A 72089-nucleotide genomic window follows, 5' to 3' on the forward strand; every position below is an offset into this window, starting at 1 on the left:
ACTGTTAACTGATGGGGAATCCGTTATCCGGTGGGTATGGTTATGGATAATATCCGATGGTTAATTTACGATTATGAATATGAATAATTTTCGTGATTATGGAAATGAATATAGTATGTCCGTCCCCAAATTGAGCTGTTGCCATCCCTAGGATGCAGGCATCACCGAAGAGGAGAAATCAACGAACATGTTGGCTTGATGCTGAAATTTAGTCATCTTACGCCCCTGTCAATGTCATGGAGTACACGCCAGCCCCTCGATCCAGTGAAGTGTTTGTTTAACCTAATTTCCAAAGACCAATCAAAACTTGTCGGGTCCTTTCTGGAGAGTGAAGAGGCAAATTCACAAGTAGAATAGAGTGAGCAAGTTTCAAGTTCCTTTACCAATGAAGTCCAACGTGTTAATGTCAAAGAAAAATCCAAATTTTGTACATCAAAGTTTAAACTAAGAAGATCACCCTAGTTTCTTTCAACTAAGAAAAATTCATAAGGAACAAAAACGTAGGCTCATACTTGATTTCATTGTATTACTGTATAGGCTCAGGTCTTACATATTCATTATTTGTATACCATTCAAATTGTTGGGTTATCTTGAAATGTTAGAGAGATTAAATTTTCTTTTATCACATTCGTGTACCACGTAACGTGTCAAGTGATGTAAATGTCATTATAATTAATGAGTTTATCTCATTGACTGCTGATTATACAATGTGTCAATTACCACATCACGTGATAGATAATTATGATAAAAAAATATGATTTCCCTAACATTAATTACTCGATTATCTTAAATTATATCATTTCACCTACAAATTTAAGATATAAACTAATATGCCCTTAAATTTTAACTGAAAGCAATGGGCCGGGTGACATACACACACACACACACACACATATATATGTATGTATCATATATATATATAATCAATTGAAGAAATAGTTACTAATTTGTCATATCTATCTCTTAATTGATTGGATTAATGCATTATAATAATTCTTGGTTTGAAGGACTTAACTAGGGTGCAAGGTTGAACAACATTTTCCATTCCGCCGTTAAAATTTCCTATCCGAACCAGAAAATTTTCAAATCCGAATATTTTTAAAAAAATAAAGTGAAAATTGTAATCAATTTTATGCATAATGTTTACAAAAAAAATTTGAATTTCCGATCATTTTTTCAAGTGTTCCAAACATATTCCAATAAAAAAATCCAGTTTATTTTTTATTTTTTATAATTATGTATTAAAATTATATATTTTATAATCAACTTTTATATTTTAGTTTTGGATACACATACTAGTAAAAATGATAAATATACTAGTATACTAAATTAATTGGAATTCTAGACAAGTATAAAACAAATATTATGACAGATAAATTGCATATACAAAAAAAAAAGTTCTAGAATATACAAAACTTGTGAAATATATAAATTTTCGAATTATATTTCCGGTATGACAGCCCGCCCTGAATGTGTATATTATTTTATCCTCGAGAGTATGAAAATTTCTAATTTACCCTTGGACATTAGATGGTGTTGTGTGACATGCATTTTGGTTGTGGTCCAATTCATGTTTTCCTTAGTTTTTGGAACCAATTGCAACTTAGGTTTTATTTTTCTTTTGTTTTGCTTGGTGGCCCATTTGGACCACATACACACCCCACTCCCGTTCACTTTCTCTCTCTCTCTCTCTCTCTCTCTCCTCCCTCTTGGTTTTTCTTCATTTTCCGTACAATTGTACGGTCAACTGATGAATCAACCATTTCATGCATGGATCGAGGCTATGAAGGTGATATTCGTGTTCTTTATGAGCCCATGAACTCATTTATACTTTTGGTTTGACGTGAAGACTTCGAAAGCTCAGGAACCAGGAAACCCTGATGTGGTGCACAGTGATTCTGTCGTGATCGTGGAGGTTTCGTTGAATTTTAAGGTTCTAGTGAGCCTTAGGACTGCTTCTTGAAGCTCAGGGAGGAAGGAGGAATTTTTAAAGGTTTTGGATGTCGGGAAGCTCAGTTTTGGCGAGTTGCAGAGGTGGCCGGATTATCAAGATTTTTTTGGCGAGATTCCATAAGTTTTAGGGCATAAAAGTGGTAAGGATGTGTTCCTTTCATCCTAAGCTTCATTTTGGTTAAATTTCATGGATTTTGGTGTTAAAATGAGTGAGATATGACAATTAGAAGTTTTTCCAGAAACCGGCAGTTGTAGAGGTCACCGGCGAACCAAGGAAGGAAAAGGGGAATACTCCGTCAACTTTGACGGTATATTACTAACAGCGTCAGGTATATTTAACGGTATATTTCATTATTTAATGGAATATTCCCTAATGCCGTTAGGGTTTTCGTCCAGCATGCTAGGCATGTGCCTGCGCGTGAAGGCACATGGGACATCGAAATTTTTTTCTAACAATATGGGGTTGTGTAGGCCACAATGGTATATTCAAATACCTAAATTGAGCAACGTATGAGAAGTTATTACCTAGTTTTGTATATGTGCTTAAAAATAATGTTTAAATAGTTATTTAGCGTATAGGTAAGACTTTTCTAGAGGACAAGTGTTGTCAAGCGAGACTCGGGGGCTACGACCTTTCCACATATTAGTGAGTGGGATTTTGGTTTTCAATATATATATATATATATATATATATATATATATATATATGCGCTTGGTATTTTCCCCAAAAAGACTTGTGTTTTAAAATGCCATGCCAAATGTTTTATAATTAGAATATGCATTTAGTAGTTGCACATAATTATGTTCGACGCTGCGGACGCTCAGGTAAGTTCCAGGTGAGTTTATAGATTGTGGATGTGAGTTGCATAATTATGTTGAGATGTACCCATTCGTGGTCAGGGCACAGTCTTTCACGTGATGTTCACCTCCCGCACCATACGCTCATATTGGATCCAAGTTAGGTGCACAGTCCTGTTGTACAGACCACTACAGGTGGTTCTGACTCGTAGGTGACCCACGATCATTCACACGGTCTTCACGTGATCGTAGCTCTTGAGCGTATTTATTTACACCTAGTACTGTCGTATAGACCACTTTAGGTGGTTCTGAGTCGTGTGCAAGCATACTTGTTGAGCTATTGGTTGAGCCGTACAGGTCATATTAAGTGACTCCGGCTAGATGGATGAGCTATAGATTCAGCTGTACAGGTCATATTAAGTGACTCCGGCTAACACATCATTTGCATTGATTTATATCACCTGGCTTACATATTTTTATGCTAAGATATTTTGACATGGTATATATGTGGATTTTGCTATTCTGAGCATGGTTGTGATATACATATGTATTCTAATTTCTGGGAAATTATACAAGTTTTGCGGCGAGGGTTTACTACCTTTGATAATTGAAATGGTTTTGAAAAGCTTTGTTTTTACCCACTCACACTTTCTGTTTTGCGCCCTTCCAAGTTTTAGGTAGAAGTGCTTGTTGATGACTTACGAGGAATCGCGGTGGTTTTGATAGATTATCACTAGTGTAGCACCACCTCTAGTATTGTATAATTAGTACTTATCCTGTTGGACTGCACTTAGGCTACCTATACTCTGATTATGGTGTATCACACTTAAATATTGGGATTTGCACTTATATTTGCTTAGTGTAAATTAGCTAGCTTGGTTCTTAATTATTCACATTTCTTCATATCATTATCATTTCCGCACTATGCACATGGCTATGTCACCCTCACGTGACGGCTATCATGCCTTGATTTCGGTCGGGGTGTGTCAATTTGGTATTAAAGCCTAGGTTTGGTAGTCCTGCATATCTTGTGAATATTCTAATTATTTTGGTGTCTTCTATCAGAATTATGTTGCCTCGTAGAGAGCCATGCTTCTCGGCTGAGTCTGGTTTCCTTGATATTGCTCAGTTAGGGGAAGCTATAGCCAATGTTATTCAGTCTTTGCTCCGCCCTTCCCAGAGGACTCCCCTGGATACTATGTATAATCTGAAGTTGGATAAGTTTATGTGTAATGAAGGACATGAGGGAGCTGAGCGGTGGCTCAATCATCTTGAGAAGACTTTCTGTTTGATGCATAGGCAGGGGAGTCTCCCTGAGGATAAGTGGGTTGAGACGACTACCTAGTTTTTAGGTTTGGCGCCTGCATCTTGGTGGAGACAAGAGTCTTATCAGTTATCACTAGAGGAATCTGCTGATTGGGAAATTTTTAAGCGGTTATTTTAGAAAAGATTCATTCCTCCAGAGTATATAGATCACAAGAAGCAAGAATTTATGCCCCTGAAACAGGGGAAGATGATAGCTAACGAGTACTAGGTTTACTGATTCGTCTCGTTATCACCTGGAGGTTGCTACAAATCCAGTAAAGATGCTCCGTCGTTTTAGGTTGGGTATTCGAAAGAAGTGTCGTTCTATGGCGACCACGACTCCCTGTGCTACTTACCAAGAGTTTTATGAGATTTTTCTTCGAATTGAAGATTAAGAAAAAATGCCCAGTTATAGTGAGGAGGAAGAAAAAGATGGTAACCAGAAGAAAAATGGTAAAGATAAGGGTCAATTGTCTCAGGGACCTTGTCAGACTCAAAGCTTTAAGAGAAGTGGTGTTAGTTCCAGTTCTTCTAGCGGGGGTTTGAGTTCCCCTAGGCAAAGGAGAAGTGGTAGATTTTCTGGATGTCCTCGTTTCCAGAGGTAGAGGAATTCTGGTAGTGTAAGTGCTCATTTATGCCGCAAATGTAATAATAAGCATTTTGGGGAGTGTAGGCGAGGCAGTAGCAGATGCTATACTTGTGGTCAGATGGGGCATAGGACTATGCATTGTCCACAGAATCAGCAGAAGCCTCAGCCACCTTCTTTACCACCACCAGTTTCAATCCAGCAAGTTTCAGGACCTAGTAGTTATGCCTAGACTGGTTGTGGGGGCGCTTATCATTATTAGGGCGATGTAGCTCCTTATTTTGTAGGGCCGTATCATTATTTGCAGGATCCATATTATTAGAGTGGTTACCCTCAGTATCTTAGAGGTTATATGTCGTATCCTCCCTATTTAGCTGGTGGGTCTCAATGGTATCCTGGAGGACAGTCCCAGCACGTGAAGGTTGCTTCTAGTAGTGCAGGACCATCGAGGCAGCCTAGTTAACTAGGTCAGGGGTGTAGTGTGCATGGATATAGTAATCAGGCTAGTAGAGGTCGAGGAGGACGATAGCAGGCTCAGGGGCGCATCCATCACATTACATTGCAAAATGCTCAGAATAATCTTGATTTGATCACGGGTACGTTGAATATTCTTGATCATTTTGCTAGAGTATTAATTGATTATGGTGCTACGCATTCTATTATTTCTCATACGTTTGCTTAGATGACACAACCTCATCTTACATCTTTTGGGTATGATTTAGAGTTTTCAATGCTTAGAGAGAAGACATGTTATGTTAGCTGTGTGTATACAGGATGTCCCGTGTTGGTGGAGGATGTTGTTATGCCAGCTGACCTTATTCTGTTAGATATTATTGATTTTGATGTTATTTTGGGTATAGATTGGTTACATTACAATCGTGTCAATATAGACTACTACAAGAAGACAGTCATTTTTCATCGTCCTGGATTACCTGAGGTTACATTTGTGGGTGAGTGTAGTGGAGTGAGACATGGTGTTATTTTTGCCATGAGGGCTAAAATGTTGTTAAGAAAAGGTTATCAGGGATATTTGGCTCATGTGGTGCTGAACGATAATGTTCCTAACAGTGTGGAGAATGTACGAGTAGTCAGGCATTTTTCCGATGTATTCCCTTTACCTGGATTGCCGCTAGACCGAAATGTAGAGTTCACTATTGATTTACTTCCAGATAAAAACCTTATATCTTTAACTCCTTATCGAATGGCTCCTACTGAATTGAGGGAATTGAAAATCCAGTTGCAGGAATTAGTTGATAAGGGTTTTATTCAGCCTAGTACTTCACCTTAGGGAGCCCCAGTTTTATTTGTTCGAGAGAAAGACGGGACTTTGAGGCTATGTATTGACTATCGGCAGTTGAATCGGGTAACGATTAAAAACTCTTATCCGTTATTGCGTATAGATGATTTATTTGATCAGCTTCGAGGTGCCTGCATGTTTTCTAAGATTGATTTGATGTCTGGTTACTATCAAGTACAAATTAAAAGTAAGGATGTTCCTAAGACGACTTTTAGGACTTGATATGGTCATTATGAGTTTCTTGTGATGCCATTCAGATTAACTAAAGCACCTGCAGCTTTTATGGATTTGATGAATCGAGTATTCCAGCCATATTTAGACAGGTTTGTCATTGTCTTTATTAATGATATTCTAGTGTACTCTACGTCTAAAGCAGAGCATGTTCAACATCTCATTTTGGTGTTGAAGAAGTTGAGGGAACATCAATTGTATACTAAGTTTAGCAAATGCCAATTTTGGTTAGATCAAGTGGCATTTTTGGGACATGTTATATCTGCCCAAGGTATTCAGGTGGACCCTCAAAAGGTAGCAGCCGTTGAGAATTAGGAGCAGCCATGAACTGTTACGGAGGTACGGAGTTTCCTTGGTCTAGGAAGTTATTATCGATGATTTGTTAAAGATTTTTCAGTTATTGCATTACCACTAACGAGGTTGACAAGAAAAGATGTTAAATTTGAGTGGGAAGATAATTGTGAGCAAAGCTTCCAGCAGTTGAAGTATTGTTTCACTCGTGCACCTGTTTTGGCGCTCCCAGATGATAATGGTAATTTCAAGATCTACACTGACGTTTCCTTGAATGGTCTGGGTTGTGTGTTGATGCAGCATGGTAGGGTGATTGCTTATGCTTTGCGACAATTGAAGCTTCATGAGATGAATTATCCTACTCATGATCTTGAATTAACAGCCATTATCTTTGCCTTAAAGATTTGGAGACATTATCTTTATGGTGAAAAATGTAAGATTTTTACGGATCATAAAAGTCTTCAGTGTATTTTCACTTGGAGGTATTTTAATATTCGACAACGAAGATGCATTGAATTGCTCAGTGATTATGATTGCACGATTGAGCATCACCCTAGTCGTGCAAATGTGGTGGCAAACGCACTTAGTAGGAAGTCTCAAGGCCGAATTAATGCTTTAGACACTAGTCGTATCCCTCTTCTTGCAGATTTGAGATCCACTGGAGTGAAGTTAGGAGTGGAAAATCAGGAGGAAGCTTTGCTTGCTAGTTTTCAGGTCAGACCAATTTTAATTGATCGTGTGCTTGAGGCTCAGATGAATGATGAAGAAACCCAAGAGTTAATTCAAGCAAGAAACCAAGGGAAAAAGAAAGATCTAAAGATTCGAGAGTTTGATGGTATGCTTATGCAAGACAGACGAATGTACGTGCCGAATAATGTTGAATTAAAGAAAGAAATTCTTGATGAAGCGCATATTTCAGCATATGCAATGCATTTCGGGGGTACTAAAATGTATCATACTGTTCCACCATTTTATTATTTGCCGGGTATGAAAAGAGAAATTGCTGAATATGTGAGTAGGTGTGCCATTTGTCAACAGGTCCAAGCTGAAAGGAAAAAGCCATTTAGATTGATACAGCCACTTCCCGTTCCACAGTGGAATCATCATGGATTTTGTGTATAAACTTCCTCGTACATGGTTATAATGGTTTTTGGGCGATTATGGATTGGCTTACTAAATCAGCGCAATTTATTCCAGTAAGGGAGAAATATTCTTTAAGCCAATTAGCTGAATTATTCATATCAAAGATTGTTAAATACCATGGGGTTCCGGTTAGTATCATTTCGGATCGGGATCCTAGGTTCTCTTCTAAGTTTTGGGTGACATTTTAGGAGGCTCTGGGTTCGAGGTTACTTTACAGTATAACATATCATCCTCAGACAGACGGGCAATCTGAGAGGACTATTCAGACGTTGGAGGATATGCTAAGATCTTCAGTATTGCAGTTTGGCGATGCCTGGCATCAGCGGTTAGATTTGATGGAGTTTGCCTACAATAACAGTTACCATTCGAGCATTGGTATGTCACCTTTTGAGGCACTTTATGGTAAGTCTTGTCGTACGCCATTGTACTGGTCGGAGGATGGTGAAAGAGTATTGGTAGGCTCTGAAATTGTGGATGAGACTACTCAGAATATTCAAGTAATTAAATCTAACCTGAAAGCGGCCCAGGATCGACAAAAGATTTTAGCAGACAAGCATGCCACTGATTGGGTGTATAAAGTTGGCGAGTGGGTATTTTTAAAGTTGTCATTATGGAAAGAAGTAGTAAGGTTCGGGAAAAAGGGTAAGCTGAGTCCTAGGTACATCGGACCGTGTCAGATCACTAAGCGAGTCAGTGAAGTTGCTTGCAGGCTTAGGTTGCCTCCAGAGTTATCAAAAGTGCATGATGTTTTTCATGTTTCCATGCTTCGTCATTATGTCTTAGATCCATCATATGTGATACCTGCTCAACCATTGGAAATTAATCTAGATTTCACTTATGACGAGGAGCCATTGACGATTTTGGATTGGAAAGATAAGGTTCTGAGGAATAAGACTGTGCGTTTAGTGAAAGTTTTGTGGAGAAATCACTCGGTGGTTGAAGCTACCTCGGAGATGGAGGATCTTAAGAGAGATATGTATCCACGCTTGTTTTTTTTATTATGAGAGGTTTGTAATTATTGTGTGAATTTTGGGGATGAAATTTTCTTAAGGTGGTAGGTTGTGACAGCACATCCCGAATGTGTATATTATTTTATCCTCGAGAGTATGGAAATTTCTAATTTACCCTTGGACATTAAATGGTGTTGTGTGACATGCATTTTGGTTGTGGTCCAATTCATGTTTTCCTTAGTTTTTGGAACCAATTACAACTTAGGTTTTATTTTTCTTTTATTTTGCTTGGTGACCCATCTAGACCACACACACACACACACCACTCCCGTTAACTCTCTCTCATCTTTCTCGATTTTTCTTCATTTTCCGTACAATTGTACGGTCAACTGGTGAACCAACCATTTCGTGCACAGATCGAGGCTGTGAAGGTGATATTCGTGTTCTTTACGAGCCTAGGAACTCATTTATACCTTTGGTTGGACCTGAAGACTTCGAAAGTTCGGAAACCAGGAAACTTCGATATGGTGCATAGTGACTCCGTCGTGATCGCGGAGGTTTCGTTGAATTTTAAGGTTCTAGTGAGCCTTAGGACTACTTCTTGAAGCTCAGGGAGGAATTTTTAAAGTTTTTGGACGTTGAAAAGCTCAGTTTCAGCGAGTTACAGAGGTGGTCGGATTATCAAGATTTTTCCGGCAAGATTCTATGAGTTTTAGGGCATAAAAGTGGTAAGGATGTGTTCCTTTAATTATGAGCTTCATTTTGGTTTAAATTTCATGGATTTTGATGCTAAAATGAGTGAGATATGACGATTAGAAGTTTTTCCAGAAACCGATAGTCGCAGAGGTCACCGGCGTCGGACTCCGGCGAACCAAGGAAGAAGAAGGGGAATATTCTGTCAACTTTAACGAATATTACTAATGGTGTCAGGTACATTTAATGGTATATTCCCTAACGCCATTAGGGTTTCCGTCTAGTATGCCAGGCACATGCCTGGGCGTGAAGGCGCGTGGGACATCGAAAAATTTTTCTAAAAATATGGGGTTGTTCGCGGGGTTGTATAGCTCATAACCTGCACCCCGGTGTTAGTGCTCCCGCCCGTGATCAGGGCACAGTCCTTCACATAATGTTCACCTCCCGCACCATACGCTCACCTTGGATCCAAGTTAGGTGTACAGTTCTATCGTACATACCACTATAGGTGGTTCTGACTCGTAAGTGATCCACGATCATTCGCACAGTCTTCACATGATCGTAGCACTTGAGCGTATTTATTTTACACCTAGTCCTGTCATACAGACTACTTTAGGTGGTTCCAACTCATGTGCAGGCATACTTGTTGAGCTATTGGTTGAGCCGTACAGGTCATATTAGGTGACTTCGGCTAGATGGATGAGCTATAGATTTAGCCGTACAGGTTATATTAAGTGAATCTAGTTGACACATCATTTGGATTGATTTATATCACCTAGCTTACGTATTTTTATGCTGAGATATTTGACATGGTATATATGTGGATTTTTCTATTCTGAGCGTGGTTGTGATATAGATATGTATTCTAATTTCTGAAAATTATACAAGTTTTACGGCAAGGGGTTACTACCTTTGATAATTAAAACGTTTTTGAAAAGCTTTGTTTTTGCCCACTCACACTTTCTGTTTTGCGCCCCTCCAGGTTTTAGGTAGGAGTGCTTGTTGGTGGCTTAAGAGGAATCGTGGCGGTTCTAACAGATTATCACTAATGTAGGACCACCTCTGGTATTGTATAATTAGTACTTGTCCTATTGGACAGCACTTAGGCGACCTATGCTCTGATTATGGTGTATCACACTTAAATATTGGGATTTGCACTTATATTTTCTTAGTGTAAATTAGCTAGCTTGGTTCTTAGTTATTCACATTTTTTCATATCATTATCATTTCCACATTGTGCATATGGCTACGTCACCGTCACATGACGGCCAACACGCCTTGATTTCGGTCGAGGTGTGTCATTCGATATTGGAGTTAAGTTTTGTGTTGCCCACCTTATAGTATTTCATATACTTAAATTAGTTTTTCTCGTACCGTCCAGATTCTTAAAACATAAAAAGCAAAAAAAATATTACAAAACCTAGGGACCAAAATCTTCTTGAAGTTCCGATATCAATTACTAGAACAAACAGATTAGCGTAGTACGGATAGGGACAAAACATTTTTCTGCATGCGTACATAATAGTTATATATATAGTCACTGTGGATCGACTGTTATGCCTCAGAAAATGTAGCCATCAGAATCCATGAATACGATCGAATTGGGGATCCTTCCAGTAATAATAGATTTATTTGGCCTTGGAGAAAAGGGGTGCTTATACAGTGAAATCGGGTTATCATTGGTTACATGGTAAGGAGTGTTCTAATCGAAACCGGAATTCCTCCTCGATGGAATCAATCAGTAGCCAAGTTTGGAAAGGTATTTGGAAGTTAGAAACCTCTCCTAAAATTCGAACTTTTATGTGGAGAGTCCTTCATAGAGCTCTTGCCACAAGGTTGGATCTCTTTAAGAGACGTGTTGCTGCCTCACCAATATGCCCTATTTGTAAGGAGCAAGATGAGTTAGTGGAGCATATGTTTTTTCTATGCCCATGGGTTGAACCTGTCTGGTTTGGAGGCCAACTTAACTACAAGGTGAATAAAAATGAAATTGATACTTTTAGTAATTGGTTACATTCTCTAATTGTGAATAATATGGGCATTAAGCAAGATAAAACTTGGCTCTTGTCACAAGTTGCGTTGACTTGTTGGAATATTTGGAAAGAGAGATGCAATGCTATTTTCAATCAAAAGAGTGTATCTCCTTTCTAGGTTATTCACAAGACTAAATCTGCCTATGCAACTTTTATGGAGGCTACTAGGAGAACTCAAAGGGCTGCAAGTGGGATGCGGACAAGCTCTAACAACCTTGAAAATCGACATGGTACTTTTCAACCCGTTCATGCTTGGTCTCCACCTGATCGATCATTGTTTAAAGTTAATGTGGATGCTAGTTGGAATGCTTCAACGAAGAAAGGAAATGTTGCAATGGTAATTAGAGATTCAAATGGTAAGTTTGTTGCCGCAAGAAAATCATGTATCTCAGCATCAAGTGTTCAAGTGGCGGAGGCAAAGGCAATTTTGGAGGGGTGTATGCTTGCCAAGAACTTGGAGCTAGACAAAATCATCATGGAATCAGATTCTAAGGAAGTAATTTTTAACTTAAGTAATTCCATATTCAATGGCAGGTGGGACATGGTTCCAGTCTTAAGGAAAATTCTGCGTGTGAAGGAATTTTTCCAGATGTGTTGTTGGTCCTGGGTGCCTAGATCGACAAATATGGTTGCTGATCGACTTGCTTCTTCCAAGAACTCGGAGATGAGTGATTATACTTGGGTCGACAGACCTCCATCTTCGATAGTTTATATATTGAACAAGGATGATTTACCATGTCTGCCTTAAGTCTTGTTTAGGATCGAGTGATTTAGGGTGACACAATGGTGTAATTGTGTCGGGTCTTTGTTCCCTATATCACTCTGAAGTAGTTTATTTGTATTATGTTTTGTTGATTATCCCTTGGTGTGGAACTCCTTGTAGTTTTTTTGCTTTGCCCTGGTTATAAATCCAGTTTACCAAAAAAAAAAAAAAAAAAAGCCAAACAAGTTCACCGGTTCATCATTGAAACAGATAACAAGGATTTTGCTGCCAAAAACGAAGCCCCAGAGAGGTAGAAACGCATGAGAAAATGGCAAAAAAGGGATCAGAAGTGAGTTGCAGGCAAAAATGGGAGAAAATGACAAGTCCCTACAAATCAGCTTGTTGTTTCCCTCCCATCAAATGCGGGAAACATGTTAGTTTGTATCAAATGCGGGAAACATGTTATTTTGTAAGAGTGAGCCCTTCGCACATTCTTTTTTATTTATCACACTTTTTATTAATTTATATCTTTTGATTTTTTCTTAATTCATCTGATTTGATGATCGAAAATTAAAAAGATGTGTAAAAAATAAAAAAAGATATGTGGATATTACACCCTCATTTTATACGAGTGCATACTGCATTATATACGTTTTGTTTTAGTCTTCTTTTCAATTATTTTGCTAATTGCTATCTAAATTTTGTTTACTTACCCTTTTAGTCAAGGAAATAAGAAGGGAATAATGATAATACTCTACAAGAAAGTGTTTTAAGTCGAGTACAACGATATTAAAGAAACTATTCATGTGCGTCGTCAAGTTAATGATTTAACTCATTGTCTTTTTCGCTATTTTTTTTACTAATAACTATAGTACCTGATTTGATGAATCTTCAGCCATCATATCAAATTTACTCAGTGGTTTGCGTCTACCCTGACACACCCTGATCGGAATGTCCACTAGGACTCCGAGTCGAGCTGTGCTAGCCGACACCTGGAAGGTGACTAAGCCATAAAGTATAGTGATGTGGAAAATGTGAATAAATTTGAACCTAAAAGTGCCTAAAGACCAAAGTGCACTGTGAGCGGGAATGAACCCATTTCACACGCGACGTTAGAGCATAAATAAAGTACAGTAGTGTGGGTAAGGATCATACCCTCAGAGGTAGCCACCCATACTGAGATTCACCAAGAATCCTCGCTGATACGAAATTTCAGTAGCTAAAACCTGGAGGGGTGAAAAACAGAAAATGTGAGTGGGCAAAAACAAAGCTTTTGTAGAACCATTTCTCTTTCCAAAAATAATAACCCCTCACCATAAAATGCGTACAATTTCCTAGAAAATAATAATACATACGTATATAAAAATCAGGCTTGAGAGCAATGAAAACCAAAGTGAGTGCCATGTCAAGTATCTCAGTAATAAATATGTAAACCAGGTGATGCAAATCAATATAAAAAGATATATCAGCCGGAGTCACCTAACGTGACCTGTATGGCTGAATCTATAGCTCATAAACAATTCCGGCACATGAGTCGGAACCACATAGTGTGATCTATACGACAGGCTATATGTAAATAAATACGCTCAAGTGCTACGATCACGTGAAGGCTGTGCGAAGTATCGCAAGTTACCTACGAGTCGGAACCACTTAATGTGGTCTGTACAACAGGTTGGCACCTGCCTTAGATCCAAAGTGAACGTGTGGTGCGGGAGGTGAACGATCACGTGAAGGCTAAGCCCTGACCTCGGGCGAAGCACTAAAACCGGGGTGCAGGATAATGAGTACCAAATGCATTCAGGCGTAACCATATACATCACAACCACTAACATCATAATGTACTTACCTATAGCTTACCTGGGCTCTGCAGCATCAAGCAACATTATGCATGACTACACTAATGCATATACTAAAATATAACGTAAGTATGACATGGCATTTCAATCACATTTCATTTAAAACAATTTCTGGGAAAAATGTAAAGTATACATACGTATATATAGAAAACCAAAAGCCCACTCACTTGGAGTCCGCTCTATAACTCCTTAGCATGAATATCGAGATGTCTCGAACGACAGTCACCTAAAGCAAATATCAAATCACATCTCATAATCGTTACTGATAAAACATGTAATTTACATAAAAACACATCCCCAAGGACGATCTAGAATGATTTGAGACCCATTGACCAAACGTTAACCGTCGATCAAAGATTGACGGTAGGGTCCACAACCTTATATAACTCAATCCAGAAGATCTGCTCCTCGGATTCCGATCAGTAACTTCCAAAGATCCACATTATGTTTCTAAAACATTATCCTAAAATTTCATTATGATCTAACGGTTAGATGTTCGCCAATTGCAAATTCAAGTGGCGGTTAACGTTTTATTTTACGAACTTACAAATCCAATTCGGGAAGATCCGCGCATTGGATTCTCAATCCATAAGTTCTTATCCTCAAATATTACGTACTATAACATATTAAATTTTGGTGACAATCTAACGGTCGAATCGTTGATTCATATTTTTTCCAAGTAACGTACCTTAATCAAACTAGATTCACAATAATCAAATCACATCATATGGATATCAAATCTAAGATCAATGTATCGATTTAACATAAAATAGCATCGACGATCCACTGGCTACGTGCCGCCGCATGCGCTGCTGCCGGTGGCAGTCGGCCACCTTGATTCGTTGGAAAATTCAACTATTTCTAAAAGTTCTCAAATTTTACAGGAATGAAGATCTCAATGAGTGGAGCAAGTTTCACACCCCAATTTGACCGGGAAAAGCCCCAATTTAGCTCGAACCCTAAACTTGGGTGTGTTTGATTCAACCTCCAAATTCACTCCAATGCCACAAAACATTGCTTGAGCTTTGTTCCTAGGGTTGAGGGGAGCCTAGTGGTGGTGGTAATTTGCTGGGTTAACTTCACGATCGTCGGATTTCGCCATGGCACCCACGGAACACACAGGTTTCATTCTACTCGAATTCAAGCTCAAACCCAATAACATTTAGTTGGAAATGGAAGAGGGGAAGATAAGGAGTAGTTTTACATGGTGGTGAGGGTTAGATCGTCGGAAAATCGACGGAAAAATGTCGGGAAGGCGGCAGTGTGGGTGGTGCCCGACGGGTTACACGGGCCAACCTGTGTCTCCCCCCCCCCTCTTTTTTTCTTCTCTCCTTTCCCCTCCTTGCTCCTGAAAAATGTCGGGAAGGCGGCAGTGTGGGTGGTGCCCGACGGGTTATACGGGCCAACCTATGTCTCCCCCCGCCGCCCCCCTCCCCCCCCCCACCATTTTTTTTCTTCTCTCATTTCCCCTCCTTGCTCCTGTTTCTAATTGGTCACCTTCCTTCCTCCTTTCCTCTTTTCTCTTCTCTCCTTCTTATCCTAGCCATTGATTTCTTTCTTTCCTTCCATCCCAACCACAAACGTGGCCTCACAGATCTTTGCTGCAAAAATCTGGAGCATTCCAAGTTAAATAAAATTACCCAAATATCCCTAACTTTAAACGTTAATAACTCTTCCTTTATAACTCCAAATCACTTCCTGTTTGAACCCACGCGTCCGTAGTGATGAGTACTACAAGAATAAGCCAAGAAAACGAACATTACGTAACATGACACGGCAGTCAACAAAAGTCAACACTTGACCTTAAAGGGTATTTTCGTAACTTCACTTATTAAAATTATAAAAATCATAATTTTTAGGAATGGGATGTTACATTCCCGCCCATCCCCAATTAGAAAAAACTCTCCCTTCACTTGTGATTCAGCTCCCCTCAATTTTGAAGGTTGATTCGGTGCCTGTGGTTAATAATAAAATATTTGTCTTCTGCAATAAGACACATTTATATCATTTCTATATATGATTGCGATTTATGACTAAATTTTTTTTCTTCAAAAGATAAAATGTTGACAATTAACTCAAGTAAAAGACATGTATTTTGAATTCGTCTCCAAGCAAATAAGAAGACGAGAGCTGGACCAGTTAATGCCGGTGGAGGCGAGTCCCATTTACAATATGTGGGTTGGAACTTTTTATTTTTTTTATTTTTAAGACTTTGGCATGATTAATTAATTAATTAATCATCCATATATGTTATATTTGACATCCAGGTCTAATCTGAGTCTTTTGACTATTACAATGCTGTAGTTGCAGAGACCATATCCAAATGATTCCGTTTGTTTATTATTTGATCTATCGAGTGTATTGCCCAGCAAATACAACGAACATATTAGATTGGTTGTAGGCTTGTTTTCTTAATATAGATTGGTTGTACTGAATATCTATTTGTCATATTTGTGTACCAAAAAAAAAAGTATCTATTGGGGGTGCGTTTGTTGAGCTTGAATGTGATGCCCTGCGAGTAGTCAATTAAGTGGGCAGTTTGCATGGTGATAACTCATCCTTGGGTCTTCTTGCTGAGGATATTAGGTCTGGCTTACAATTTTAGTTGATTCTCGAGCTTGTCATGTCCATAGATCTGTCAATTATGTGATGCATAGATTTTGATTAAGTTGACTTTATTTTTTGATTTTGATGATTATTTATTTGAAGAGCCTCCAGACCTTATCCAGGATGTCATTCTTGAAGATTGCAATCATCTTTGATATCTATTAAAATCTCTAACGTTTCACTTCAAAAAATAAAATGCGGACTCGGGTAATTTCTTTATTTAAAAAAGTTATTCCCCCCACACTCCCCATCCTCCATTAATAAAAAAATAAAGGTTTTCTCGATTTATCTCATGAACTTGTAAGCAATTGCCAATTTCTTTATTTAAAAAAGTTATTCCCCCCACACTCCCCATCCTCCATTAATAAAAAAAAGGAGATGGTTTTCCTGGTTTATGTCATGAACTTGTAAGCAATTACCAATTTCTTTAAAATAGTTATTCCCCTTCACCACCACCACCACCACCACCACCACTCACCACCCCCACCCCCCTCCTTCTCTTTTTCCTTGCAACATTTAGGTCACCCCAAAACTAACTCAATAAATTATTATAAACAGTCCGAGTCCTAGAGACTCTGATCAACTTCAATAAATAGCTCATTATCTCTTTTGCTTTCAAATTTTCAAAATTTGAATTCATTATTTTGTTCTTTTCATGTGGACAAAACGCGAGCCCCTTAAGATGATAACAAAATCATTTTATGGATCAGACTCGCTCGAGGGCGAATTGGGTAATTGTGGCAATGGACTTTGGTGAAACCAAAAGTTGTTTTTACCCATGAATGAGGAAGGCAAGCACTTTGGGATGTTTTCTGTGGGCCGTGCCATGAAAACTGGCCCAAAATGAAAGTAAGCTGCCATGTTACTCATAAAAATGACTCTTTGGTCGACAAAGAAAGAAGGTAATTGTGCTCAATTGATCATGGTTGTGGAGAGTTCTTAGTGACAGCCTTTGATTGGTATGTTCTGCCTATACACGTTGACAAGTTAACGAAGTTCAAAACACGCCAGATTATCAAAAGAACCACTTTAGAGATTGTCCAAGTTCGTATGGATTTGGTCTAGTCGTGTTCAATGTCCGTTTCATCAGAGAGAGAATTAAACTCAAATTTCATGTACGATAATTGCTAACTAATGAAACAAAACAACAACAAACACAAAGAAGCATGAAAAGGCTACTTAAGCCAACAGCTCATGGCACATTGCTCTGTTATTGTTTTCTTGCCTTTTTTTCTCGATCAGGTTTTCTTGACCTTTTAAGTACAACCAAGATGCACAAAGCATGAGATTTTTTGGTATTAAAATAGGTAGAGATATATATCTTCCTGGTTCAGAAACTCAATTAACCAAGACAGTGTTTTCGCCTTTTTGAACTCAATCTTAAATCCCTATTTTTGAGATTTAGAGTAAAATTATATATTCAGGGTCCAGAAACTTAGATGATCCCATTGGGCCTCCTTAAGTCGGGTCCCTCTTTGATCCATGATAGTTATTGGGCATTTGGATCATTGGTATGGTAATGGGCCACCTTCAAAATTTATTTGAGACAACGCCTACAAGTTAAACTCACAAACCTACTTGAAAAGAAAATTGATCCTCTACTAAATTTTAAGATCTATTGCTATTTCTTCTTACTTGTAAATAGAAAGTCTTATGCTGGAATTTCAACAACAATGACGAGCTCGATATATTATGACCCAACCATTAGGTACGTCGAGTTTGTTATATTATACTTTCCACTTACGGTGTAAGAAGGCGAAAACAGTGTATTATTTTGTGTATATGTATAGCTTGCTTTTATGTCTAGATAATTAACTTAACACATCTATTGCACCCGAACACAAGATAATAATAATAAAATAAAATCTGAGGTCAATCAACCATTTCATATATGGAATCCACTTTAGAATTCCCACATCTTAACCATTCATTGTGTATCGTGCGGTCAGAAATCATTTGATTTTTTATTATTTAAAATTAAACACAAATAGTATCTGACGAAAACTGACTGCACGATATACGATGAACGGTTAGGATGTGAGGATTCATATGATCCCCTTCCTTCATGTATTACTCCATACATGGTAGGTGAGGAAATCAACTTGTATGAAACAAGTCTATTACCATCAAAGCGTTTTTGTTTATTGATATAATGATATTAGAAGAAAAAAATTGCATATACATTCTATTATTAGACTGAAACACAAGCATTTAAATCAACCTGTTTTAAATATTGCGAGGAAGAATATATGAGAGTTTTCGTGAAGAATTAGAGCTGTAACCAAGTTGGTATTATATAATACAAAACAAGTTGTCAAGTTGGCATTATTTAGTTCGAAGAAGTTCTTGCTAGATTCAGTTGATGTAATCCAATGCCGGCATGAATAAAAAATCCAACTATATCTTAAAAATTATTATTTAAATCAACATACAGACCCCCCTGGTGAAAACACTCTTCAACACGACAAATGCAACGTCATCTAAATGTTTGAGGCAATATAAAATTCGGACAAACTCGATCGGAGTATAAAATTCGGACCAATCATTCTTAAAATTGAGCTATTCATACTATATTTTTTTATCACATTTTCATATCATTTTATGTAGTATTTAATAAGGACAGCCACATCATTTAAATTAATCAGATTTTTAAATTTAGTTCATTATTTAATAAACTAATAATTAAGAAAAACTAGTTAATTAAATGATGATTGTGGTGTACTCGTTATTCTCCTTCATTTCCTTGGGTTTTGCAAATTTTTCAAATGATATGGCTGTCCACATCAAATGCCACCTAAGTGGTATAAAAATATGATATGAATATCATTACTCTTTTTTGTTTGACCAACTTGTTACCCACCAAGATGCAAGACTAAACTGACTTTTAAAAACAACAATGAAGATGAAATCATAGCCGACTTCAACAGTAAACTCCACATCTCTTAAAGAAACAATATGCATGACTTTCAATAGGTCTAAATTCAATAATAAACCACCTATTCTATGAGGGCAGTGATCATTATTTATATTAAAATAAGGGAACGAAAAATCACATTTTTAAACTAAAAAGTCAATTATAGTACTTTAACAAAAAGTTCCCGGTACTATTCACTTTAACGAAAAATCACATTTTTAAACTAAAAAGTCAATTATAGTACTATTTACTTTACCTTTTATTTTGTCTTTATTATTAAACTCAAAGTTTTCAAATCATTTTCATTAGTTTTCCTTTAAAACAATCCATATGATTTCCCTATTAAAATGAGTGTACGAAATTGATAAACAATTCCAATCTAACTAATTAGGAAAACTTTAATAACACATTTTTGTACCAATTTGAAAAAGTATTGTGGGACCATGATTTTTAAGGGTCGGAGTAAAGCTGATTAGAATAATGTTACCTCAGAAGTCCAATCATGGACTTAATGGCTTTGAGCGGAGTTGTATCAGACAAAATAACGGTGCTACCTTTACCTTGTTCCGAGGCAATAGGCGAAGTCCGAAGCGATTCCACTAGGTGACCACATGCTTGTTCCGCAAAACACGAGATCTGATCCGAATAAGGACACAATTAGATTCATCATAGGTTTTGGAGTTCCTACAATCTAGAAATTGGCGTGCACCGGAAGTAATCACACTTCTAAGAGGATGCAATATCTAGTCCTAGATATCCTCTAGGATTCTGCCAATTTAGTACAAGGATTCAATCCTAAGAAAGTCTCTCTCCCATTCAATATAAATACACCTATCTAGGGTTCATCTCTATTAACGCATTCTTAGGATACTTATTGTCTTATCCAATGCTTGAGTCTAAAATTGTTTACTAACTTGACTGTTGGACAGCCTTTAATCAGCACACCCCATTTCGGTCTTGAGTTACTCACGATTGTTTTTGTTTTGCAGGTTACTTGAATTTGTGCTTCCATCATTTGCGACGACATGCAAATTTGGTTCCAACAATTGGTGTTTTCATTAAGAACAAACTCAGATTCCTCCCGACCAAATCACCCTACCCCAATAAAGATCCCCCAAATCACATTGTAATGAGCTGAATGCTTAAACGCGTAGCGTCAACCTTAAGATTGACTGAGTTATCGCCACGGACGAGATATGTGAAGACGTGATACATATTTGTTTGTTCTTGGAGGACCTTTGAGGAAATCCTTTAGCCAAAGAACCTCTAAGACTTGTCGACTTGAAAATGTGAGTGAAAGACATGGAAAAAGTCATCTCGTGCTTCAAAGAAGTGTCAGCCCAAATAACGGAAATCATTTATCTGACCTTCGAAATGTCGTCCTAATGCCCTACACCCAAGATGCACCGTCGGAAACCTAGGAGGCTACAAGGCCTTCACTCCCATCCAATGATCAAACAAAGAACCATCCCCAAAGTGAATTTCATATGCAACAAACAAAAATATCTGGGAAACACTGGGAAAGTAAGAAATACAGCTTGCAAGAAACTTCGAATGGTGACTTCGATCAATAAACCACTAGACATTGACTCCAATATCTTGATGTTCTCTGATCGAGACTTGGAAGAGGTCCATTCACCCTATAATGATGCCCTTGTCGTCAAAGTACAAATCTCTAACGCCATGGTCAGTCGGGTCTTAATGGACAACAGATCGAGAGTTAATGTCATCTTTAAGGATGTTGCATAAAATATGGGTATTCTAGATAGCATCAACAAGGGGAGAACCACCCTTCACACTTACATTCGATCCTTAGGAACGATAAAATTAGCGTTCCAGGTGGAGCCCTACAACCACTTGGTGACCTTCCACGTCCTAGACTGTTCGACTCCACGCAAAGCCATCATTGGTTGGAATTAGTTGCATAAGATGAAGGCTGTTCCATCTAGTTACTATCAACTACTTCGTTATACATCTCTAGGCGAGTAAAAGAAATAAAAAGAAGATCAATCAGCGGCCTACTGCTGCGCCGTTGAAAGCATGAATATGATATGGAATGGAGAAATAAGTTCAAGTTCTCTCACAGACGAGTTACAAAGAATTTGACTTAGATCTCGACCTCCAAGATGACAGCACTTTGGAGCTGAAAGCATACAAGGACGCCGTGTAAATCAGCCTTAATCGGGATAAGTCAGAGCAAAAAGCCAGAATCAGTTCAAAATTGACTGGCCATGAGAAAAAATAGTTTAGGAAGTTTTGTGGGCCAACAAGGATGTGTTCGTTGGGTCCGCGGACGGCATGCTCAAGATTGATCATTTTGTCATTTCCCATTGCTTTCACTTGGAACCAACTGCTAGACTAGTTATCTAGCCCAAGTGAAATCACGAAACACATCGGAGCAAGATCATAGAAGTCGAGATCGACAAGCTCAAGGATACCTACTTCATTGTTGAGGTGCACCATTCGGACTGGCTAGCGAACGTGGTATTGGTGCAAAAGAAAAAGGGCAAGTGAAGAGTGTGCGTAGACTTCACAGACCTAAACAAAGCTTACTTGAAGGATCGGTATCCACTTCCATGGATTGATCTGCTAGTAAACTCAACCGCGGGTCATGAACTGCTGAGCTTCATGGATCCCTACTCCGAATACAATTAGATAAAGATGTACGAGCCAGACATGGAACGTATTGCTACAAGATTATGCATATTCGGAGACACGGTGGAAGTTTATATAGATGATATGGTTGTCAAAAGCAAGGAAAAGAAGGACCACATAGTCTACCCCCAATACCTACTCTGAATATACAACATAAAACTGAATCTGAAGAAATGCACATTCGGAGTAGCATCATGCAAATTTGTGGGATGCCCGGTTACCAAACATGGAATCAAAGCCAATCCCAATCAAATCAAATCAATCATGGAGACCAGTTTGCCAAGAATCACGAAGGAGAAACATAGCTTAATGGAAATAGCGGTTGCTATCAGTCAATTTCTTTCGCGTTCCATCGACAAATGCAAGCCCTTCTTCATTACAATAAAGAAAAGTAAAAGCCTGCTCTTGACAGATAAGTGTGTAAAGGCCTTGATACATTTGAAGGAGTACTTGTCTAAATCCCCACTAATGTACAAATCGATTGACATAGAAGATTTGTACTTATACTTAATAGTATCAGACTGCGCAGTAAGCACGGCTCTTATTCGAGAAGACTTGGGGGAGCAGAAACCTGTGTACTACGTGTCAAAACTTATTCTTGCACTGGTAACAACAGTCAGAAAGTTTCGACCATACTTCCAATCATTCAGGGTGGTCTACATGACAGAATACCCTCTAAGATTCATCCTACACAACCCTGTGAGAACCCGTGTTTTTAAATATATTTGTTATTATTATTATTAAAAAATAATATTATATTAGTGTTTCTTTTATGTACATGTATTTTTATTTGCTTATATCACTAATTTACATTGTACGTTTACATGATACTTTTAGTTAGTTATTATTTTATTTTAATATTTTATCCTTATGAGTTATACTTGATGTAATTAGTACTCCAGTTGTTAGAGTGAAGCATGAATGCTAGGTGAGCACTCTGGTGAATATTAGATACTACATAAGTGGACGTGGCTAGTTAGAATATTGGAGGTGGAGTCTATGACAAGCTAGTTGTCAATATTGGTGGTTACACTTCCATGCATTTAGACAGCTCACTTGCTTTGTATACTTAATTTAGCAGGAAGTGGCAAATTAGTTAGCAGGAGGCGTTATGTTTCAAAAGCCATTTGTTACCTTAGGTTGACACCTCTTGCAGATAGATAGTCATCAGATGAGTCTAAGCTTATCAATTGCTACCAAAACCAACCATAGTCATGTACTAGCCGCCTCTTTTTAGTATAAATAGGAGCAGTTCCTATTGTTTTAAAGAGAACCCTAGCATGCAATGCATGCAACGTAGGCGGGGATGGATATAGAATGACATGGAAAATATGAGGAGTATGCGGTGCATGCAATAAGAGTTCATGTAGAGATTATATATACTTATATATATATATATATATATAGAGAGAGAGAGAGAGAGAGAGAGAGAGAGAGAGAGAGAGAGAGAGAGAGAGAGAGAGAGAGAGAGAGAGAGAGAGAGAGAGAGAGAGAGTAGGAAAGAAAAGAGAGTGGAAGAAATACATCGCTATCAAGGAGCTTGCTCAAGTACGTAGAGCTTAGCTATTATGGTAGTGACATGGACTCTTCATTTTAGCTTGGAATCTAGGTAGGGGAAATATGGCAAACCTTTACGGAAATTAATTTTATTAAATTTCGTGAAGTGTTATAATATCCTTGATCTTTTTGATTCATTGATGTGGTTGGATATTAATTGGCTAATTGCTTCAGTTGAGTGTTTACTTGTTATTGGTTATAGAATTGTTGCTAAAAGCAATATTCGTTGAGAATATACTGTGATACATGTGAAAGATGGGATGACATTATTTGTGCATCATTCATGTTGATGTGGTTAGAACATTAGTGATGAGATTGGTCTGGAATGAGGGTAATTGGAAATGATCTTTTGTGTAGCTAAATCTATTCATTGTGAACCAACCAGTGTGCACATTAGAATAGGATATAGGTGGAATAAATTGTCAATGTGTGCAATTTGGGTTGGAGATCAATGACTTAGATAAGAGTGCTAACAAAAAGGGTTTATGAACTCGGGATATCTTATGCTGGTTAATTTGTACAATAGAGTATTCGAACCACCACTACAGTGGTAAAATGCTTGGTATGAGACGTGCATGTCTGCGTATTTTATTATATGAGTTAATGGGAATAGTTTAAGAGGTTGCATTCATGCATTGTTATCAATAATGATTTGATATTTGGCTATATGATTTCATGACACTTAATTTAATATTGTCAATTTACTATGATAAGGTTATGTATTTATTGAGCTATTGAAGCTCATCCCTTTATTGTTATGCAAGTATATGAACTAGACATTCAAAAGAGTAGACATGATGGGATCAGATTAGATGTGAGAATAGAACGTTTATTCATCTATTTATTGTAGGTTGTAAAGAATTCTTGATTTCTTTAAGAATCATGAATTATTTTTATAAGAGGAATTTATTTTCCAACCCATTTCAATTTCCTTTTAATTATTTAGTTTTTAACTCACGTTTCGGATTCGGGTTCGAGTTTTTATTGTCAATCCCGGGTCCGAGACGTGACAAGCCCTGATGCATCGTCTAGGGTCACTAAATGGGCCATCAAATTGGAACAGCATGACATCATATACTATTATAAGACTTCAATCAAAACACAACACTAGCGGATTTTGTAGTCAGGTTCACCCTAGCAGCATAAAAAATTGTAGACTTGGCAGACCCTTGGAGCATGCCATGTTAAACCCCATCCTAAAATTTTTTGTAATTAGACAAATTCCCTAAAAGTTTATAGAATCTTGCAATTTGGTTCCCTATCCTATTCTAAATCTGGACCCTCCATCCAAATTTCCCTCATCTTTCACGCTGCCACGTGGCAGCCTCCTAACTCACTTATCCCTATCTCTCTCTCTTCCCTACGCTCTCTCAGATCTCTCACTCTCTCAGCTCATTCACTTTTTTCCTTCTTTCAGTTCAACTCTCTCTGTTTTGAACCCACACCGACGACACACCCATACATGCACCTATCTACAAACCCACACCACTGACGACACACCACCACCGCCACCACCACCACCACCACCACCACCACCGTGGATTATTTCTCTCACTCTCCCTCGTCTTGGTGGAGCTTGGTGAAGCCCAGAAACTAAGAACTAGCTCCGGTGAACCCCGTGAGCTTTGAGCCAGATTCTGGACTTCTCCGACCCTTTCACGGCGAACTAAAGGTACCAAAACTCTCATCTCATCTCATCTTTAATTTCATTTTGGCACTTAGATCATTAGTTGAATCGTCCAAATCGCCATCGACTGGAGCACGGGAGGCTTCGGCCTCCTTCCCAAGCGAGATACCAAACCCAGGCCCTTCAAGCCGTGACCAAACATCAGGCCTTTAGCCCTTTAAACCCCTGAGCCCAACCCTTCCATAGCCCAAACCAAAACCCTTGTCACATATGCCTTTGGGCTGTTTAAGACCCGAGCTGTAGGCCCGTTAACCCCAAACCCAAATCCATTTAATTTAATTTAATTTAATTTAATTTCTTTTTAAAACCCAATCAAGCCTTTGGGCCAAGTTAGCACGGGCCCTTGGCCCAAATCCTTGCCCCGGGCCTTAAGCCCAAAACCTTAAACCTAGTTAACCCCAAGGCCCAAACCCTTTAGGCCCATCCCGGTTGACCCAACCCGGACCGTTGACTTTGACCCAACCTGATTTGACTGTTAACCCAGTCAACGATCATCGTTGACTTCGACTTTGATCGGTCAACGTTGACTTTTGTTGATTTTTTTTTGGGTTTTAGTTTAGGACCCTTCCTAGGGTAATTTCGACGTCTTTGACCCTTTTTTGACGTCCGTTTTCCCAAATTCAATCGTTTGATTAGAGTTTTATTAATTGGATACTTTATGTGCTTAAGTGTGAATATTAGCGGTGATTTCATCATTCCTATTTCGTACGGCTCTTTGACGACAGAGTATCTATGAGTGGACCTTTTCTAAAATGCATGTTTTAATAGTAGAAATGCATACATGAAAAACATGATTTAATGATTACGTTTTATGAGATATTATGCTTACTTAGAATATTTTGAATTACCATATTTTCTATCAAACCAATATTCTTTCTAGTATATTTGATGGATGACGATATACTGTTTATGAACATGCTTTTACACACTTTTTTATAGTATAGATGATGGATGACTTTATACTATGAAGATGATTTTGAGATACACACACACACACACACACACACACCCACCTATGTTTGGAAAATCTATGTTCAATGGTTTTGTGCGTATCTAGTAGTCATATATTGACCTTCGGGTTGGGTGCTGTTGGAGTCTTTGGGCGATTGATACTTATATTGACCTTCGGGGTTGGGTGTTGTAGGAGCCTTCGGGTGATGATTCTTATATTGACCTTTGGGTTGGGTGCTGTAGGAGTCTACGGGCGATGATACTTATATTGATCTTCGGGTTAGGTGTTGTAGAAGTTTACGGGCGATTGATACTTGTGAAGGAAGTTTCTGAAGGAAGACTTCTATATGCCTTCGGGTGATACTGATACCACTAGTTAGCATACCATATACGAGATATGTTTTGTGAAAGGTTTTATGGCATGCTAGGGTTTTCGGAAAACCTACTACATATTATGCTATTGAGTTTTCATAAAACTGTGGGGGTTAGTATGTTGATAACTATTTAGTATTATATATATATATATATATATATATATATTAACTTGGTCCACTCATGTTTGTTTTGCGCCCTCTCAGGACATAGGAACGAGGATTACGACTCGCACTACGAGGCTTGCCCCTACCAGTGACATTGTGCTATTCTCTTTGCTTGACATCTATTGTAATAACACTTTTCTATCTTAACTTCCACTTGTACTCTGTATTAGATGTATGGTTTGAACATGTCATGCATTATTATTATATTCATTGTTAGCAGTTGAACATTATTATTGTGATAGTACTCTCATACTCCATGAATAGTCACATCCTATTATCTTGATATAATTCATAAGTGAAATTTATATGCATGTTCTCAGCATTTGCATTAATTAAATGGCTTTCGTCACCCTCGGGTCTCGGCTAGCACGTGACCATCTAGATGTCACCGAGGACATCGGGATAGGGGCATGTCATGTCAGAAATCCTTGCTTTCGGTAGACCCTCAAAGCATGCTATAAATGAGACTGGGGCAAGAATGGTCTTAATGACACCAGATGGCTCCATACTCGAACATGCCTTCAAGCTTGGATTCAAGGCGAGTAATAATGAAGCAGAATACGAATCACTCTTAGCGAGACTCTAGGGGCGGAAAAGCTCTAGGTGAAAGAGTTGTGAATCCACTATGACTCGATGATCATAGTTAACCAAGTCATGGGGACTTCGCTGCTCATCATCCTAGACAGGACTCTACCTAAACAAAGTCAAAGCGCCACTTGAGAAATTCGAGAAGTACGAAATCACCTATGTTCGAAGACGAGAAAATAGCCATGCTGATGCACTAGCAAGCATAGCGTCAGCTGTCGACTATTATCTTTGATAAACAATCCATTTTGAGTACCTTACTGTTCCAAGCATCCACGAGTCGAAACCAGAGGTAGTTGTTGTTATTGATGCTAGAGAAAATTCGATGGACGAAATCATTTACTACATACAAAAAGGAAAACGACCAGAGGATCGCCACTTGGCTAGAAAATTGGTCCAAAAGGCTTCAAGATACACAGTCATCAGTGGGAAGCTTTATCGACACTCTTATTCTGGGCCCAATACATTGTGTATCGCTCCAATAGTAGGCTTAAAGATCTTGAGCAATATCCATACCAGAGTATGTGGCAACCACACAAGAGGAAGATCATTGGCCTAGAAGGCACTAATTGCAGGATTTTACTAGCCCACCATGCGACATGATGCTACTTGCTACGCCTAAAGTTGCAATAAATGTCAAAGGTACACCTTTATGAACCATCAACAAGTAGAGGAACTCAATATATGCCCATTTATGCAATGGGGTATTGACTTAGTTAGGGCCCTCAAGTAGGCTCAAGGAAACAATGAGTACCTGATAGTGGCTACATACTACTTCTCGAAATGAGTATCCGATAGTGACAACGAGCTGCAGTTCACTAGTTCTGAAGTCACATATTGGTATAAGGAATTGGGAATCTGTCACCTCATTTCCACTCTAAGATACCCATAAGGTAAAATGGACAGGTAGAAGTTTTGAACAAGACCATCCCAATGTTTGAAAAAAAGGCTTGAAAAAAAAAAGCAAGTCTAGTATATCTTTTCTTCATTTTTATTTCTTTTATACTTATTTTTTTAATTATTAGAGATAAATTAAAAATTTATGATTTCATGCATCTGAGAAATTCGAATAAATCTACTTAATATCTTCTAACCAAAAACTAAGATACTTACATAAATTATCTGCAAAACATATGAATCTAACTCGAATAACAAATATATGAATGTATATTATACCTATAAGGCAGAAATGAAATTAACCAAAAGGTACAAAAGCATAATATACTTACTAGCAAGACACATTAATCTGTAATACATGTTGATAATGAAAAAGAATATGTCATTAGGTAGATAAATACAATTAACCTGTGATATAGGTTTATTATAAAAAAAAATAAAATAAAATCTATAATAAGATTTAGAGCACGAAGAAGAACAAGAAATAACAAAAAAAAAAAAAGGAAAAAAAAAAGAAGAAATACTTAAAGAGATAATAGAGAAGAAATTTACTTTTTAGAGAAAATTTTACCATTAAAGAGATAATTATTGATAATAAATAATCCTAAACTTAAGAGATTAGACTTATTTTAATAAACTAGATTATTCATAATATTGACTTGAAATATTGTTGATTTAGCTGAGTTTTGACATAATCCTTGGAAAGAGAATCTAAAAACTAAATGGTTTCCCTTGTTGAATCATATCTTAATATTAGGATGTTTAAATTTTCTTTAGATAAGACATTCTTAGTGCAAAAACTAGGTATATTACATTGATCAAGCTATAAAATTACATTCTTTATAAAAAAACCACATTCATTAGTCTCATAAAATTATCAAAATAAAATATCCACCAAAAATAAATGTTTAGAAAACATATGATGGGGCTCAAGTGTGTTTGGAGAATTTCAATGTTAATTATTCTTCATCAATCATTGATGTTTTTTTACTTTATAGTAAAGTTTAGATACATTAGTAAATAGTTATGACATGAATAGTTACGTGACAGAATTGAATGTTTGCATTCATAAAGTACGAGGACATTGATAGTGAGACGCCAGATAAGATTCATCATATACTGTTGACAAAGACGCCATTCCCAAGATGTACATGAAGTTGCTAGGCAAAAAGCAAAGGATGACAAAAACGAAGAATTTTGTGAAGGGAATTTAGTCCTAAAATTTCAAAGGGATCTTTCTTAACGTCAAACTATTTGAAATATAATAGTTGACATATAAAAAGAAAACCCAATTGGCCAAAATTTTATTCCAAACCTTAATTAATATAAAACCCAACTTATTGTTGTTGGGGTAGGTGGGGTATAATAAGCAAAAAAAGGGGTCCACTTGGATATGATATTTATAATATTGATAACATAAAGAGTCCACGTACGTTGTTGGTTCATGCATGGCAAACTTTATTTTCTTCGAAGCAAAAGTATCCAGACGCACAAGTCTCTGCAAATCTAGACTTTACCCATACTCTTCCATCTACATTTTTTTGTTTGGAATCTCTCTTCCATTTACTTTCAAACCACAAAATATCAAATATTCTCTGCCATTTCGAATGAGGTAAAATAAACTCACTCAAAATATAAATATAAATAAAAAAAATAAATATTACCAAAATAAATCCACTTTCAGATCTCAGCCTGCTATTTGATAGAATATAATTATTTGTTGACTATATACTCTCAGCTGCCTGCGCTACACTGAATTTAACAAAACAAAAGCATCTTTTATTTTTCGTTTCTCGATTTTTCTTCTTTCTTTCTTTTTTTAATCTTCTTTGACCTGTGTTCCAAAAATAAAACATTAAAGTCTCCTTCCTCTTTTTACTGGGCTAGAAAAAAAAAAAATCAACGAATATGTATGTGAAAAATAGTTACGAAATTGTTGTGAAAAATAATACAGCGTGTAAGCATAACAGCACTCTTTTGAGTTAATTAATGCGTTTTCACATTTGTTATGTAAAACGACAAGGTAATAGCATAAATTTTGGGCATCACATTTGACAATGCTATATCATGTAAGCTGCAAGTTTCGAGTGAAGGAAAACGCACACACTTCTGCCAATAATTGTATAATTTGACTGTGATGTCTTTTTCATAACTCAAAAACTATAAACCTCCTTCACCAGCTACATAACATACAAAGAATTAACTGCTGATTTTTTAACTCTACTCAATTTCTGCAGATATTTCTTATTTCTCTACAGTATCTGGTTTTCCAACAAACTTTTTCTTGCCAAATTTTTTCCATTCTTTTACAAGACAACTAAATATTACCTGTGATCACATCTGGAACTATCTATGCAATTATAACAATCTCAACCGTACACGAGATGAAGCAGGGCATCGCGTAACACCCAACGCTGGATTTTTGGTCGGAACTTGATATGCAACTTATGGCATCCCTTTGTTTGCCTGCAGCAAGACTCTTCGTAGCTCATTCGCTATCCCTTGCAGCAGAACTGGTTTTCGGATAACCCCATTGATTCCTGTTTGCATACATCTATCCCACACATCTTCGTCAGCACTAGCAGTTACGGCAATGATCAATGGCCAAGTAAGGCTTCGAAATTTTCTGATTCTCATTGCGACTTCAAAACCATCCAACTCAGGCATGTGAAGATCAAGTAAAACAACTTGAAATGAAGATCCAGCAGGACCAAAAGTACCAATAGTAGAAAGACATTCGAATCCAGATGAAACGGCAGTTACAATGCAACCAAGCTTCTCGAGCATTTTCCGCATCACAACCCTGTTCACGTCATCATCATCGGTTAATAAAACTTGCAAGCCTTTGAAAAGTGAATTGGAATGTGGGTGCTCAGATGATTCTCCAGGTTCAGAGATGGCTATTGCAATGGAGGGACGAAGTTGAAACCGAAGAACAAGTGCCATGCTTTGAGCAAATCCTTGAGGGTTAGGGACTGCCCATATATTTCCTTGCATCATCTGACAATTAAGAATTAATACTTCAGTTTAAAAAGAAAATTCCAACCAAGTAAAACTATATGAACAGTCAATGTAGAACTAGCAGATATATGTAAATTGTAAAGGTTTGCAAATCTGAACAAACTATATCTCCAAAAGATTTCCTCGTATTAATGCTAGTAAACTAGTAACGATTTGAGGGGAAATATCATGTTCGAAAATCTTAATGGCTAGGCCATGCTTTTAAACTAAGTTCGTCCTGTACAACCTTACCTATTAAAGGCTGAGTGAGGTTCCTGTACATTCTACTGTGATAAAAATAGGGTTAACATCTTTGGTTATCAAGAGCCTGTCCTAAAACTTGTAACTGGTCATTAGAAGGGCTATCTGAATATGATTAGCAACATAGGTCACCAATTTCTGACACGGGAACATTTGAAGAAAAAGAAAAATGTTACATCCTACAAGCACAAGGGCGAAAAATTTCATGCAGATTCTGGCTATACTAACATCTTCTGCTATTGCGTTTCCTATCTCTAAAAGAATAGTCTTTAACTTTAAAATTGTAATATTTTTGTTCCATCATTAGTCAAAGGGATATACTACACACACACACACACACTCAAACATATAGACAAAGTTGATCACCCTCACCTGCACTAGCTTTTTGCAAATGGTGAAGCTCAAACCCTCATCAACACCTTCACTGGTGTATCTTCTACCAACAAGCTGCACTGCTGGTGTTGTGACCTCTGACTGAGAGCCACTATTGCTTATCCCAAGCTCAAATCTAACACACACATCACCATCAGACGAGCTATGTCTCCAGGCTGCCCACCTTTGATCACTCCTTCCCTGACTCCCTTTCTCAGAAGCAACCCGAAACATTACGAACCCTCCCACGTTGTTTCCATTTAACAGGCTTCCAACCATATGCAAAATCACTTGAAACACTCGTCTTTCATCCCCCATGACATGATCAGGTAAGGACTTGTCCACATCAATTGCAAAACCAAAGCCCCTAAATACACACAAGCATTTGGCAAGGCAAGCTGCTTCCTTTATCATTCCATGTAACCCAAAAGATCTCACCTCCAATGGAAATCTTCCACTTTCCTTTGCCGAATTGTCCATCACATCATTTATCAAGGTTGATAGGACATTGCTCGTCCTCACCATTGCATCAACAATAACTCGTTGATCTCTATCCAAAGTGTCATCCTGCATCAAAGAAAGCAAACCCAAAATTGAGTGCATTGGCCTCCTCATCCCATCACTCATTACCTTTTGGAATGCATTTCTTGCGTGGCTTGCCATCATAGCCTTCATCTTTGCCTGTTGCAAGGCTCGATTTTGCTCGGCCAATTTCTCCCTCATGAGTTGAGACTCTTCGAGGACTGCAGCATGGGATAAAGCCACGGCAACCTGATCAGCAACTACCTTAATTATCTCCAGGTCCTGGCTACTCCAAGATCTAGGTTGTCCACCAGGGAGGACCAGAACCAGTATTGCATAACAAGTCTGGATCAACTCCGGAGTTCCTCCTTTGAAATTGGAAACCCGAAGCATTGGCATCCGAATTGCAGCTACTGGTCCTGGCTCACCTGAATCACCACTGGCATGAACAAGTGCAGAGTCAGGCCTTAGGATGTTCACCCCATCACTCCCCTTGATATGTATCACATCAGGATCACTTATAGGTATACAAAAGTTGTACATATGAGAATAATTCCTCCCTTTCAGCTCGTGGGTGAGAATCATCTCTGTTTTAGTTTCATTGGGCATCCAAACTGCACAGTACTGCAAACCCAATGTCTCGGATAGCTCAAAAAGTGTTGTCGACAGTATTGTATGCCTATCAAGCGACTTGCGAATTTCTTGGGTGAGCATCCGAACATGCATTCCAGCTTCTGTCTGTCTCATTATAAGCCCAACCTCCCTCCCAAGATCCCAAGTCTTCTTCTTCAGCATGAATTCTCTCACTTTCACTTTGAGAAGCAAAGGGATGAGAGTGATGAGTGTTATAGCAGTGGCACATGAGACCAGAGCAGTAAGAATTTTGAAAACCGTGAGAGCCAGCATAAGCTGGAACGGGTGAGGGCCGTAAGTCCAGCCATTGAGTAGATGTGTCAATCCACATAGCACAATGAAGGCAATGAACTGAAAGAGAACCCATTTGAATGGTACATTCGAGCAGCTGACAAAGTAGAGCAGCTCAATGGGGATTGAAAAGTAGGCCACAGCGATCAAGAAATCGCTCACTCGCTGACATTCTAGGATGCTCTCGATGCTCCACAAGCTGCCATCATCGTCACAATTGCACCGTGGGTATCCGTTATCCGACGCAGAAACACAGAATAGGAGCAATGAAACTGATAGCCAAGATGCTAAGGCCTTTAACATTGCACCCAAACAACAACTTCTTCAATCCATTTAACAGTAAACACAGATTAAAGTTTCGAAACTACAATCGTAAAGCCACGAACTTTAATTTCCATTTCCTGTAGACATACACAACCCAAAAGAAGACAAACCCCCATTAACAATTTGAAGGAATTTAACAGCGACAAATATGAGATCTCACAAAACCAACGAAATCCTGTCAAACTTTCATACTATGAATTGATGAATGGCACAGTGATCAAATTTTCCACAACCAGAAGAGACTAACCCAAAATTAAACAATGTTAATCTCAGAAGGAAAAAAAAATTAATCTCAGAAGCAAAAGAAACCATTTTTAAATTAAACCCACCAAACCAATCTCTTAACTACAATCAAACACATCATATATATATATATTTAAAAAACGCAAATAAAATATATTTAAAAAATGAAATGCTGGGCAAGTAAGAAACGTACCCGTCTCACAGCACTGAGAAACGTTTTGAAAACCCAGATTGGAATTAAAACAGCTGCAGATCTTAGGCTTGCAGCAGATGCAAGAGACTCAGAGCTCCTCTGCGGCCATCAGCAATGAGACCCATTAGCCTCATAAGTAAACAAACACACACACACCCCAAAATCTACCACTCCCCATTTATATAGCAATTGGAAGCTTGCACCTATTAAAAAGAAAACCCAAAAAACCAAATCCCCATAAAAATCACAAACCCAAGAAAAGAAGAAAGATTTTTTAATTTTTTACAAATAAGTATTTTTTTTTATTTAAAAACCACTAAACCCAGTTGTCTGAATCAGTAAGCCGGCCACCTCGCGCCGTGTGAACCGCTGGTGGGCACTAAAAACTTGAGCTTGGAGAGTTGAGAAGGCGGTGGTGCGATTCGGTGGGAAGCACAAAACCAATAACCAGGTCGATTGCCCCACTCTCTCCTCCCTCTCTCTCTCTCTCTGTCTGTTATTTTCCTTCTGAGTCTTCAGCTCCCCTTTATAGCAACAAATAAAAATTCAAAACAAAAGAAAATACCCATAAATCTCTTTGTCTCTTTTTAATAAGATTTTTCAGTTCTTTGGAGCAAAAAAATCAAAAGAAAATTGAAAATGAAAGATTTTCTAGAGAGAGAGGGAGGAGGGGAGAGAGGGAGGGAATATTGTTTGCGCCGTTGTTTCGGAGAGCGGAAAAAATAAAAACACAAGGAAAGAGAAGGAAAGTGGGGGTGGGGAGGGGACCCACACTTTGTAACATGAGGAGAACTTGGACGCTCTTTGGCACCATACGTCACCGTCACACGACTCGCCCAGGAACATTTGTTTTTATTTCTCCCCTTCCCAAAACGGACCCCCAAATGCAAAAAACCAAAAAATAAAAATCCACGCGGCAGCCAAAGGGATGAGGAAAGGTTTGCTCTTCAATTGAGTGAGAATAACTTCGTCAAATGGTCCGGTGGTAATAGAGCGAACTGCTGCTCTTCAAATGAAAAATAATGTGGGAGGCTCCGGATTTGATATTCTAAGTTATGGGTCTGCTCGATTGTGGCCACAGACAAAGTAAAATTCCTTTTAGCCTCTCCAAGTCTAGAATGAGTGGATAACCGAGACACGCTACCAGTTGTCCCTCTGTAAGAAAAAAAAAAACATGAGTGAAAATGACTTCCTCCTCAAAATAATTATCGTAGATAATATTATTTGTTAAAAAAATCATTAAGTACTATGATCTACTGATATTCTACTTTACTTGCAAGTGAGAGAGTTTAAATTTAATTCTCGTCAAAGAAGAATTTGAACTATATTATTACTTGCATGTCATTGCATTAACAATGAGTGATGGTACGCTGCAAATAGACAATTTTCATTAACTCGTTAATTATGATTTTAATTGCATTCTTTAATATGTTTAACAAATTTACATATTAGGTCTTTTGACCAAATCCCATTAAGTCATTTTCCAAATATCATTAATCCTAAACCACCATTATTATATTCTATCCTATTCCATATGAATTATTCAAGTGCAAGCCAAGATTGGTTTCAACTTTGAACTCCTTTCCCAAAGTTCTATATATATCTTTTTCTACAATTAGAAATGGGAGATTAAATTATTTATTGACAAACATCGTATTCTTTTGGATTAACAAAGGTGTTTTACAAATTGCAGCGAGAGTTTTGTGACCTTGTAATATTTTTATGTAATCTTTTCTATTCTTTCGTACTTATACTTCTTTGTCAACTAGAAAAAAAAAAAGAAAAAAAAAAGATAGAGGTCATATTCATACAAGGGGGGACGAACATACGACTATAGAAACTATTGATGTCATATTTGTTGTTATGCTACAGGGATTATAAAGCTATAGTATCTTTGAACGTTAAGAAAACATTGCGTAATGCACTCCCTTATTAATTAGGAAATCATGGGTCAGAATTTCAGTAACCGACTAGAATGTTGTCTATACAAAGGCCAATTTGGCGTCGAGTTAGTGTCTAAGGACATTACGGGGCCGTTACATAATTAGGTTCCCCCGTTAGGGTTACTGTGTCATCTTGGGCTACTTATACAAAGGTCATATGAAGAGAGTATACACGTAGCTTTGTACTAGTTACCAAAGCACCACGTTAATGGTGAATTCGTGAAAAAAAAAATTCCAAAAATAGATAAAAGTATAAGAGTATTTGAGGAATAATTCAATTGTATTCTTCTCTCTTGGAGGTGATATATATACAAGAAAATTCTAATAAAAAGGGAATCACAATATTACCCATATTACAAATAACATAAGAGTAATGCTATTCTTACCGTATTTTTATACCACATTTATATGCCACTTTAGGTGGTATTTGATGTGTACAACCACATCATTTAAATTAATCAGCATTTAATTTCAATTAAAAATTATTTAAAAAATTAATAATTAATCAAAAAGTTGGTTAATTAAATGATGATTGTGGTATATGAGGAGTCTCCTCCTTCATTTCCTTTCAATTCTGCTTCTTCCTTCCCTTTTTTTTCTTCACGCCTGTTTTTTCATTGATTTTTGTTGATTTCCATAATTATGATCAAGCTTGTTAATCCCCGTAGCCCCAATCCCCCCCCCCCTCATTCTCTAATCTTCATTACTACTCCATGGCTTCTTCGCTCGTGATTTTTTTTTTCTTTTCAAATTTTATTTTGTCGTTTAGTAGAAGGATTTCATCTGATTATTTCATTAAATAATGTCCATAAGCTTTCATGAGAATTAGGAGTCAAAATCAAATTTGTCTGTAAAATTAGGGTTCATACTCAGTTAAGTTATTAATGCAAGAGAGAGACTTGAAATTTGCAATTTTCCTTATTGAAGTGTTTTAATTAATAAGAAAATTGAAATTGAAATTAAATGATGTAGCTTGTCCAACTCATCTGCCACCTAAGACCATCTTCAAAGGAGATGTCAAATCCTAGGTGGAATGTCATGTAATCAAATTTGAAGGTAAGAGCGAGTTCCAACTGATATGGATTGACATATGAGTTTTCATATGTCAAATTTGATATATGAGAAAAGGTGATGTCAAATTTTTTTAATTATTTTATTGTGTGGGTCCCATTAATGCACTAATTATAGATCTTGAAAATGTATTTTAATTGATTTCTTTTAAAAAATTTGTCCTACAAATATCATTTATAACAAAGAAACATATCGGTTGGAAAAAGAAAAATATTTGACATTGCCATGTTAGCCATCAAATTAACATTTGACATTAATCTTTTGACATTTCCTTTGGAGATGCTTTAAGATGGTAAAGAAATGTGGTATAAAATTATGGTAAGAATAGCATAATAGTTGACTCAAGTCCCATGCCAACACTCCCCTTCAAGTTGATGCATAGATATCCCATAAGTCCAACTTGTCTAGTGAGTGATGAAAATCCCTTGCTGATACAACATGAGCTAAAACATCCACTAGTTGTTCATCCGACCTCACAAACGGTATCTCTAACCTCACATCCAACATTTCTTTGATAAAATGGCGATCCATTGTGCGGTCATGTTGTTCTGGGTTATTTGGTAAAGTCTATAACTCTTTGGGTTTAAACCCAATCTCCGTAACTAGAATTCAAATCCACAAAAGTTCACAAATACCATGTGACACCCTTTTATACTCAGCCTCTGTTGTACACCAAGCAACTACATTCTGTTTCTTGCTCTGCCAAGTTACAAGTTTACCCGCAACAAACATGAAGTAATTTGAAGTTGAACGTTTGTCAGTCATATTTCCAGTCCAATCAACACATGTATATCCTTTTAGTTTCATATGCCCACACTTCCTGAAAATTAAGCCGTTTTCCAGGAGCTGATTTCAGATACCTTAAAACTTTCACCACTGTTGCCATGTAATCCTTACTCAGAGAATGCATAAACACACTTTTTCTAAAAATCCCGCCTAGGCAATAGGAACTAGGTCATCACCCCGATTAGTCTTTAGGTATTTGAAAATTAAGAAAGTGCACCTAGACCCGTTTAGGCGTCCGCTTAACTCACCTAAGTTGCGACTTTCACTTAAACAGAACATCGATAACTTTCATTTTGCATTTTAATTTTTCAATAAAATGTAAGAAACTTGTTGAATACTTGGATGAACACTTATTATATGCTTGTTCCCCATGTTGTTATCATGTTCTAATACTTCATAATTTATATGTCATTCTATATTGCAATTTATGTATCTAAATACAATTATGTGTGTTTTTTAAGTTTAAATAGGCACTAATTTATACAATATATAATAAATTAACTTAAATCTGCCTAGGCCCTCGCCTAGCCACCTAGGCGCTAAATCTCAGCCCGTCGCTCAACTAACGCCAAGGTTTTTTAGAACCTTGCATATACTGATTGACAACAATGACAACATAGGTTATGTCTGAACGAGTAAGGGACATATAGATTTGCTTCCTAACCAATTGCTGATAATTGGATAAATACGTAAGTAATGATCTTGTATAATCGACATCTCAGCTAGTTTGTAAGCTAACATACCAGATTTTCAGACAATAAATCAAGGACATACTTAGTTAAAACAAGTAAATATTCGATCCCTAGGAAATATTTCAGTCCTCACAAGTCTTTAATCTTAAACTCGGAGCCCAAATATCCTTGTAACTTCTCAAATTTTGCCACATCATCTCATATAACAACCATGTCCTCTACATAAATAATGAGTAAGGTCACTTTACCACCCTTGCATTTGATAAACAAGGTGTGATAAGAGTTTTCTTGACAATAAACATACTTCTTCATGGCTTGAGTAAATCTCCCAAACCATGCATGAGGTGCTTGTTTTAATACATACAGTGTCTTGTGAAGTTGACACACTTTCCAAGAGTATCTTGGGTTCCATATCTAGTAGGAAGATTCATGTACACATTCTCCTCGCAATCATTGTGTCTAAAAGAATTTTACACATAGAAATGTTTTAATGGCCAATCAAGATTAGCTTCCAAAGACGATAGTACTCGTATTGTATTCATTTTTGCAACCAGTGTGAACATCTCTTGATTGTCCACACCAAATGTTGGTGTATACCCTTTAGCAACCAACTTGGCCTTGTATCAATCTATCGTAACGTCAGGTTTGTGTTTGATGATGAACATCCATTTGCAACCCACTAGTCTTTTCCCTTTCTGTAAAGACACAATATTTTATGTCTTATTTTTCTACAAAGTTTCAAACTCCACTTGCATAGTTTTTGCCATTTTGGATCTTTCAAGGCTTCTTCAACTCGTGTGGAAATTTGTATACCTACCTTATGATTCACCATTGCCTGGTATTATGATGATAGCCGTGAGTAGATACATATTGAGCAATAGCATATCTAGTCTTCCTTTCTGGTGATTACCAAGCTAGTGGTGTGCCGTGATTTTGCCTTGGAGGTAAAGAATAAGATTGCTCAACACCAATAGAGTTAGATAGAGTATTAGTTTCCAAACTACTTACCTCAGGAATATCCATAGACTAATGAATGGGCACAACTGAGAGAGAAAAAGTGGTTACTTCATGGATACTTGAAGACTGAATTAGTTGAGTTATCACTTCCGGACTGGAATTAGAGTCTGATTCTTGGGCGACCGGCCGTTCTTTCTCTCTCTTGACAAGTCATGCCTTTGTACAATACCTGGACTGTGGTGATCGGTCATTCCTTCTCTCTCCTGACAGGTCATGCCCTTGTATAGTACCTCGACTGTTTGTCGTTCCCGATTGTTCACCACTTCCCGGCTAGTCGTCTACGAGCACAATTATTGTCTCGATGCCAAATTTACACCAACTAAGTTATTTACACATGGTTTCCCCTTACAGAACATAGAGGATGTGATATATGGATAAGAAAAGCTCTGACTCGATGATAATGGCATCCATAATGACATACATATGACGGGAAGCTAGATGATAGCATCAACAACTCTTTTCTTGAGAAGCAAATCCCAAAAAACATAGCGAATAACACAAGGATCAAGTTTACTCTATTGATTCTTATGGAGGTGTACATAAGCAACGTACCAAAAACTAGCAGGAGCAGTTGTAAGGTGGAAGACAAAGAAATTGTTGGATGTATGCTCTAAAAGCAATATAGATTAGTGAATTGCTTAAGGTAACATAGTGATTAGTCTATTAATTAATCACAAGGACAATATCACTATAGTAGAATTACTAAGTGTTATCTAGATAGTAAGTTCATTGATGACTTTTACATACATATGAATTTAGGTACCTTCGAGATGGTAGTCTTCACAAGCATATAGGTTAAAGAGACTCTCTTTTTATTTATCATCCAAAATATTATTCTTGGTCGTTGAATTATTTGAGTGGATATCTTATAATCTGGTAAGCCTGGTAAGACATTTACATACATACTGTGAAGTCTAGATTTATTTGTTTGGTTTTCCTTGTCAAAAGTTGCAAATGATATCACATATGCTCTTAGATAGTCTTTAAATTTACAACTCTGTTATGGTTTCATCTTGCTGGATATTGTGTCTAATCATGTTGTCTAGTCAGAAATTATCACTGTTGTCCAGCTGTCTGGACACTTTTAAGTCAGCCCACATGGGCTTTCTGACAGCTTTGTTTTAGGTTGAAATCTCAGCCTTAGGTTTGATCAGATTAAGTTCTGCATTGGCAAGTGTCTTTTGTCCTTGTTTGGATAGAAAATCTGGCAGCTCCCATGCTAAAACCCTAGCTGCCTTCCTTGTTTATTTGGCTAGAACATTTTATAGTCTTCAAAAAGTAAGTTTAAGCTTTTTGCCTTCTCATTTAGTTGCCTAACCACAATACTGTTCTTATGCATTTAACCTTAAGATCATTGTGCATGTAGGTTACATTAGTTCTTCGGTTTTATGTTGTGTTCTTGATCTAGTTTGTGAATTGATTTCTTAATTAGATCAAGTTTGGATTATAGTTGGTTCTTCCTTCAAAGGTTTGATTGGAGAATTTGACTAGTTTTTAAATCCATCATCGGTATATCATTTACATTGATTGTGTTGGTTCTCAATGCCACAAAGTGATAAGCTCAGCAGGAGCTGCCACTTCGTGAAGACCGAAAGAGTTCATCTCGTGTAAGGTAAAATTGCACAAAGGTAAAGCTGCTCTGTAGATAGGGATCTAGAAATTTAGCTTGTGTGGTCTTTGTATGAACCTTGTTTACACTAGTGGATTGGACTCAGTAGAAAGTCCATGTTTTTTAACGCAGAGGTGGTTTTTTTCCTTCCAAAAACATCTTGCGTTGATTATTGTGTTTATTAGCTTTTATACTTCAATAATTGTTTATGAGATGCAATCATTATAACCTGTCCTTGCAACTAAGTTAATCAACGTTTGAATCTGTACTGAAGTAGATCTAAGTTAGCTGGGATCTTTTATTTAATTCAAGCCTTTAAATTGATTGATTATGCTATTGTTAAACTAACTATTTGATCTTAATTGACTGGTGTTGCTGACTAGTCAAACAAGCACACATACAAATTTTTAAATGCATGTTAATCTGACTGGTATCAATTTTTGTTGGTATCAAAGCCTTGCTCTAGGTATACTTCAAGTGATCTCTGGGATTTGTTGATATTGGATGGAATCTCACCATGGACCTTGATTGTGTTGGTGGATCATGTAATCCACCACCTTTCTTTGATGGTTCAAATTATGTTGCATGTAGTGAAAAAATTTCAAATTTTTCTTGAGGCTCAAGATCTCACTGGTATTGATTATCTTACCTTTGAGTGGAATGCTCATTCGAGACTTGTCGATGGAGAGTGTGTGATCAATCCCAAGGTGAATAGACTTAAGGAGAAATTTCATCAGCAATGGCTACCAAAAAAGCAAGAAATGCTATTGTCTCTACCATTTCATCTAATCAATTTGCTCATGTGCGCTATTACATGACTGCTAAACAAGCTTGGGATAAACTCCTAATCCTTCATGAAGGTGACAAACAAGTGAAAGATCTAAAACTCCAAATGATTATATCAAAGTTTGAGGACTTGAGAATGCTCGAGCCTAAGACTTTTTCAGTCTTGCATGAAAAAGTTGAAATGTTAACGAATGAAGCCCTGGGATTAGGGAAGCCTATTGATGAAATGACAGTCGTTCAGAAAATTTTAAGATCCTTGCCTAAGCGATTTCATGCTAAGAAAGTTCTCATTCAAAGGTTTCAGGATCTAAATGAAATCAAGCTTGGGAAGATGGTTTATCACTTACAAGATGGAGTTAGACATGGATAAAGGTGACTCCAAAAGGAGAAAGGAAGTGGCTCTTCATGGTTCTGAGAAGTGTAAGGGTGTAAAATGTCCTTATGAACTTGGCTCCGATGATGATCTTGCACTGTTTGTTAAATAATTCAAAAAACCTTTTAGAAACAAAGAAAAAGGTGGCAAATGGTCTGGTGAATCTTTAACTAATCGTGTGAACCAGTATACAAAAGAGAATCACAAACGGTATACTGGAAAAGGTGACAGGGGCTTGTTAAAAGTGTCTAGACCTTGCTTTACATGTGGAGGAAACAGACATTGGGTAACTGAATGTGCTAACACAAAGTCCCTTGGTCAAAATAGTGAGAAAACAATGATGGTTACTTGGAGTGATAATGACGATCAAGAGTTTGTATTTACAGACAAGTCATCAAATGATGAAGATTGTGCTTTGCGTTTGTTGCTTATATTAATAAAGTATCCTTTAGTGAAATTGATGATGTTCACGATGCTGCTGAGAAGATATCCTATCAAGAAATGTCAAATAAGTACAAAGCCTTGTTTGATGAAACCTACGTTGCCTTGTTGGAAAAATGATGAGCTCACAAAAAATGTGTCAGAACTACAAGATGAAGTTGAGTCTTTTCGACTGGTTAGATCTGAACTTGGTAACAAGGTCACTGTTCTTGAAACTAAGCTACATGCTATGTATGAAAGAAAATCCATGTGCGAAAGTGAAGATGAAATAGATGGTTTGATTGCATCTCTTGAAGCTCATGTTCATGACTTAATGTCATCTCATGAAAGTCTTCTTCGACAAATCAAGTTTTTAAAGAATAACAATGAAATGTATCGTGAACTCAACTTGAATCTCTCATTTGAATTATGTGTGGCTACAAGAAAATTATCACTTCTATCTGTTGATGCAGGGTTTTTAGATAGATTTTTGACAAGTAAGGGTCAAACTGCTGATGTTAACTCACATTGTGATGCGGAGAGAATTCAAGATCTATAAGTACAACTTCTTATACCTTGGATGAATCACTACCCATGTCTGGCTTGAGTCATTATCTCACAAATGATGGATTTCCTATTAAAGATACATATGATCAATGTATATCAAGCCACAGAAAGTTTCCCTTGGATAAGGAATTTGACTTGAAGGAACAAGTTGGTCGACTGACCATAAGTCAACAGAATGGTAAGAATTGTTAATTCATCAAGTCAAGACTGTTTGAATTCAAAGTTAAGTGGAGTCTAGTATGATTTTGACAAATGTATGATTGCCCTAGATTCAATTGTAGCCCATGAATCTGATACGTGGCTTCTTGACAGTGGCTGCTCTCTTCACATGACTGGTGATAAGGACATGTTCCTATCTCTCATGCCATTCAAAGGTAACAAGGTAGAATTTGGTAAAGGGAATAAAGCTGAAATTATAAGCAAAGGAAGAACCTTGATTCATGGTGTCCATTTTCTTAAAGATGCGTACTATGTTCCTGGGCTTTCAACAAGTCTGCTTGGCATTGGTCAGCTTTGTGACGATGTTGTTGATGAAATATGTTTTTCAAAGATTGGTTGTAAAGTTGTTGGTGTAAATTGGGAGATCATGCTAACCTTTCCAAGATCAAACGAAAACTGATATGCCTTGGCTGGACTCAGATGTGATTTACTCTCCATTTAGGATGAAGATGTCTCTGAACCAAGATTTGAAATGAACCTATCACAATTATTATTTTTTGCATGTCAATTGTGTGAAATGTGCAACGTAAAAGATCACACTATTATGTCTCATGCTTGGGATCATAACTCAAAATACTTTTTTGTGATTGAGATTCTATTCAATCTATCCCCATCAATGACTAGTGGTGAGCTGTGTACTTCCTTGGTTGTAGGAAGTTGTGAATTACAAAAGTATGCCTACTTTTCATTTATTGATGCAAATTTGTCTTATGTATTAAGGGTACAAGTGTAATATAGTTAGTAAGGTTGTTAGGATTTCTCTTATAAAAACAGTGTGTGTAATCTTCATTTGGTTAGTTAATACAAATCTTATTTCTTTCTTTAAACTCTCTCTCTCTCTAATATCTCTGTGTTCATCATTCTCTTCATCCGTTCTTCTTGATTTTCTCTTCAATTCCCAAACACTACAATGTAGTTAACATGGTATCAGAGCCACTAGGCTCACGCCATGCATTCTGGTGGTTCCACTTCCCATTATTTTACATATGTTTCTAGCTTAGTTTTTTTCCAAATTTTCATTAGATTTTCAGTGCTTCCGCGATTGTTCTTGGGTTAATTTTTCTGCGATTGTTGCGATTGTTCTGGTTGATTGTTCTTGTTGGGTTGATCTTTCTTGGGGGAGTCGCATAGCTTGTTCTCGAAATTGGTCGTGGATTGGTCGAGGTCGATCGCCTTGATTGCGTTAATTGCAGAGCGTTGGATTTTGAAGATGGTGGATTCTGCCATTGATGAAAATTAAGGGGAAAAGTTAGGGTTTTGAAGGACGAATGATTGATGGTGATCGACTTGGTGCTGTTGTTGTGGTTTTTGGATCACACATGTTAACTCGGTCTTGCCATCAAGCTTGATGTCATTGGCTTAGATGGCTGATCTTTTGGTGGAAACATCTTGGTTGACCCTGATGGGTCCATTAAAGTGCGTCGAGGTGGTTTTCTTGAAAGACAATGTCATCATCCACCCTACTCAGTTTTCCTCTGAGAGGATTAGTGGAAGATTGAGGCTAATTAAGCACGGTTCTTCTTTATTCATGACATGGATTACGTACAACGGACATGGAACTCTGGGTGGCTAAACACTGTTAGTAATACAGCATATTCTGTAGCAGGAAAGGGTTTCTTTCAATCTGCTGCTTTATTTCATAGTTCTGTACTTGATGGTCTGCAAGTTTTCCATGTGAAGGTCACTGCATTAGAGCACTTATTGGCTTATACTGCTTTTGGTCATCAATTTATGATTTCCGGTGGATTTATGAGCTTCTGGCTTCTGGGAGATCAAGATTCGAGTCATCAGGTGCTGTTTCGAGTACTTTTCAATTTAGCATATCAACTGTTTATGTTAATGTCTCAGTGAAGATTTTTCTGTGCATCTTGTAAGTATCAAGGCCGATAGCCGTATACTCACTTTTTTTAAGGCCGATAGCCGTATCCTCAATTTACTTTTGTGAAGAATTTCAAGGCCGATAGCCATTTCTTCTTTGTGATTGGAGTGTTTGACAATTTTTAAGGCCAATAGCCATTTCTCTGTGATTGTATGATGTATTCCCTTAAGGCTAATTGCTGGAGTATAAAGTTGTCTGAAAGTTGTTTTCTTGATTGTATGATTGGTGAAGTATTTCTGTCAAAGCATAAAGGCCAATAGCCGTTGCTTTTTGTTTGAGTATCTGTTGAGTTTTTCACACGAACAAGGCCGATAGCCAGTAGTGTGTATTCTTAGAATTCTTAAAGATTGCCGTTTCTTGATTGGATTTAGAATTCTTGAAGATTGCCGTTTCTTGATTGGATGATTGGTGAAGTATTTCTGTCAAAGTATAAGGGTCAATTTGGGGCAGATTGAGTTTGTTACAATGAGTCAGTGAATATATTTGGGGCAGATTGATGTTCACTGCTACTCTACTGCTATAACAAACTCCTTATTCAGAAAAGGTTCGAGATAATTTCCATTTGCAGAATCAAGATTGCAGTTGGTTCAAGCTGTTCTATTTTTCTGGGTTTCCTAGTAAAGATTGTAGATGTTCTTCCAATCTCAAACTGGGTTTCCCCAATTGAGATTGAGAGAGAGTATTAAGCGTACAAGTGTAATACAATTAGAAATACAGTTAGTAAGGTTGTTTGGATTTCTCTTATAAAAACAATGTGTGCAATCTTCATTTGGTCAGTTAATACAAATCCTATTTCTCTCTCTAAACTCTCTATCTCTCTCTAATATCTCTGTGTTCATCATTCTCTTCATCCGTTTTTCTTGATTTTCTCTTCAATTCCCAAACACTATAATGTAGTTAACATTATGGCACATTAGCATATACTTTTATGTTGTGGATCTTGTATTTAAGTGATATTTATGATAAGGATATTATTGTTGATTATATAATTAGCCTCTTACATGAAGGTCCTGTACATATCTTTAATGTTGGGGTGAAACTTATGAAGTTGTTGACCTTCAATTATTTTGAGGATCCCTATCTTATTCTTAGAAGGGTTGGGCAAAGAAATAATAGTGTTATTGTTGCCTAAGTACCAGATAAGAAATAACTAGCAGGATGGTTCTCACACTTTGTGGATAATCGAAGACTCAAATCTCTTCGATGGTCTATTGCTTTGTGAACATATTGAATAACTATGCATCCAAAATTACCTCAGTCACTGCATGTTCTCTATTTGTCCTATTTTCTGTTGTGTCTATCATCTCATTAGGTAAATATACACTTGTTTGTATTATCAAACTGCATACTTTGTGCTCACATGTGTCAGTTTTATATGGATTAGCCTTGGATAATTCTTCAACTGTGATGTCAAAGGTTCTCCTTTATTATGATTGTTAGCCTCTGAAAAATCATTCTTTCATTTAATAAAAGCTCTTTTAGATTTTGGGGCTAGGCTTACTTTGGTCTTGATTGGGTTGTAGTGACATTATTTGCTCCATAAATTGAGTTCAAATATCTTCTCCCGTGCAAAACACCACAAGTTTCTATCTTGCCTTCTTGCTCGTTGCTATTCAAAAGAAAATTACTATTATGAGCTTCAATATCTCAAAAGATGGTTACTTTCTTCAATATCCAAATAAGAGGGATCTCAAGCTTTTATCCTTACAAGTATTTTCAGCATGTAATGTCATTTGTCTTCAAGTCTTTCATTTTTGTCATAAAAAGTTCAAAAGTTTCGTGGGGCGCTTTAAATACATCTTGCACCAACCATATCAAATTACTTGGGTTTCTTACTTCAATTTGCCATCTTAAAGTTCCATTTGGCTTTAACTTTTCAAGAATGTAGTTTTTTGTTTTGCTTCTTGATCAATTTATTTTAAAAGTGTTGGTTCTTAAACTTAATGGATTATTAAAAGTTTGACTAGCTTTTAAAAAATTGATTTAAGCCTTGTTAGTTGAGGTTTTGATTTACGGATGGCTTTCTCTAATCCTATTCTTATACCTTGACACGTCACAATTGTTCTATGAGCTTGTATTAATCTATGTTTCACTGTCTAATTGTGGTCTTGAGGTTTTTTTATTTGTGAAATGCATTGCATGGCTAATTTTGAATCCATATTTAGTTTAGGTTTTTTCTGTTGGGACGCATAGTTATTGAAGTTGTTCATTAGTTGATCCTTATGAGAAAAATCTGCTTGGTTGTTGTTTGTTTGGTGTCAAGATCAATCTCTTGCTATGCATTGTCTTTGTTAAGGCTAGTTTGGTCATCCTCTAGGGTACGTGTCTAGTCCCAAACACCTTGTAAATTATTCATTTTTTTGTTCTGACCAGTTGTCTGGTCTCATCAGTATTTTGAGAGTTAAAAGGGTTTTTCGATCTTTGCGCTTCAGTTTTTAACTACTTCATCTTATCCGTTAGTTACTGATGAATGGCCCAGATTTGTTTCACGATATCCTAGGGTGTAATTCCTTTTAACATATCTAGGTATTTACCAGTCTTCTTTAAACTATTGTTGAAGTTTCTTTTCTTTAGAAAAATCTTTCTCTACTCGATTCTCCTTCACCAGAAATCTTGCCAACAATGCCAAGAAACTCAACTTCCTCTCACCAGTCTCGTTCTTAGTCTTCTATCCTTCCTCGCACGACTCGGTCACAGTCCGTAAGGATCCTATCTAACGCCCATTCTGTGGAATCTCCTCGTACATTCTCTTCAACTCTTGCAAAGAACATTTTCAAAATTGTAGCTGCTCATCAGGTGGTCCCTAAATGGAGAATCCTCTAGGATGACCTTCCAGTGACAGATGCTATTTATTCCGAGCATCTTGTGGAAAAATACAAACTGGAAAGGGTAAAATCTCCTCTGTCAATTTTCAATCTTTCAGGTGTTCAGGAGTTTTACTCCAATGTTTCCTCAAAGTTTTCTGAGTTTGGTAGGGTTGTCTATGTCAGGGGTGTAAACGTTCCTTTTAATACATCTGTCATTTGCTCTGTTCTGGGTCTTGCTGTATCTACTTTTTTAACACTATCACATGTCATTATGATATGAATGCATATCATCATGAAGCTTATTTAGATTCATCTATTCCTTTGGTTGAAGGTCAGGCATCAAAGTTTCATTTGAAACAATTTTATAGGACTTGGTTAGATATCATTCATATGAATGTTTTAGGTTCATCAAACAATGGTAATCCAACTCTTGAGTCCGCTAAGATTTTGTTTGCTATGTTGTCAGGGTTAATCGTCCCTTTCGAGGATATTATATTTAAGTCTATTTTATGCAAAATTGACCGTCCTGGTAGGCAGCTGCGAGGTTCACTTGTTCATCCCTGTTTGATAACTCAATTGTGTGAATGAGCTGGTGTTCCCACTCGTCCTGATAACCTTAACCCCAGATCCACCAAAGTCATTAACAAAGGCATTATCAAACTGAGCAATGTGATGTGTGTCGTTGCTCATGGTAAACCTCGTCCTCCACTATCTGCCTCTCATGATAGGAAAATTGCCTTTTTAGAGTATGAGCTTTAGTCTCTTAGGTAACAGTTTGTGGAGTTCAAGTCTTTGATGAATCATTTTGTCTCATCAACTCATGTTCGTCAGTCAATTGTTCCTTTTGATAGTCCATCCTCTTTGAATTCGTCTTCTTTTGTGCTTGAACCCTTTGTGTGTCCTTCTAAGCTTGTTCCTGCTATATCATTGTATGCATCTCCCTAGTCTCCATCATACTTCTCTGCCATATCCCTTGTATGTTCTAAGGAAGTTGCTGCACAAGTAGCAGCTGTTTATGCTACCAATGGCAAGGGTGTTGCCATGAATGCTAGTGTCAACTTCTCTTTTCATATTCCCATTGCCAAGCACATCCGATTTACTTATTCTGAAGTTAAGGATAATGTCGTCAACTGCCCTGAAGAAGAAAACCCTGAAGAGGATCCTAGTGAGGAGTTTACTACTACAGATTTGTTTCCACTCAACTGGCTCATCTCCATCCGAGGAGTTTTAGTATTATGATGAAGTGTTCTTAACTAGGTAGCACATCTTTTGGAGGAGTTCAGTTATCTTATCTTAAACATTTGTAATATTTTGGTTTCCTGAAAACTCCGTATTGTGTTGTTTGTTTTCTTCCTTTGTTGGTACTGGCAAACTGGAGCCTTGAACATCTTTTTTTGCTTTGGTTTATGTTATGGCATGTTTTGTACTGAGAATTGTACTTATTATTTCTTCTGGTTTATGTTATGCCATCTTTGATATTTTATTAATATGGAAGGATGTTTCATGTGCTTTAATGATGTTTCATTGCCATCCTTGTTATTTTCATGATGTTTCTTACTTTGTCTTACCATGACAAAATGGGGGAGGAAAAACCTTGTAAATCTTAAACCTAATCCGAACCCATGATAAAGTTTCACTTTTTTCTTGCCAAGACTGCTATTTTGCAGGAATTGTTACTTGATCTTCTCTTCTTGACTGATGTTCGTTTGAGTGTGGGATTGTGTGAAATTAGTTATAGGTTTTGGGAATATTTTGTTAAGGAATGCCAAAGGGGGAGACTGTGAAGCCTAGATTTATTTGTTTGGTTTTCCTTGTCAAAAGTTGTAAATGATACCACATATGCTCTTAAATGGTCTTTGAATATTGTACCCAAAGGCTTTCGTCGAAGACAATTAATCATCACAAAATGTTTGATCATTCATATACATTCCATGCATAAACCTTGAGTTCCTTCTGTCTAGTCACACTATCTAGTCAGAAATTATCATTGATGCCCAACTGTTTGGACATGCTTTTTAAGTCAGCCTACATAGGCTTTCTGATTCTAGGTTGAAATCTCAGCCTTACATTTGCCTAAATTGAGCTCTGCATTGATAAGTGTCTTTTGTCTTTGTTTGGATAGAAAATCTTGTAGCTCCCATGTTAAAATCCTAGCTGTCTTCCTTGTCTCTTTGGCTAAAACATTTTACAATCTTCAAAAAGTGAGTTTGTGCTTTGTGCCTTCTCGTCTAGTTGCTCAACCAAAAAACTATTCTTATGCATTTAACCTCAAGATCATTGTGCATCTGGGGTGTATTAGTTCTTCCATTTTGTGTTGTGTTCTTGATCTAGTTGGTGAATTGATTTCTCAATTAGATCAAGTTTAGATTATAGTGGGTTCTTCCTTCAAATGTTTAATTGGAGAATTTGACTGGTTTTTAAATCCATCATTGTCATACCATTTGCATAGATCGTGTTGGTTCTCGGTACCACAAGGTGATGAGCTCAAGAAGAGCTGCCATTTCATGAAGACCGAAAAAGTTCATCTCGTGTAAGGCAAGGTTGCACAAAGGTAAAGCTGCTCCGTAGATAGAGATTTAGGAATTGAGCTTGTGTGGTCTTTGTATAAACCTTGTTTACACTAGTGGATTAGACCTAATGAAGAGTCCTTGATTTTTTAACTCAGATGTGGGTTTCCGGCCAAAACATCTTGTGTTGATTATTGTGTTTATTAGCTTTTATACTTCAATAATTGTTTATATGTGATCACTATAACATGTCCTTGTAACTAAGTTAATCAATGTTTGGATATGTACTGAAGTAGATCTACCTTAGCCGGGATCTTTTATGTAATTCAAGCCTTTAAATTGATTGCATCTGTTATTGTTAAACTAACTATTTGATCTTAGTCGACTAGTGTTACTGACTAGTTAGACAAGCACACATACAAATTTTTAAGTGCAGGTTAATCTACCTCATATCAATTTCACATACGGAACCTTAATACTGCAATGGTTGTCGTCCATCATCGCGGAGTAGACCTCGAATGCAGTCGAGGAAAGAGGTTGTCGCGATTCCTAGTACTGATAGGTGAGTGTCCAAAATGTTCGATGAAAAATCAACTAGAATTCTTAGTCTCCGTCGTCGTAGTCGATAATCTTGCCATAGGGGAGATGACTGTTGGTGTCGTAATCATCATTGTTCTTCAATCACCGAGCGCTGGTGATAAGGCACAGTGATGTTCGATAGGAACGAAGTGTAGATGGCTAAGGGAGGAAGACAATTGTTACATCGTTGTTTCCTTATGCTGGTGTGCCATGAGTTTCTGGCTCAACTGGGTTAGAACGGCTTGGCGTAGTCATGGCTTCTAGTTGCGACTCAGACACAATTAGGGATTTTTTTTTTCCAGTATTTTCTTCCTTTTTCTTTTTCTTGCTTATTCACACATATTCAATTCATTTAATATAGCAATATTATGAATATAATGTATATACACAATTTATGTAGAATCTATCATTTGTAAAACGTAAAGTTAATTCATGCAATATGATGAAAGTTCATGCAACTAGGGTTGCAAAAAAATATCGAGATAAAAATTGTTGTTTTAGAAGCACCTGGATTGCGTGATGTAGGAGTTCGTCCTCCAGATTTCGGCTTTCTATCTTCAAAGGTTGTATCACGTTCAAAATAAGAAAAATAAATTCAACCAATAAAAGTATATGAATTCAATAAAATCAAAAGTTAATCTAATAAGAATAACTAAACGTAATACTCCCTTGAAGATAAATTCTCTTTAGCGCAGCATCAAGAACGTGCTGATAACGTGTTATGGCCTATGTTTAACTTAAGAGAGGGAGAGGGAACACGAGAAAAGAGAAAGAGAGATGGAGAATAGACTTGAGAAATTATGTGTGTTATTCCCCAATCTTTGTACCTTTATTTATAGTAATAAGGAAAAACTTGCTCTCCAAGTAATACAAGGTTTAATAAGAAAGATATTCTAGGTCCTGAAGGATTCCTAATTTATCTTTACTTGAGATTTACACAATCACACAAGTATTATGATGTCTATCACAACAATTTAGGGGTTGTTCCTTAGTTTCCAAAAGAAGGATACCAAATAAAAGATTGGATCTAAGTATGATACCATATATGTCCTTATTGTTTTTAAGTGATTGAAATTTTTGAAAAATGTTATGCATAACAAATTTCCACAGAAGTCTAGAATTACTAGGATGTCTTCAACCAATAAAGAGAAAAGACATGTTAGACTTTGTCAAAGCATTATGGTGTTAGTCTAGAACTCTTTCATGCCTAAATATAGGGGAAACGAAGAACGGTGGTGGAGAGGGAGAGGAAGAATAATAATGAATAAAAACAAAATATTCAAAGTGAAGCAATTTAATGCTTTATGTTTTCATTTCATATATATGCCTTTCCTATATATTTCTTCTACATTTCTCCTATCATCATTTCTCCACTTCTCTGTACAGCTCATTTCTCTTATGCATTTCTGACATAAAAAAAAAAAAAGAAAAAAAAAAGAAAAAAAAAACTAATAAAAAAATGATCACTAAATGTGTTTTCTGTTGACTTGTATAGTTTCCTATAATTTAGGATTTCCTAGTTTAGGATGGATCCCATGTAATCTAGGAGAAATCTCTTTGTAATCTCCTGTAATTATTCTTCCCTATTTGGTTAAAATTAAGATTGTATATTATACCTCTTCATGAGAAGAATAAACATGTCATTCAAAGCATTCTATTCTTGGCACCAGAGCCAGGTCAAAAAAAAGAAGGAAAAAACCCCTAGCTGTGATAACATTGTCGCAGCTTAGCCATGTTTGGTGCACCGACCTTGATTAGTGAGAAATTATCTTCGTTGTTATCCCTCAATCAGTGAGCGACTGTTGTCGTTGCTACCTTCTTTGAATTCAGAATGAACAACGAGTGATGCCTTCATTGCTAACCTGAATTCGTTAAATTGTTTCACTCTCCATTGTGTGACACGACAGACTAATTGGCCTGTTTACTTCTGATTTGATCTGAGGTCGTGAAAGAATGCATCGATTGCAGCCCAAGTGCCGCTATGCTGTACCCGACTTGAAGTCCGACGACTCACAAACCAGCACAGATCTTGACCCGTTGGGATTGCTATCTGAACCACGAAGCCATATAGAACCCTAACTTGTAGTTACACTACTGTAATCTCGAGCTTTGATTCGTACTCGCATCTTCTGTGATTTCTGTTAGCTACGAAGAACCTATTATCATCACTTATCCAATCTACTTTGAACTGCTGTTATTGTCCTCGTTAGAGTCTTGAACCAAGGGGAATCAAAACGTAAGAGAAAAGAATTGGTGGTGTTAGGCATTTTTTATCTTTTTTGGCCCATACTGATTGTGACTGCACTTAGGCCAAGTATATTTGGAGATTGGGCTTTTATCCATTATTTACTCACTTTGCATTGAGAGCAATGGTAGACCGAACTCATCAGATCAATGGTGACGAGTCCAAAATTCTTAGACATTCTTTTTATCGTCTATCTAGTAAATTTTCTCACTGTGGTTTGGAAGGACATTCGAAAAATCGATGTTTCAAGCTTATTGGTTATCTTGGTAGTTGGACAAGACTCGTGACCCTCGTTATGACAAGTCGCATGCATTGATTGCCGAAGTTAAGGTAAATTCTGATCATATAGGTAACAATGGTAAGGCTTTAAATGTTTCTGCATCTATTACGAATAGTACATGGATAATTGATTCTAGTGTTACTGAACATATGACTTGTGATTCTAGACAGGTACAAACCTTAAAACCATCCACCAAAATTGTCGTTAGTGTTACCAATAGTAATGTTGCCCCCATTATCGGGGAAGGCGATGTCTCACTTTTTGATACTCTCAATCTTGATTTTGTACTCGTTGTTCCTTCTCTTGACTATAATTTATTATATGTTGCTCAAATAACTATTGCCCTACATTGTCTTGTGATATTTTGACATTTCTTTTGTGTTTTTAAGGACATTCGGACTCGTAAGATGATTGGTTATGGTATTAGGAAACGAAAGCTTTACTGCTTGGATCTGACATCGAACAGTTCCTGACTGTTGACTCAAGCTCTTGCAGTGGAAGGAAATCAGGGGGATAGGAATAAAGCTTTGGAGATTTGGTTGTGGCATCATCGACTTGGCCATGCTTCGTTTGGTTATCTACGGAGGTTGTTTCCTAGCGTCTTTGTTAAGCATGATATTTTTAACTTTAAATGTGGTGTTTGTGAAATGGCTAAACGTCATCGTACTTCATTTTCACCTAGTTTGAATAAAAGTTCAATCCTGTTTATGATAATTTATTATGATGTTTAGGGACCATCTAAAATTGCTACACTTGGTGGTACTGATTGGTTTGCTATTTTTATTGATGACTGCACATGTATGACTTTGGTTTGTTTGATGAAGTCCAAAAGTGAAGTTACTTCTTTGTTACAGCAGTTTTACAAAATGGTACAAGCATAATATAAGTCATAAATGCAGGCTCTCAAGAGTGACAATGGCAGCGAATATGTAAACTTTGAACTTCATGCCTTTCTTGATCATCATGGTATTGTTCATCAGACTACATGTCCATATACTCCATAACAAAATGGTGTTGCAGAATGCAAGAATCGTCAGCTTCTAGAAGTTGTTTGTCCTTCTTTGCTCGAGGCGCATCTCTCATTATCCTTTTGGGGAGAAGCTCTCACCTTAGTTGTGTATCTCATGAATCGTGTTCCATCCAGTCAGTTAACTTTTAGACATTACTCCAGACTTTCTCTCTTTATATGTTGATGCTCCTGTAGACATGTAAATTTCGTTGCATACAAAAGGTGCATCACAAAGCTCCACATAGCACAAATGGACAAGTCATCAATAACACGTGGCACAAATCAAGCAAAAGAAGTACAAAACCTTCCCAAAAGTTGGCAAAAGGGAGAAAATCCCTCTTAAAATTGGTAAGCCAAAGTGCTCCCAAAACCATAAAGAAAGCTAAAGCATCTTCATAAAACAAGCAAGAATTAAAGATCGCTCAAAAAATAGGTAAGAAAGCTCTATAATTCGGCCAAGCAAGGGAAAGTGGCTGAAATTAAGACACAAAACATGCCTAAATTCTCCCATGGACGAATCAAGACACAAATCAAGGCCAAATCCATCCAAAGGCATGGCTTTGGAAGTCTATAAATACAAGGATCCAAGGCACACAAAGGGGCCGAAAATTCTACATTCAGAAGAACCTTTACACAAACCTTTGAGGACTGATACGCTACCAAAGCTCTCTTCGAAGAACTCACAACCAAAGTCGAAGCTTTCTTTCAACCAAAAGCCGAAGCACTCCCTTGAAGAATTAACAAGAACTTATGTTGATTCTTTCAAGACTTTGTTGCAAGCTTAAAACTTGTAACGACGTTCGATTCAAGATCAAGTTGTCAAGGCCCTTGAATCAACGAAATCTCACATCTATACCATCTTTGCCCCAGCTTTGAAGTGAAGACCATCCACGCATTTTTTTCAAGCTCAAAACTTAAACCAATCGTTCAATCGTTCATCCAAGATCAAGTCATCGTGACCCTTAGATCAATAACCTACGTATCTACATCAAATTTGAAGACTGAATAAGAGGAAAATTATAAACAGAGACTGTAACCCTACAAAATCTACTTTGTACACCTGTTCTCATTTCAATCGTTACAGAATTTTTGTGTTTACAAATTTAGCACCCCCAGTGGGACATCTCTGCCTTTCATCTCTGTCTTCAAATCATAAGAAACACACATGGCATCAAGAAAAGATCAAGTTGTTCCCACAACCAATGCGAAGAACAAGAACATCCTTGCCGCAAGTGGTGGCACTTTGGGCGTCATAACTTGAAGCAAGGCAAGAAACAGTGGAAGGATGAACCTATCGTTTACTACATCAACAGATGGCATTCATTAAGTATGTATTGCAAAGATCAACTTTATGAAACCTCCACTAATGAGATGTGTGTTCAAGGTATGCTATGGAGGTTACATTACATCTTCCAAGGTATAAAACCGAGAATGTTTGAGGAGTTGGCAACTCGATCCCATGATATAGAGCTAAGCATCGACAATCATGGGAAAAATAATCCAATCACCAATTTTAAGAAAACCAACGTGTTTGCTCCGAATGTGGACAAGACTAGGAAGAAGCCCGCCAATGAAGCTTTTACCGTCAACACTACCCCTATCAAGATCTTCTCTAAGAATAAAACGAAGAAGATAAAGAGAAGTGAGCCTTCTCGCACCCAAGACAGGTACAAAAACACCTTGAGGGAACTGAAGCAGAAGACGTACCCTTTTCCTGACTTTGACGTGGCTGCAATGTTAGATGACTTGCTGGAAAAGAAGGTGATCGAGCTACCCGAATGCAAGCGTCCCAAAGAGATGAATAACGATCTTAGGTACTGCAAATACCATTGTATCGTGAGTCATCATGTTGGTAAATGCTTTGTTCTCAAGGATCTCATCATGAAGCTAGCACAATAAGGGTGAATCGAACTAGACCTGGAAGACATGGCCGCAACACATACTACTACGATTGCATTTGGATCCTTCGATCCTGTGCCTCTCCAAGTGACGCTTGACCACTCATTTCTATGCTTAAGCCACACAACACCTTCTGCATAACCATCACTAGGGGTAAGCGACCAAAATACACCTACCAACTATGAAGAAGGGTGGACACTAGGGACCTATAAAAAGACAAGGAAGCCGACCACGAGCCACATCGTCGAAGGTGGAATAAGGGAGAAAGCACAGTCATCGCAACACTAAGAAGCCTAAAAGAGACATAAGAGCTGCTAAGCCAATGTATGCTAGGGAACCTATGGAGCAAGAGCCACGCATTCCCGTCTCCTTGCACGAGTACTTCCCGTAGGATTTCTTACAACAGTGCACTACCATTGCCTTTCACATGTTTGAAATAGAGATAGAAGAGCCCTCAAAAGGCAAAGTTATCATTGTTAAGGAAGAGAAGATCCTGGATGGCGGATCAGCCATAAACATCATGCCAAAGTCAACAATGACCGCAATCGGCATCAAGGTGGATGAAATATCCGAAACCACCTCCTAATCCAAGGTTTTAACCAAGGAGGACAAAGAGCGATTGGTATAATCCGAGTGGAGATGACCATTGGTGAACTCAAATCAAGCACGCTATTCTATGTGATTGATGCAAGAACTTCCTATAATTTGCTCTTAGGAAGGCTTTGGATCCACGAGAATAGAGTGGTGTCATCCACTCTCCACTAATGCCTAAAGTTCTACTGATAAGGGGTGAAGGTGATAAAAGGTGACACCAAACCGTTCACCAAAGCCAAATCACACTTCGCCAATGCCAAGTTCTACATGGATGAAGACATTGTACCCGAAGCTCTTCCAAATGAGATTAAATCTACTGGCAAAGCCACACACAAAAAGAAAGAGTGGCAAGCCGTGCCCAAGAAGCAATAAGAGGAAATCGTGTCATTTTCAAGCAAAGACAACGATGAGTCTGCCAAGCCCGCAACAATCAAAGCGAGTGTAATGCCTTTAAAATGATCAAAGACACCTATCTTTCAATACATCCCAATGTCAAGAAGAAAGAATGGGTAATCCTTATTCGAAACTAAAACAAGCAAAGCTAGCACACAGCTGCACAAGGATGATGTAAAGTTGCTCAAGACAAATATAGTTTTACCTCTGACACAGCTAGACGACCCTAAGGTTTCAAAACCATCGCAAGGCTTCGTGAAACCCCTACCAAAAGGGTACCAAGCTCTCTTCCAATGAAACAGACCGAAGAAGGTTTCGACCCAAACACCTATAAACTCATGTCAAAGGTTAGGTACGATTTCGCCTCCTCTTCAAATCTTGGAAAGAAGAATGCAAACACCGTCAACAACAACAAACATGACCTCATCGAGACTCAAAACAAGTTGAAAGAGTATGGTTATGGAGTTGACAATAATAAAGCTGGACTTGGCTTCACACCAAATACACCCATGAAGATTTCAAGAAAAGCAAAAAATTCTAGCACTCAACACATCAGCATAAGCATTAAACAAGATCAAGATGAGCCTAAACCCGTCATTTGAACATCAGTCTTCGATAGGCTGAATCGTTCAAAACCCAAAATTTCAGCACTTGGTCGCATTGGTGGTCAAGACCGAACCTCCGTCTGTAAAAGGCTTAACACGCCAACATCCCAAGGCTCTCTTTTCGAAAGGTTGTCAAACCCCAATTAACAAAGCAACATGGCTTGCTCTCCTCCACAACAATCGGCCTTGGAAAGACTTGAAGAAACCAAGAAGCCTTCTAGAAAGATGATGACGACGTCCAATGAAGAAAATCTTAAAGTAGAAAAAGACGATGTTCGAAGCTCGATTCCTTCAAGGATGAAGCACCAAACCACCTTGGAAGTCAACACAAAAGGACAACTGAAGGTAAAGAAGCGCACCATAGTTTACACTGGTCAGTTTTCACGCCAACAAGCCCAAAAGGATGGCACTGAAGAGGAGGTCTAAGACATCTTCCATATCACGAAGAAGACAAAAAATATGAAATCCCCAACGAAGACATCACTACTAGACCACCACTACTCGAGGATGGAGGGCAAGCCACGATTGATGATCTCAAGAAGCTCAACTTCCGCATAAGCGAGGAATCAAAGCCTATCTTCGTAAATGCATTAATAAGTGCGGACGAGAATGAGGAATACTACTAACTGTTATTGGAGTACAAAGACGTCTTCGCTTGGACCTACAAAGAAATGCCCAACCTTGACCTTACCATCACCGTGCATTGTCTTGCAGTCAAACCCGGAACACGACCGATAAAGCAAACTTAAAGACGCTATCGATCTGAGCTCATCCCACAAATTGAGGTCGAGATTGACAACCTAATCAAAGCAGACTTCATTTGAGAGGTGCAACACCCTAAATGGATCTCTAACATTGTCATTGTCCTTAAGAAATATGGACAAATACCTGTTTGCGTATACTTCCGAGACTTCAACGATGCTTACCCAAAGGATGACTTTCCCTTGTCAATCATCAAAATCATGGTGGATGCGACCACTGGCCATGAGGCACTACCTACTTGGTTGCTAAAGCTAACCCAGTCAAGTATGTTATGTCCAAACCCATTTTGACAAGGCAACTAGCTAAATGGGCGTTGCTTCTCAATCAATATGAGATCATCTATGTCCCAGCTAAAGCTGTCAAGGGACAAGCCCTAGCAGATTTCCTTACCGACCATCTAATCGCAGCCGATTGGAAAATCTCATATGACTTGCCTAACGATGAGGTGTTCTATATCGACATCTTCCCGACATGGGCAATGTTCTTTGACGGATCCGTACGAATGGACGGAGCAGGGGTAGGAGTAGTATTCATGTCGCCATAAAGACAAGTACTACCCTATTCTTTCTGACTAAAAGAGTTATGCTTTAACAACGTTGCTGAGTACTAAGCGCTGATCATTGGATTCCAAATGGCGATCGACATGGAAATCACAACACTAGAAGTATATGGCGACTCCAAGCTCATAATCAATCAACTCTTGATTGAATATGAAGTAAGGAAAGATGATCTCATCCCATATTTCCGACTAGCAACTCAACTGCGACAAAAGTTCAAAGCCATGACTCTAAAACATATGCCAAGAAAAGAAAATTAAACGGCGGACACTCTCGCTAACTTAGCCTCAAGTACGGCGCTAGGAGAAAACGAAGTTGCACATATGCCAGTTTTCCAAAGGTGGGTGATCCCACTCAGCACTAAAATGTTACTAGATGACACAAACATTATCTTAGTACTCCCGAACAACACTGAAGAATGGAGACAGCCGCTGATCGACTACTTGGAGATGATCCTAGACACCACTTTAAAATACGTTGATGAGCACCTTGCTTCCTCTACTACAAATGAACATTCCACCGACGCTCTTTTGTATAAGTACTTCTAAGATGCCTAAGTGAGGAAGAGGCCAATCAAGCCATGGAAGAAGCACAATCAGGCGTATGCGAAGCGTATCAATTTGGACCAAAGCTACACTTTCAGCTCAAAAGAATGGGCTACTACTGGCCAAGGATGGTGAAGGATTGCTTGGAATACACCAAACGGTGCTAAGCCTGCCAATTCCACACCAACTATATACATCAACCGCCTGAGTCATTACACCCTACGATTGCTTCATGGCCGTTTGATGAATAGGGATTGGACGTCGTATGACCAATCACACCAAAGTCATCTGCAGGAGAAGCCTACATCCTAGCTGTAACAGATTACTTTTCCAAGTGGGCTGAAGCCGTACCCCTAAGGGAAGTCAAGAAGGAAACCGTCGTCCGTTTCATCAATGAGCATATCATTCATCGATATGGCGTGCCTCGCTACATCATCACCAACAACAAAAAATAGTTCTTCAACCAACTCATGGACAAGCTCTCCGAGAAATACAAATTCAAGTAGCACAAGTCTTCCATGTATCATGCTCCGACTAACGGTCTTGCGGAAGCATTCAACAAAACCCTATGTAACCTTCTGAAGAAGGTAATCAGCTGAACAAAGAAAGACTGGCACGAAAGAATAAGCGAAGCACTTTGGGTATATAGGACGACACATAGAACTCCTACCCAAGCCACACCTCATTCTCTCATATATGTTGTAGAAGTTGTCCTGCCGCTCAAAAGTCAATTCCCCTTATTAAGGATGGCTATACAAAAAGGCTTGACTGAAGAGGAAAATGTAAAGCTAAGACTTCAAAAGTTGGAAGTACTCGACTTGGAATGCTACCAAGCACGGCTACCCAAGGCATTCAACAAGAAGGTTCACCCAAGGTTTTTCCAAACCGGAGATCTTGTCTTGGCATTACGAAAGCCCACCATCATAACTGACAAAACAAAAAGCAAGTTCACATCAAAGTGGGATGGACCTTACGTAATACAAAAGGTCTACACCAATGACGCCTACTTAATCATGCTGGAAGATGGCTTAAAGATTGGCCCCATCAATGGTAGACACTTTAAGCGTTACACCCCTAAAACAAACAAGCAATGTTTCTTGCTTACACGAGCCTAAACTGCACAGGGCACAAAACTCCTCGCATGCACGAGCTAAAACTGCAACACGGCACCAAACGCTTCTGGCCTGCAAGAGCATAAACTGTGTATGGAAAAAAAAAAAAAAAAACCAGCATCATCATCAAAACCATCAAAACCATAAAAAATTATAAAAATTAAAAAATTAAAAAAAAATAAAAACAATCCATCACTCCTTTGAACTATGTCATAACTTAATCCCTCCTCAACCGAGTGTACGTAGGCAACTTGAAGCTTCAAAACTTCAAGTACAATCACACCATCAACAAAAAACATAAACACTTTGAAGAATAAAGAGCAAATTCAAGAATGTGAATACTTTATTTCTTTAAAGGAAGAATTTGGCTACAAAGCCTTATTACAAAATAAGCAAAAACAAAAGAAAACTACGGAAGACTTCAAGCACAAAAATGGAAGACACTACTGAAGAGCTATGTCCCTAAAACTACGGCGATAGTCTTCAAGCAAGCCTTCCAAAGTCTTCAAAGTCTCTACATCGGTGGGAGACAAGATGGGCATTTACATGGCCTCGCCTTTCTCTTGCTCTAAGTGGGAAACCTCCTCTTGATACCGAGAAAGTGTAGCTTCCTGCATTGAGAGTACACCTTGAAGTCATGATGCTTCGGTTTCCAACTGCTCTCGCTCACGGGCCAACGCTTCTAGATGTGCTTAGATGAAAGCCAAAGAAACCCCTGTGGCTTGATAACCTTTCGAAGCAGCTTGTTGAGAAGACCAAACATGGACAATTGATAAGTATATTACCGCAAGTTGTTGAGCTTTAACCTCTGGACTCAACTTCTTTGAGGAAATAGCCTGCAAGGAAGAATACTCAGTTAAGGTGGCCATAAGTTTGGCAATCTTGACTCTCAAGAGTGAGGAATCAACGTTAAGATTGTCAATCATAGAAACAAGCTTCAACAAGTCTTCTTTGAGCAATGCAAGGTCCTCCAATGGGCACTTCACAATCCTCTTCTCAATGTGGCTCTTGATGTCCATAGTTGCGCGAAGGTTGATGCAATGGATAAGCTTCTCAGAGCCACTAAGGTTTGGCCCTCTAAGAGAGATCTTGGAGCTAGCAACAAAGGTGTCGGATGCATGACGGGCTCTTGCACACCTTCAATTACACACGGCAGCAAGCAACAAAGCACGGCAGCAGCCCACGGCAAGGTAGTGCATGACAAGAAGAATTGTGAAAAAAAATACACACCCAATTGTCCTATAAATAGGGGTGAATTGCTTCCTAATGCCATAAGGGAGAGTACATACCAAATACCAAAAGGAAAATCAAAACAAGGAAGCACATTCCAACCAAAAGAGGGAAGCAAATTCCAAGCAAAAAATGGCAAGTTTCAGCCAATCTGCGCAAGCAGGACATTTTTTGTGATAATTCAACTTTCTGGAGGTTTTTTATTCAAGGCTAATTGGATAAGGAAGCTAGGAGGCTGATGATCGTTGTGTCCAAATTTCATAATTTTTCCTAAAGCCAAACATTCCAGTATTCAAAGTTAATCCTGCAGAAGTTGTTTTCCCGTCAGAACTGCGCAGCTGTGGGAAAATGACAAGTTGAAGGCTTTCCCGATTTTTCCTAGTGGTGTGCGATATATGCCTAAAAAGATAAGAGATAAGGCTACGTTTCCTATATTTTTACAGAATTTTCCAGAAGAGAAATCGACCTCAAACTTGGCATGCAAATCAGATGACATGTTTCCCAAACCAAGGAAACATGCTGTTTTTCCTGCAACCAAAAAAAAAGAAAATCAGCAAGGAAGAGAAAAGGAAACAAAAAAAATAAGGAAAGAGCTTCAAAATTTCCAAAATAACAAAGGAAAAAACCCCTCCTTGCCGTGGAAAACAAAAGGGGAAAGGAAAGAGTCCCTCCTTGCCGTGGAAAACAAAAGGGGAAAGAAAAAAACACCCTTCTTGCCGTGGAAAACAAGAAATGTACATCGTACTTACCCAATGACAAGCATTAAATTTTTCAAAAACTTTGAAGGAAATCACCAAAGCTGTTCAATATTTTGAAGGAAATCACTCTCATTACCAAGATTGAGGGAGATTCTTACCTAAGGAAGGAAAAACATTTTTTTTCCTACAACCACAAGAAAAAAATTCAAAAAATACACCAAATGTATTTCGTCAAAATTATGGAAAATCAATATGCACAATAAGTATGTGCCGAATTATCCATTTCCAAAATTTCTTTCAAGATCAAGCCTCTACGGCCCTTGAAGAAATGTTTCATCCAAGAAATACGCCTCAACGGCTCTTGACGAAATTCATCACTTCAATTCAAGACCAAATGTTTCGTTCAAGAAATACGCCTTCACGGCTCTTGACGAAATTCACATTTCATTCAAGAAATACGCCTCGACGGCCCTTGAAGAAATGTTTCGTTCAAGAAATACGCTTCTACGGCCCTTGAAGAAGCAAACTAATTCAAGATCAAGTCTCGATGACCCCGAGTTAGAACATTCACATTGCAGGACTTCAAAACACGTTTCCTACATGTGACAAGCACATGCCTACAACGCGCCTTGAACTGGGGGCATTTGTAGGCATGTAAATTTCATTGCATACAAAAGGTGCGTCACAAAGCTCCATGTGGCACAAATGGACAAGTCATCAATGACACGTGGCACAAATCAAGCAAAGGAAGTACAAAACCTTCTCAAAAGTCGGCAAAATGGAGAAAATCGCTCTTAAAATCGGCAAGGGGTCCAAATTGCTCCCAAAACTGGAAAGAAAGCTAAAGCATCTTCATAAAACATGCAAGAATTGAAGATTGCTCACAAAATAGGTAAGAAAGCCCTGTAATTCGGCCAAGCAAGGGAAAGTGGTTGAAATTAAATCACAAAACATGCCTAAATTCTCCCATGGACGAATCAAGACACAAATCAAGGCCAAATCCATCCAAAGATATGGCTTTGGAAGTCTATAAGTACAAGAATCCAAGACACACAAAGGGGCCGAAAACCCTACGTTCAAAAGAACCTCTGCGCAAACCTTTGAAGACTAATACGTTCTTTTGACCAAAAGCCGAAACACTCCCTTGAAGAATCAACAAGCACTTGTGCCAATTCTTTCAAAACTTTGTTGCAAGCTCAAAACTTGTAATGACGTTTGATTCAAGATCAAGTCATCAAGGCCCTTGAATCAACGAAATCTCACATCTACACCATCTTTGCCACAATTTTGTAGTGAAGACCATCCACGCATTGTTTTCAAGCTCAAAACTTGATGCAATCGTTTGTCCGAGATCAAGTCATCGCGACCCTTGGATCAACAACCTAGGCATCTACATCAAATTTGAAGATTGAATTAGAGGAAAATTATAAACAGAGATTGTAACCTTACAAATTCATTAATAAAAAATCTACTTTGAACCCGTGTTCTCGTTTCATTCGTTATAGAATTTTCGTGTTTACAGCTTCTATAGTTCCTAATCTCCACCTCATATGTTTGGTTGTGTGGCCTTCATTCATCTTCATAAACAATAGAGAAGTAAGCTTGAACCTCAGGCCTTACGGTGTGTGTTTGTAGAGTATGCCGCAAATCAAAAGGGGTATCGTTATTATCACCCTCCGACGAAAAAATTGTTTGTCACTCTGGATGTTGCGTTTCCTGATAATGATATATGCTTTGCCAATCCCGAGTCTTCACTTCAGGGGGAGAATCAAACAGAAGTTCAAACTCTTGATTATACTATTTCAGATATCGATAGTGTGAATGATTTGGATTTAAGTGGTGATGTCTTGGAGACAAGTGGTGATCATTCACACGAAAACAATGATGTGAATGAATTTGAACTAAGTGATTATGTCTTGGAGACAAGTGGTGATCATTCACATGTAAAAAATGTTGAACACCTTGAAATGGAAGAGTCGACATTGCCAGATAACTCACTGGTTGATAGTTCACTGCTAGTTTCCTTACCACTGGACAATCCTATGTTGTCAGCTACCTCATAGTTGATCTTGAGTCCCAATAACCATAATCAATCGTCTTCGATCCCGGATGCACCACCACCACGTCATCTCCTTGATCGTGTCAACCGAGGTATTCCTAAACTTACTTATGAAGCCAACCCTAAATGAAAAACTAGGTATCTGGTGAGTAAGCCCAGCCCTGAGTCTAATATGTTAAACCCGTTAAGTAATTATGTGTCTACTAGTCACCTGTCAGAATCAAATAAGTCATTTTTGCATCAATTATCTACTATATGTATTCCTAACAGTGTGCAAGAGGCTTTAGCTGATCCACATTGGCAAACAGCAATGAAGTCTTTGAAGAAGAATGCTACCTGGGAGATCACAGACTTGCCGGTTGGCAAGAAACCTGTGGGATGCAAATGGGTCTATATGGTGAAGTACAAAGCTGATGAGACGGTGGATCGCTTCAAGGCAAGACTAGTAGCAAAAGGATACACTTAAAAATATGGAATTAACTATACAGATACATTTGCCCATGTGGCCAAGATCAATACAGTTCGTGTTTTTTTGTCCTTTGGTACAAATCTTAATTGGCCATTACAACATTTTAATGTGAAGAATGCCTTCTTACATGGGGATTTGACAGAAGAGATTTGCATGGAACTCCCACCAGGGAGTATTGTTCCAGATATGCATAGACAAAAGTTGTGCAGGCTTCAAAAATCATTGTATGGGTTAAAGCAGTCCCCAAGAGTGTGGTTCAATAAATTTACCAAGTCTATGAAAGCATTTGGATATAAGCAAAGTAACTGTGATCACACAATGTTCTTGAAACGTCGAAATGGAAAGCTTACATCACTCATTTTATATGTGGATGACATGTTAGTTACCGGTAATGATTCGAATGAGCGTGCAACCTTGCAGAAATATTTAAATACAGAATTCGAGATAAAGGATCTTGGGTCTCTAAAATCAAGTCAAGACACTCATTTTATATGTGGATGACATGGTAGTTACCAGTAATGATTCAAATAAGCATGCAGCCTTGCAAAAATATTTAAATACAGAATTCGAGATGAAGGATCTTGGGTCTTTGAAATATTTTCTCAGGATTAAGGTATCAAGGAGCAAGTCAAGAGTCTTCCTGTCACAGAGAAAGTATATTCTTGACCTCTTAAAAGAAACTGGCATGTCAACATGCAAACCCATGACTACTCCGTTGGCAGGAGGAATGAAGCTGAGCATTGATCTAAACCAAGTACCGGTGGATAAAGGGATGTATCAACGGCCAGTGGGAAGATTAATGTAATTGGCACATACTAGACTAGACCTTGCTCATACCTTGAGTGTCGTTAGTCAATACATACATGATCCATGAGAACAACACATGAATACAGTTATGAGGATATTGATTTATTTGAAAGGAAGTCTGGGGAAAGGGATTTATTTAAGAAGAATGGTCATTTTAGTAGGATGCTGACTGGGCTGTTTTGAGTGATGATAGACGCTCAACATCAGGTTACTTCATCTTTGCTAGTGGAAATCTGGTTACTTGGAAAAGTAAGAAGCAGGGAGTAATAGCAAGGTAGAGTGCAGAAGCAAAATACAGAAGTATGGCCCTTGGTATTTGAAAGATTTTATGGCTTAAACTACTACTACAAGATTTAGGTGTCAAACATAGTCAACCGTTGAAGTTGTTTTGTGATAATAAGGCTGCTCACGATATTGCTCATAATCTGGTGCAACATGATAAGATTAAACATGTAGAGGTTGACAGATTCTTTATTAAAGAAAAGTTAGAAGGTAAAATAATTGAAGTGCCTCCAATCAAAACAGAAGATCAGATAGCTGACATTCTCACCAAAGCAGTTCCTAGTGAAAAGTTCTCCAAGTTTCTAGACAAGTTGGGTATGTGTAATGTTGATGCACAAAATCGGCAAAGAATTTGGTACAACAGAAAGTGTCAAGTTTGTGACCTTCGCTAGGTTGCTCTGGTCATTAGTGTAGATAAGTATGTAAATGAATAGAGACAGGGAAGCAAATAACACAAGATGTACGTGGTTCACCCATATTGGCTACGTCCACGGAGTAGAGGAGTTCTCATTAGTTGTGAAGGGTTTATACAAATACATAGGTTCAAGCTCTCTTTTTGTGAGTTCTAGTGAATAGTTTAGTACAAATGACATTAGGGATTATTGTGGGAGAATGATCCCCTTTTATAGAAGAGAGTTTCTAGCTTTGTTCTAACATTGACACATGTCGTGTTGTGATTGGCCTCTGATATCGACATATGTCACGCTGTGATTAGCTTCTGATACCGACATGTGTCGTGTTGTGATTGGCCTCCTGGTTGGAGGAAAAGTCTTGTGGGTCCTTAACGGTATGCTGTTGACCGGTACTTAGTAGTTTCAGGATTGGTCAAGTATGGTACAAACAGTGCTCCCCTAAGTTCCCGAGTGAGGGAAGCTCCTCGGTTGGGGACTTGTAAGATCCAAGCCATTGAGTAATCACGAAACTTCCAAGTACCGAAGTGTGGTGTCGCCTTCACTTGCCTTCTCTGTCCTGTAAGTAGATGTGGCATCTTCTCTTGGAAGTATTTTTCCTTCATCCAGGAGTGGTATCTTTAGTTGGCGTTGACGCACAAGGTAATGTATCATTTTCATTTGAAGCTTACTTGAAGTTTCGGGTTTGGTCAAGTGCGATACAAACCATATAGTAGGAATCCCCCAAGTCTCTAAGCGAGGAGATCTGCCAAGGGAGGTGACAGACAAGGTAAGCAATCAAGGTTCCAAGCAATCAGTCTCAAATCGGTAGGTTGATCTTGGGTTCCAGCTGATTGTACTCATTCTCCCTGTTTCTCATTCAGCAATAAGGATAAAGAGAAGAAACAGGGAGAAGAGATGATATGAGGTACTCTTGTTTTTAGAGAAGACGGACGAATCGGCACGTGCTTTATTGTACTTGACTTTCCACAGATGTATTCTTGAACTAGGCTGGAGGGTTTTCTGGTTTCCTCCAAAGAAGTGAGCCAACTCCAAAATTTGAGGGTCAAAACAAGTCTGTCAAACCTGGAGTATGTTCGATCCTGATGATATGGGATACTTTTGCTGTTTGACAAAGTAGTAGATGTGGTATAGCGAAGCTTTGTTCTTTGACAACGGTGTTGGCAAATGGTTGTTGAGGCTTCTCGATCTCTTCAATTAGAGCAATGATGCCGAGCCTGGATTTTTTATTTTGTTCAAGTTTGCATGTTGAAACTTCGTGGGTGGACCCTGTAGGTTGAAGTAGTGCTCCCTTAATTTCTTGAGTGAGGAAAACTTCTCGGTTGGGGACTTGAAAAATCCAAGGCACTGAGTAGTAGCGAAATTTCTGAGTATCAAGGTGTAGTGGTATGTGGTAGGAGTCCCCCAAGTCTCCAGTCGAGAGAGTTGACGAGGCAGGTGTCTTGCTAGTAGGCAATTTTCCAAACAAAACTTCACCATTTTCCTTTCTAAGTGGTTGCCCAAAATTCCTCCTTCATATATATTTGGTATGAAAGTTGTTAGGCCCAAAGAAGGGGAGGTCTAGCCTCATTTCTTTCTTTCTTTCTTTTTTTTTTTTTTTTTTTTTTTTTTTTTAATGGGTGAAGCTTTGTAGGTGAAGCTTTTGTATTGAAGCTTTGTGGGTGAAGTTTTGGTGTTGAAGGTTTTGTGTTGAAGCTTTGGTGTTGAAGGTTTTGTGTTGAAGCTTGTAGGTGAAGCTTTTGTGTTGAGGCTTTGTAGGTGAAGCTTTTGTGTTGAAGCTTTGTAGGTGACTATAAATTGATTTTGTTTCACACTATCTTGATCAAGAGTGTGTGAAGCTTTTGAGAATTGTTGTTACCCTTCACTTGTTGAAGCTTTTGTTGGCACCATAAATTGATTTTGCTTCACACTATCTTGATCAAGAGTGTGTGAGGCTTTTGACATTTGTTGTTGTCCTCCATTTGTTGAAGCTCTTGTGGTGAAGCTTTTGTGTTGAAACTTTGTGGGTGAAGCTTTGAGGTTGAAGCTTTGTTGGGCACCATGAATTCATTTTGCTTCACACTATCTTGATCAAGAGTGTGTGAGGCTTTTGACATTTGTTGTTGCCCTCCATTTGTTAAAGCTCTTGTGGTGAAGCTTTGTAGGTGAAGCTTTGAGGTTGAAGCTTTGTTGGGCATCATGAATTGATTTTGCTTTACACTATCTTGATCAAGAGTGTGTGAAGCTTTTGAGAATTGTAGTTACCCTCCATTTGTTAAAGTTGTTGAATTTCCCAATTTCCTCTTTTTTTTTTTTGGTTTTTTTTTTTTTTTTTTTGGGGAAAATTAGAAATTTGAAAATATGGGAGAGACAACATATACAAATTTTATGGAAGAGAGACAACATATACAAATTTTGCTTCCACACTGTTGAGTCAAAGATTGTGATGCAAGCTACACCTTGTAGTAGTCGAAGGTTTGGATGAACCATATAAATTGAATTTGCTTCGAACAGTCTTGATCAAGAGTGTGTGAAGCTTTCTACGAGCTGTAGTGTTTGCATTGTTACAGAAGAGAAATGTCTGAAGCAAATGTAAGAGGCTGAAGAGCTTGATCTTCGTATACCATGCACTGAAGCCGTTGTTGGCTTGCAATAAGTGGTGACTATAATTCTTGTTAGGCATAAGTGCTCCCTAGTTGAGTTGTAAAGCTTGAGGGTTTTTGATTATTTATGAATGTTAGGAGTTCACATGTACAAGTTTTACCACTCGTCTTCTGGTTGGTGGAATGAATGGTGAGTTGCTTTCATCACTTGGTTAGTGGTACGAATGTGAGTTCCTTTATCACCTTTCATCATATTTCACCACCTGGTTGGTGGCACGAAGATGAGTTCTTTCTTCACTTGGTTGGTGGCATGAGTGGCAAGTTGCCAAATGATGTTAGAGTACGGGTTGTACATTTCATCACCTGGTTGGTGGCACGAAGATGAGTTCCTTCTTCACTTGGTTGGTGGCATGAGTGGCAAGTTGCCAAATGATATTAGAGTACGAGTTGTACATTTCATCACCTGGTTGGTGGCATGAAGGAGAGTACGAGTTGTACATTTCATCACCTGTTTAGTGGCATGAAAATAAGTTCCTTCTTCACCTGGTTGGTGGCATGAGTGGCAAGTTGCCAAATGATATTAGAGTACAGGTTGTACATTTTATCAACTGGTTGGTGGCATGAAGGAGAGTACAGGTTGTACATTTCATCACCTCGTTGGTGACATGAAGATGAGTTCTTTCTTCACATTTCATCACTTGGTTGGTGAGAATAAAGGCGAGGTGTCGAGGCACATTATAGCAAGTGTCAAATGACACAAAGTATGTTGAACCCTTTCAAAGCACAGTTGGCTTATGTATGGATGTGTTGGAATGTATGATGTTTATGTATGAATGTGTTGGAATGTATGATGTTCATGTTTATTGACATGAGTGATGCTTATAAAGGTTTTGCTATGCATGAAGGGATCCATGCTTTCGATATGTGAACCATGTTGGTTGTAACACTTAGTATCACATACTTTGTGTCAAAGTACGCATGTTGAAGCTCTGAGTTGGAGTATAGGGGTAGGTCAGCATAGACTAAGTGTTCTAGTGCTAGGAATGCAAAAAACTCAGAATAAGTTGTCTGAATTCCCTCTTCTTTAAATATTTGCCGAATGGCTTGTGTGACAAAAGATCTCAAGTGGTTGAGAGTCAAAACATTTGTAATGTGTATGCCTTCTTATAATAGCATTTCCTTCAGTACCTAGTCGTCCACTTTGAAAAAATGAGGCTTGGCCCTATAGTCATAATAGTCAACGATATGTTCACCCATGGTTGTCTTGATACAAACTTTTATCCCTCTTGTTGTAATAAGCTTGCTGAGAGTAAAAATTCTTCCTCTTACCAAGAGACAAATACGTTTGGTGACTTAGCGAGTATCTAAATGAGGCAGGAGATGATGCAATAGGTGTCTGAATGGCCAAGATCTCCTCACTTGGTAGAACTTGACTTCCACTTCCCACTTGTTGATAGGGGTTAACCATATAGGGATTCCCTTGGTATGTCCTTGCTTCGGCGGAGGCGTGGTTGTAAGCCTGTGCCATCACCCTAGAGTAAGTCTTCCAAGTGTTGGCATTGATCATGTACTTGAAGAAACAATCACGTAGGCCTGCCGTAAAGGCTTTAAGGGCAGTCTTGTCATCTGCCTCAGCGCAGCGAGAATACTTATGGCTGAAGCGGCCGGCATACTTTCGTAGTGGCTCGTTCGGCTTCTGGCGAATAGTGTATAAGTCATCTGCGGAATGCAAGCGATCTGTCTGGAAGATGTGTTGAGAGATAAACAGTTTCCTCAGTTCCTCAAATGCGTCTACTGTCTCAGGTGGAAGACGACAATACCAATTCAGAGCTCCGCCAGAGAAGGTAGAGAGGAAGAGAAGACATCGTTCTTCGTCGGTGTGCATCCGATATGCCATGATGGACTCAAAGAGGTTAAGATGTTCAATCGGGTCCTCCCTTCCAGTGTAGAGCTGTAAGCCAAGCTTCTGCTTTGTCTTTGCTTGGAAGGGGGTGTCGAGGATCCTCCTTGTAAGAGGGCCAGGCTTAGGTTGGTTCCAGTCAGGTATTTCGGCCTGACGTTTGGGCTTCAACTTGTTTACTTCCTCAAGGAGTTGTAGGACAAAGGGGTCCTAAGTGGAGTCAGGTACTACTGGATCCTTCTTCCGTAAGTCTCCATCTCCTCTTAGAAGTAGGAAAGCTTGATCAAGGGCATGAGATTTTTCTTTGGACTCACCGTACTGACTTC

At 38.1% G+C, this 72089-nt stretch overlaps 1 protein-coding gene across 2 annotated transcripts; it reads right to left on the reverse strand.

Annotated features, from left to right (window-relative positions):
* Positions 1 to 30350: 30350 nt before the first annotated feature.
* On the reverse strand, positions 30351 to 34783 carry LOC137736966 (ethylene receptor 2). Of its 2 annotated transcripts, XM_068476296.2 has the most exons (4): positions 34422 to 34778; positions 34071 to 34169; positions 31865 to 33711; positions 30351 to 31231 (listed from the first exon to the last, which is right to left on the reverse strand). In XM_068476296.2, the coding sequence occupies exons 3-4, from the start codon at positions 33611 to 33613 to the stop codon at positions 30677 to 30679; spliced, it is 2304 nt and encodes a 767-aa protein (XP_068332397.2). In that variant the 5' UTR covers positions 33614 to 33711; positions 34071 to 34169; positions 34422 to 34778; the 3' UTR covers positions 30351 to 30676. The 2 variants fall into 2 exon arrangements, with proteins under 2 accessions (XP_068332397.2, XP_068332396.2); XM_068476295.2 differs by having other exon boundaries at positions 34071 to 34783.
* Between the last annotated feature and the right edge of the window lie 37306 nt (positions 34784 to 72089).

This window comes from Pyrus communis, chromosome 13 (genome assembly GCF_041283825.1).
Source record: "Pyrus communis isolate YQ-2024b chromosome 13, ASM4128382v1, whole genome shotgun sequence".
Taxonomy (NCBI): Eukaryota; Viridiplantae; Streptophyta; class Magnoliopsida; order Rosales; family Rosaceae; genus Pyrus; species Pyrus communis.

Excerpts from the sequence above, each read along its gene's own strand:
- LOC137736966 (XM_068476295.2), bottom strand. The coding sequence starts at position 33,613 with ATGTTAAAGGCCTTAGCATCTTGGCTATCAGTTTCATTGCTCCTATTC. Across the intron at positions 31,232-31,864 it reads TTTGCAAAAAGCTAGTGCAG|ATGATGCAAGGAAATATATG; the intron begins GTGAGGGTGATC and ends CTTAATTGTCAG.